Genomic DNA, 72,089 nt, shown 5'->3' on the forward strand with positions numbered 1-72,089 from the left:
ACCCCGCCATGTTGTCAAAGATTTATACATCTACTGAATGAGGGATGAACTGGTTTAAGGAGGTAGACCTAGGGTAAGGGGCATAAATCATGAAATCAGTATTATGTTTGTACTATATTCAATTTCACTAAAGCCTCTCAAGCTTTCGTTTGAAGCAGAATAAAATGAATCAAGTTTATTAGATGCTTACATAAGATTGATGTAAAATGCTGAATACAAACGTTCCAATGATTTGTAAGGGATTGAGTCCCTTACCCTAGGGTGCACTATACAGTTACATTAATGCGCATTGTTTCGCACACCAAATTACCCCCGTCAAATTTTGTAAAAGTTGAAATTTGGTGGATAAATTGTTTAAATGTAGTTAAGCATTTATACATAGACAGATGTAATATATGTAATGGTAAACAGTTGTAATTTAAATGAAGAATGGTATCCGGAACGTTTCAGTCCTCTGCCGTATTAGGTTCTCTCCTCAGCATCAGGTGGCTGATTTTCAAAGTACCTTATTTCGCACGAAAAAGGAAAAGGGTCTTATTATTTTTACCTTTTTTCCACCTACTTCATGCATGCTTTCGTCCTGTGGTAGTGTCTAAGTGCCTGATATTTTATAAAACATAGTATTCGGCTGTTAGTTTTGGAAAGTCATCCAGGATTTGAGCTAAAACTCTTTTTTTTTTCATTACGTTACCATGGCTACTGGATTTTATAACAATAATCACTAAATTACTTATAAATGACTTGAACCTCCACATACCATGGATTTCAAAAATATGCACTTTTTTATGACAAAACACTAGAAATATCCGTGCGGACTACCTAGAAACGGCTTTATTTCAACAAAATGAGACCAAATTTTCAGAAATCACATAACTGTATTATACTATCCTAGATCTACCTCCTTAATATCATGTCCATTTACGATCATTCCGATTTTGGATTTTTAGATTACACTAGCAATAGATTCAAGCAAATTCTAATTATGATTTATGATTTTGGTGAGATATGGTGTGCTCTTTTTGATATTTTATTTAATTTTTGTAATTTATGTAGAGGGCCATTTCCCCGAAACATTCATATAATGAATGTAACCTAAGGCATCTTTTCACATACACACTCACATTATGTAACAGTGATCGAGTCATTGTAAACTTGATATTCTAACATTTTAAGCAACGAATTAAATACAGTTAAAAACGAATCCATGGCATAATTAAACAGGAAGCTTCCAGGAACCTGAATCGATCACCTGGTTATTTTTTGTCTTTCAAGGGCAATAAATTTAACAATGAGTTTCCAAAGACTATGATAGGACTTATCATAAGGATCATTTCAGCTATTGAAAGTTTCTATCTATCTATTATAGTTTTCAAGATATCGGCTGAAAACTAAAAAAAAACCGTCATTTTCATCTTTCAAGGGTAATAATTCTTATAAGGAGTCTTCTGACATCTTTGATCCATTGAAAATTTTGTAGGCCTTATAGTAAGGACCATTTCAGCAATTAAAAGAATTTGGCTATACTTAACAGTTTTGGATATAATATGCGAAAATTACTGTCTGACCTTTATGTTCTATTTTTAGTAACGACAGTCATGTTTTAGGCAGATCAAAAATCCCCATATCAGTTCTATACAGGATACCCAAAGGAACATTCACGCCAGGTTTGGTCCAAATAGGTCAAGTAGTGTCAAAGGAGAAGATTTTTGAAAGAAATAACATTGAAAACACCACACAAAACACGTTGAAAAAGGGCAAAAACTCCAAAATGGAAAAGCAGATTAAAATGAAATTTTTACCACAGATAGATCTCATCATGCTGAACACTTGGAGCTAGTCATAATTTGGTTTCGTGATATATGCAAAAATCTGCTGTCTGACCCCTATGTTCTATCTTACGTAATGGCGGTCATTTTTTTTTTCTCCGATCAAAAATCCAAACGGTCATTTTGTTCAGGATACCCTAACAATAACAATACCAATTAGCTTTTATTAAATTCTGTATTGTAGTTTCTGAGAAGGAAGATTTTTCAAAGAACTAACATCAAAAACAGCAAATTACGTTCAAAAAGAGCAATAACTCCAACTTGGGTCAACAGCTTTTCACCAGAATTAGACCACAGATAGATTTCATCATGCTGAATACTTTAATCCTATGTCAGAATTTGGTTAAACCTAACGGTTTTAGGGATGTGTGCAAAAATCTTCTGTCTGACCCCTATGTTCTATCTAAAATCTGATAATATCTGTCTAACCGAAATTTCTACTATGCCCTTCCATCAGACAAATTTTGCAATAATTGAGTAAGTAAAGATTTTGTGAGAAACCCCGTTTAACATCGAACATGTGCTAATTCGTATGATGTCACTGGTGTCTAAAAGCGGCTTAGCTTCCATAACCTTTTTCCGTCTGAGGGAAGCTCGCGAGAAAAATGAATCGATCCCTGGAACGTTAAGAGAGGTCCTTGTTTCTCCTTCGTCATATAAACCTGCCGAAGGAGAAACACAACCTCTGTTTCGGAGATTGGAAATAAATCAAACTAGTAGTCAGTAGGAAATTTAGAACTGGTCGAGGAAAGGGCCGATCGATCTGGCTGGAATTTTACCCTTTCCGTGCCAAAGCCCCCCACAATAATTAATAATACTTAATCTCATTAAACTTCAGTTACAACCATACAATGGTGACATAAAAAATATAAGTTATAAGCTTCCAGGCGACCGTCTATGGTTATTTAGACAGTCGATCAGTAGATTCTGTTGGAAAATGGGGCGTTAGCCGAGTCCCTTCTACAGATCTACGGGGGCAGACTATATTTATGTATGATTTTGAGTGTCTGTTGTGTGGAAATAAATTAATTTTTGTATCGAACTACATTTTGTCGAAGTTTTTTTTTTGAAATCATTCGATTGTTACTCTATATAAAATCTATTTTTGTTTTGGCGTCCAGGTCAATTGTCATACTGGCCAGTGGCGTGATTGAACCATTTTTATCACGACATTCAGGTCAAATTGTTTGAAAGTGCTATATTAGTCTCAACGTCGTTATACTCATTGGTGGATAGAAATTCTTCATATTGTTCATTGAGATATTTTCATCAATGGCGGATAATTTTCAATGTATTATTCTCATTTGCATATTTTTGCTTCGGTTATTTGGACGAATTTTTTATCCAATCACGAGTGTTGAACGCAACACAAAATCGTACAAATGATGTTTTATGAACAATGAGTAAATATTTAAGAGTGGACAAAAATTCAACTCTCTTCATTTAGTAGATAAAATATAGGTAGTATTGTCAAGTAAAAAGAAACGGTCGTCTTACTTTTGGATCCGCGGTGTATGCTATTTAATTCTGAAAGACAACATCTGTTGGATTGTCGTAGATTGTAGTGATTAACTAAATATAGGCACTTTTTAATTCGCTGCTTTCTCGCGGTAAGATTTCAAAACCGTTAAGAACTCATGTTAACGTATGAATGTCTTTATATCTTCGATTTCCTTGAGGAATATAGTGATGATTTTTTTCCCTGTCCGTACCTCCTTTATCTCTACAACTTCCTTGCCGCCTCTTGATACTTTCATAGAAACTGTATATACATACAACGAGAATGGATATGGTGAACATGTCAGAGACAACAATCCCACCGGGATGAAAAATGTCAGCTCATTCGACCCATTTTGCATATTTTGAGTGTCGACGTCGGTTCAATGCATGTCGGGTTAATGTTGGCTTTAAAATGGACATACATAAATATGTACATGTACATTGCTGGAAATCTAACAATGGAAGAAATTTCATAGGCGATGTCTATGCTTCTCATGCCTACCGATGTTTAATGATGGTAGAGGCCTGGGACAGTAACCAATATTATATTCACATACATGAGTGCTTCATTAATACTCAGTCTGGTTTTGTACATAATTATAATTGTACTGTTTGTGTTTTTGTTTTGTTTGTTTTCGCCTCTGTTTTGTTCATATTAATCTCCACAAACCAAGATTGTTTTTTTCTTCCATTTTACCCCGACTTGTAGATTTTAGTAATACAAAAGAAAAAGGTACATGTAAGAAGGTTAAATAAATGTCAAGTTAGAGCATTTTTTTCTTCGTAAAGATTTGAAATATGTCAGGTCGTATAAAAGGTTTTTACACCAAGGGTATCTAATTTCAAGTTTATACGCCCGAAGGGACGGAGGCTTTATTTAGATTTTGAGGGAACTATGCAGTTGCGCCAGTCCATTATTATTACTTTAGCGCATTTGTAATAATATTTTGTGTATTTTTCTGAGATGTGTAGACATTTCTTGGTTTTCTCCTCCGATGCAGTGTTTGTTCTTATATGTTTGTATTTCTATGTTTGTTTTGTCTCCGATGGAGTACGGTATTTCTAGAGATTGCAAAGAAGTAGTTCATTCCTTGAAGCACCTATTTCTTCCAAAGGAGAACATAAACTAAGAGATGCGATATGATTGCCAACGAGGCAGTCATCCACCAATAGCCAAGCAACGAAAAAATCAAATTTGTACAGGTCACCACACAGTCTACAATGATGGACAAGGCCTTACGTAAATAGCAAGTTTATTCTCTGGGAGAACGTGTAGGATGAAATATTTCACGCGTAAGAAGAGTTGTGGCAGCAGTTTGCGCCTTTGTATTTTGGACTTTAAAGGAGCAGCCTGTTCCCCTTTTAAAAGTCATTCTATTTGCAAGGAAGCAGAATATTCCTTGAAGATTTTACGTTACATGTACAGAAGTTTATACCTTGGATGATATCTTTTGTATGGTTTATTGTCATTCAATTGTTGATACTCCACCACGTAATTGTAAAAAAGGGATGGAAAAATGTTCAAAATACTCCATTTTGTATTTTGCTGAAAATTGAACTTAACCTGTAGTTTATAGTGCTGAACAATCATGCTAAACTTTCAATTACTGATAGTGATCAATTAAAAACATGAAAACCAAGGAAAAACTCATTACCATACATAAAAAAAACGCAAGTTAAAAAATATGGGAAAATATCGATATCAGAATTTGGTAACCAAAATAAAAAAAATAAAAATTCGACCTGACAATATTTTTTTTAGAAAGATGTGCAGTCAGTGCTAAAAAAATAGTGACTTTTAGTCTACTGTCAAACCATTTTCTCCATAAATGTTATTCTAATGATAATAAGATTGTATAATTACAAAAAAATGATAGGATTGTAAATAACACAACTGAAGTTGCTTGCATTTTTAATTAACTTTTGTTCTCAACGGTAGCTACAAAAATTGGTAAATGTGTGAATTACGATCAACCACATGCGCACCTTTGTATAATAAATAATAAATCAGAAAGAAAAAAATATGTACTTCATCTTTTTATATTGAAACGGTTGTCGAAAATTATGTTAATATTTTTTTGTAAAATGAACATAAAAACACATGTTTAGATACTAGCTAAGATTGTGAAAATTTGCAGGACAGAAACTATACCCCAGTTAACAACTTATAGAGAGTAGATTTGTTGCAGACAGACTGAAACAGGCACAAGTGATATCTTTATACAAGAAAAAAAGCCCTTTGGAAAAATCTAATTACAGACCTGACAGTGTACTATATATTTATTCAAATGTTTATGAAAATGTTTTAGAAAATCAATTGACCGAGTAGTTTAATTCCATTTTTCACCCTTATTTATGTGCTTTTCGTGTGGATGTTGGGGTCAGACTACACTACTTAGACTGCTTAAAGATTGGCGATTGGCACTAGATAAAAAATGCTATGCTGTTGCAGTTTTGATGGATCTGTCTAAAGCATTCGACTGTCTCCCCCGTGATCTTTTTCTTGATAAATTATCAGGATATGAAGTTTCCAAGCATTCACTATGCTTCCTTCATTTATACTTAAATAATCGAAAACAAATCAAAATTAATAGTATTCTTAGTAGTTGGGATTTTGATTTTAAACAATATTCTATTCAATATAAGACTGAATAGGATCGGGCAGCAAACAATATCTATATCAGCCCTCTCTAGTTAGGATGACATCAATAAGGGCGTGCCGCAAGGATCTCTCCTCGGTCCTCTTCTTTTCAACGATATGTGTACTTCATCAAACATGTCACACTATTTAACTATGCAGAGGATAACACCTTACCTTTTTGTTCACCTGATTATGATGTATTAATTTCCACTTTAGAAACTGAATTGTTGGAGTTAATTGAGTGGTTTAGAACAAATAAAAAGCACGCTAATCCTGGCAAACTTCAGGTCCTAGCATTTGCAAATTTATCTTGTGAAAATACTGTGAAATTATTGTGTATTGAAATTGATTATTAACGTAATTTCGATATTTATATTGGTAATTTGAGTAGGAAGGAAATTTTAATTTTTGTCCTTTGGCATGGCATTTCTGTACTGGTAAAAAACTGGAAAAAGTGCAAGAAAGAGCACTCTGTTTGGTGTACGATGTCATGTCTAGCTCATACGAAGAACTTTTGGATCGTGCCAGGATGTCTCTATCCCCTTAATATTCGGAGCCAAAGAACAACGGCTGTTGAAATCTTTAAAATCCTGAATTATTTATCACCTGATATTGTCACCGTGAAATCATATAATACTAGGTTATCAAACTTTTTTTTTCAACGCGATAAGCATGAGAAACTCCCGCGAGTTGAAAAAAAATAATGATCAGTTTATCGCTGTTTTGCTAAATTGTTTGGTATAATTTTCTTTTATTTTCAGTTTTGACCTAAATATGTAAGTTTTATAAGTGCTGCAAAACGTCCTTTTCGGGACTATCTTTCGGCGACGTGCTACGTGACGTCACGTATGTTGTGCAGCTGTGATCCACATCAATTGAAAAAAAAAATAGGTTGACTATGACGGTCGCGTTTAAAGTTTGTGGAATAATTTTGAGATTTATCCATTCTAATCGGGTAAGATACTGTGTTAAATCACTTTCCATTGTTGACTAGAAAATATTGCCACAAATAACCATTATTTCACACGCAGTAAACAAACAGACGGTTATCTGGGTCGTCCAATATCCCTACGCTGTTGCTTCTATGTCACGTGAGGATATAGAAACTGGCGATAATTTTCATTCTCACTCGACTGGCGTGAGATTGAAAATCATCGAATAGCAAGATCAAAGGAATTTTAAACAAAATAGCGATAAATATACTTTCAGGTACAAAAAATATACTGAATATCCCTCAGATCAAAACTAGTACAGTCTTATGATGAGAAAAGAAAAATTTTCCTTTTCCTGCAGCTACATGTACTTTATGGAACAGTCTTCTTAATCATTTCTGGACAAAAAATTGTTTTTTTTTCTCATTTTAAGAGCTTAGTTCGGCCCTGGAATGACTTGGAACGGAGTATTGCTGTTCTGCATGCAATTAGCTTCTAACGCTTTATTTATTTTTGTGCTGCTCACTATATCTACAATGTAGTTGTGCATAAACTTTCAAATTGGTATTTTACTCAGTCCCATAAATGTATATATGCCTATGTCTTTATGTGTGCACGAAAAATTGTTTTATATTGTCCATGCATGTATGTCTTAGCTTGTGAAATGCGCTAGTTACTGTGCTATTTGTGTATTATTATTTTTTTTTATTTCGTATTTTTGTATTATTGTTTTTTATTATTATTATTATTTTCTATTTGTTTTTTTTTGTGTTTTTTGTTTGCCAATCTATGTTTTTGTTATGTTTTGTGTCGTTCATGTTTGTATGTGTTTGTATGTGTTTGTATTTTTTTGTTTTTGTTTTGTTTTTGTTTTGTTTGTTTGCTTGTTTGTTTTTTGTTTCTAAGCATTGAATACTTATTTGTATGCGCAATCTCTAGACTTTGCACGTCTTGTGTATTTGATATAAATGTATACATGTATATTCATTCGGTTAAAAGCTCACCAGAGCTTATGATGTCTGTATACGAACAGACGGATCATGTGTTATGACATACTACTTCGTGTGGCAGGGTATAAAAATCAGCTTACAAGATTATGTACAATGTATATACAACTAAGCTTCACGATTTCTTTAAGTAAGTAAGTAAGTAATCTTTATTTAGATTGATTGATTGTTGGGGTTAAACGCCCAAGCAGCAATATTTCAGCTATATTCAGGCGATGAACATAAAATGGATAATAAAATGAACATGATATGATGATGAAATGAAAAATGGGATGGAACACAAGAATAATAGGGTCGACAAATTTAGATTGCCATTAGAAAAAGGGGGGATTGGTAGGGTCGGGCAATTTAGCCTCCTGTGGCGGAGCGCAAAGGTTCCTACTCCTATCGAATACCTCAGCAGGGTTCTTTAACGTTCAAGGAACGTGGCATCTAAAGTTCCCAACACGGTGCACCACTATGGTTTGCGGTCAGGTTTTCCGTATTATAGCCTAGATGTTATAGCCTGACAATCCAAGCATGTAGCACGACAGGGGTATCCCATTCCACCACCTGGGGCACACAATCCAGTTGCTCTGTGGGCAGAGTGCCCTAGCTGCTGCAGGTCTATTTTTTTTTATTTTTTTTTTTTTTTTGACAACCGGACAAGCACAGGGAATCTTCAGAGTCGGACTATACATGAATGTATATACATTCAACATTACAAACATGAGTTCTGAGGGGCTTGTTAACCGACTATCTTTATTTAGAATCGGATTATATATATATATAGAAAGGTCTGAAATATTCCCAACGTTGTTAGAACTGTCAAATTTGTGATGCAAATTTTTTGTCGTTCCCTCCGCGGGACTCGAACTCGTACCGCTGTGACATCTATGGCAACACCGCCTGCACAGAGTCCAGCGCCCTAGACCACTCGGACAGCTAGGCTATATAAAAAATATAGCTTTCGCTGGTCGGGTCATTCCTCCTCGTAGGATTAATCTAGAGCTATAACTTAGTACGCGATGTATGGTAGCACAGGACAGTTCATTTTAGATGTTATTATGATGTTATTATGTAGGATAAAACTAATGAAGCATGTCACAACAAATCAATATTATGCAAACGTCTCAGAATGTGACGACTCATTCGCTACATTGCTCCATCGAATCAAATTGATACAGGGAAGATATGTAAACGTATAGAAAGGTCTGAAAAATTCCCAACGATGTTAGAACTTTCAAGTTTGTGATGCAAATTTTTGGTCGTTCCCTCCGCGGGACTCGAAATCGTACCGTTGTGACATCTTTGGGAACACCGCATGCACTAAGACCAGCGCCCTACACCACTCGGCCAACTAGGCTATATAAAAAATATAGCTTTCGCTGGCCGGGTGACGAAACGACCTAGGGCGAACAGGTTATCGGTGCGAAACGACTCGCTACCCCTCACCGACATTGGTTTAAGTTTATGTAAACCGGAAGTTCAAACGAATAAACAATGGAAGTTGATAAACTCGTTTCAGAAGAACTATGACGAGTTATTCGGAAGGCATAAGCAGTTTAAAGTTGACATATAGCCGACATTGGCCGCTTGGTAACTAAAAGAAGCCATTTTACTTTGATAATGGTAAGAATCAATGCACCCGCGCCATTGTCTGCGTGTTGACATTGTGAGATATTTCCTCGTAACACGTAACTTGTCGTAAGGCCAGTACTGCAGTACTGTCCACAGGCTCCCGTTTCAGACAGAGACTTGCCCTTAAGTACTACCATACAGAAGTGGAAGGGGCTCCATCTGAAATCAGGGGCTGTGCTGCAGTAGTCCAATTGCAGGTAATCTTGGCGTAGCTGGGTCATTTTTTTAAGTCGTTAATAATTTTAGCGACTTCTTGCACTCATAACTTCAGAACTTTACATTAGCATATAATATGCAAAGTTATATATATATATATATATAACTGTCAATAATATTTTCATATGAGATCAAAATGTACCTAATATCATACACTTGTGTTTTACATCTGTATTTTGCTTGTGTAACAGGACAGCATGATTTGACTCTCAAAATTATACTTCGCCACCGAGGATCCAACCCAAGACTGCTTGGTGACAAGGCAGCAACAAACTGGTTCCGCTAAAGAATTAATCCTTTAGCCAAGTCAATTAACTTGCTATTTAAATCTTGCTACCTACTACAACGCAGGTAGGCCGTCCTACCACATTTCCCCCACCTTAAGAGTCTTTTTACTATGAACAACTCTAACACTAGCTCATTAGCAAGGATCCGGAAACAGTCAAAAATGCTGGTCAATGACCCAATATCGGACATAAAAAAAATGTCAACCCTTATAAATTACAGTCAGCATGGTTTTATTACTTTATAAACATCCTGGCTACCTGTCGCCTAATTGTTTAATGGAAATTATTTGACAGGTGTAAATCAATATTAATTAGCCAATGTGCAGCCACATTTGACTGCCACTGATTACATTAATGCTACATGTGCAGCACCATTGCGTATATGAAGTAATTGAAGTGACTCTTAGACTTTCCATACATTTATTACTTGATTTATAACCTTGGTTCCCTTGATTACTCTTAATAAGAAAAAGATTGACCGATCCATTTTCCCGCCGATCTTTCACTGGTAACGAAAGCACATGGTGCTGAAATTGTGAATCAGTCGTAGTTTGTTATTATTAATTCATCGATCAAATCTTTTTAATACAAAAGTCAACAGCCCATTCAGATCAATATACAAAATGTATTCATTTCATTTCATTTTCAAAATAATCAACATTTTTTTCATCACTTGGAAGTTTTCGGCTGTTTGCTGATGTGATGAAAAAGTCCGAGAGATACGATGTTTTGTTTGCATGTCAGAACGTCCACGTGTGGTAGAAACCAAACTCGTTCACTCGTTCAGATACTTTGTAAGACAGAGTACGTGATGTAATAACACAAATTTCGATATTTATCTTTAAATAACTACAAAAAGGGTTTTTAAAGTTTATTCTCTAGGCAGGTAAAAGACTGACACAAACGTCTGCTGAAATTTTATAAAACATCCAACATGGGCTGTCAAAATTTCTTGATCCTTGCTCATAAGATAACCAAACCCAGTGGTTTTCTTAGTTGGGTGCCAAACGTAACAGGAGAGCATGACTTGACTCACAAAATCATACTCCCCCACTGAGGATCGAACCCTAGACCGCATGGTGACAAGCCAGTGACAAACCAAATCGGCTAAAGAATTAATCCTTTAGACAAGTCAATTAACTGGCTATTTAAATCTCACTGCCTATGACGACCCAGATAGGCCATCCTGCCAGACTTGTAAGAGAACAGGAAGTTTACATTAAAAGATGAAATGATTGGTTAGCATTAAACGTAATATAAAATTACTTAATCTCCTATTCAGACACGGGGGCTCATAAACATTACCAGGGCCCATCAATTGAGACCAGTTATGGTTATAAAGAGACCAGAATAAAAAGAAACTCGGAAGGGGGAATTGAAAATTTCCTAAATTCTGGTTACTGAAATGACCTTTTTCTTGACTTAAAGGGTTAAATTCACTAACACTAGTTTCAGGTCTACCATTTTTTACCAAGTTTCAACAAAATATTTGAAATTTTTTATTTGCCTATTTTAAATTTTATTCTAAAATACTATCTGAATACTGATATAAAGTAAATACCAACTGTTATATCATATTTTAGTTATGAGGAGGGCACAAAACTCTTCTACACAGTTATCAAAGAATTTATACAAAAATGAGAGGATTAGGTCTAAATTTTCAATCCAAAAATATGGAGCGCAAGCTACGGTAAACAAAATCTTGTCAGGAGTTGTGAAGGTGCAGAAGACTTTTTTTGTTTGAATATCAAAGAGTTAAAAAAATGTGCTCTATATTTCCTGCAAAAAAATGTCTCATGAAATTTTAACAGCTACATTTTCTAATTTTGCTTTACTTACATCTGCAATGTTAGTGCAAAACACACATTTACAGGAATGTAGCTTTGTTTTTTAACGAAGGCACATATTCAATTAGTGAATTATGCAATTTTCCAATTTATTTGCAACACTTTAGTTTTTGGGACTGATTTTGATGTTTTCTGACCATACTCCTTTTAGGTCGGTGGGTTTCAGTCCAGGTCGGTCAGGAAACAGGAAACAAAACTTTTTTTTTGGCCACAGCATTACATTTGCCTTTCCCATAGATCTTAGAAAAGCTATGCTTTCCTATAAAATTCAATACAATCAAAGCTATCTTTTTCCAAGGAGGTTTAGTTCTTAAAGTAGTAAAGAATGTGAAACTTGTGTAAGTATTCCAACTTTTTACAACTTGGCTTTTGAGCAGAACAAATGAAAAATGTGCATTAAAGGCAACTATATTTTCAATTATATAAAAAAAAACATGCATATTGTGGTTGAACTCAATTGCTATGCAGAAATCTGTCTACATACATGTACATGTAATCCTGAATAGAAGGATAAGAAGATCATTCTACATGTAAAGATATCATTGAGGGCTACATGTACTTAAAACATTCCTGAAGAAACAAATAGGAAATTCAAGAACCACTGAAACTTGCTTACAATCAATCCTTACTCCAAAACAGTAAGATGCACAAAAAGTGTATTGAAGGGTTTTGTTGTGCCAAAAACTTTCATTTCTGCTGTATGTGCTATATTGTACATGTATATGTAATAAGGAAGTTGAAAATTCACTTACATTTACATCATGTACATTTTAATAGATACATGTACAAAATGTACCAATCTCCACGCAGTAGAAGCTGTTTGTTTCCTTTCTTACTAACTGCTGCAGACAGACCTTTCGCAATTCTCCGGTGTGATTTAAATCATACTTCATTTGATATTCAGATAAAATTCAAGTAATTGGAGTATTGGTTAATTAATTACCTTTAGTTGCTTTTGTATCTTGGACATACAATGTATTTTCTCCCAATATTAATACACAATGTACATGTTCAAAAATGTAAATGTATATGTACCTGACATAGAAACACAGAATAAGCAACTAACCCATCATAAGTTCCTATAATAATGTCATTTTATGTGGCTAATTATTACATATAATATTATAGATTGAAATTTGCCTCAAAAAATGTCATGATGAAATATAATCCTATCTAAACTAGCTCATCATACATGTCTACATATTCATGATCTCATGAAACTAAGCTGTCTAAATATGAACCTTTCTTACTTGTACATGCATGTAGCTACATGTATCTAGAGTCAGTATTAATATATGTTACTGAGTTTTTATTGTATAGAATGCTTGAAAGCTACACATGCCTAAGTACATATATGTACTGTGCACATGTACAAATGTTCCAATGAATTTTCAAATTAGTCCAAACCAGTTGTTGTGTCCATAATGAACTACAAGTACCTATGCTTAAGAGTGTAGAAATTATTATTGTGCCCACACTTGCACCAACTGTTCAGGGATTAACCATTTGGTCGTATCATGCTGCAGTCCACAAAGCTCTTTATTGTTTTAGAAGTGCATGTTATTAGCTGTTTTCGATCTTTTCTGAAAAAAAACTGAAATTCTCCATACATGTACAAAGAAAATATATTCCTACTTACAAATGTATCTACACATCTGTTTTATATATGAGTTTACATTCACAACAGCAAACATTCATCAAATTGTGGTCTTACTGGAAGAACATCCTTGTAACAAATACATTATTTATATGGTGTGGCCTTTATGAAAAAATTGTGAAAAACTGTCAGTTGTTAGCTCACCTGTACATGATTGTATCTTTGAAGATCTGTGTATGAAATCTAGAGTTTTCTTTGAAAGGTAGGCCTACACTGCATATATACATGTACATGAACATGCACATGTTCACATTTGCACACATACATAAACATGTAGATGTATGTTTATTGTCACATCTCTGTTCATTTAAAATTCTTAATATGAATTTTTTTTTTATATTTTTCAGAATTTCAAACAGCTAAGAATGGATGCTAGACATATAGTTTTCATCATTCTGATTAATATCTGTTTGAGTATCTATTTACCAAAACCATCAACACATCAACCTGGTCTAATAGAAGTTGAACCAAAATGTCCGTTTGATTGTTCCTGTAATTTTGAATTGAGTTATGCTGTATGTCAGAATGGTTTCAGTCTTGCTTCAATCAATGATAAATCCTTCATGTACAAATTGAAAACACTGTCTATTAAGCAAATGGAAGAAGTTCTCTTTGTTATTGATTTTGTAAAATTTACAGAGCTTGGAAATCTTGATCTTAGAGGAAATGTAATCTCAGAAATACCAGAAAGATCCTTCCGTGGAATGAATCTGAAAAGCCTAAATCTGAACAACAACTATATTCATAGTCTTAATAAAACTGTATTCAGTGGACTCAAATCACTGAAAAAACTTGATTTAAGTTACAATGTTTTACACATGCTTGATGAGGAACTATTTGATGATTTGGAAAATCTTGAGATATTGAACCTTAGCATGAATGCCATTATTACAATCCCTCTTGGTGCTTTTAAAAATCTCAAAAAGTTAAAGACTTTGGATTTAACTGCCAATGAACTTGTTCAGTTAACTTTGCCTATGTTGGATGGACTGAGTCAGCTGAATGTTTTGAATGTTTCCCATAACAACCTTGTAACGGTATCAGAACAAGTTGCTTACTTTTCAGATCATTTGTCCCAATTTATAATTTCGAAAAACAATTTCGACTGTTCCTGTGAATTGGTGCCTTTGATAGATCGTATCCGATCAAATCCTTTCAAATATGGAAATCCATCTGACCTTTTCTGTAATGAGAAATATAAACTTTTGGAGAACAATACCATGCACTGTGAGGTGCCAAAGGTATATTTCATTTCTAATTCTACAAGTGTAATGCCACAGAATACCATACTGCTGAGTTGTGAAAGCTATGGTGTACCTATGTCTATCCATTATTGGAAAACTCCTTGGGGAGAAAACTTTGCACATGTGCATGTTAAAGACATATTGCAGTCTTACAATATATCAACTGTTTCCCATTCTTCATATATTGGGTACAGTCTTGGTTTAGTGTCAGAAATAAGTATCAAGGATGACGGAGCCCTCTATATTGATAGCATGAGAGGTTATTTTGCAGGGGACTTCCTTTGTGTTGCTCTGAATGGCATAGGAACATCAAATTATTCTGTTCATGTTGGAATCCACACATTATTGGATGGAGAAACTTATCACATGGCCCTTATTCATGGTGCTGGATGCATGATTTTGAGCCTTATAGTTGGCATCACAATAGGTCTTATTTCCCTGTGTGTTCAAAAGTGCAAGTGCTGTAGCTGCTGTAGTTGCTGTTCATGTGCAGAGGCCAACAAACCAGAATTTAAATATACAATTGAAGAAGTGGATGATTGTGAAGGTGGGAAACATTCTACATTAGAATCATGCAATTCAAAGGATTCTTACTACAGTCAAGAACCACCAGATACTCCATTTAATTCCCCACTTGAGCAAACTCCACGGGCATCACCGCTTAAATGTCCAACTCCAAATATAGAAAATGGGGATCGTTCCAAAGTGTCACCAAACATCAAAGATACTTTAGATGAAGTAAAAGTTCGGCTAGAGAAGAAAATGGAGAAGGTCAGAGGACACTACCATACAATCAAAGAAACTGGTTCTGTCTACTTTTCTACAATAAAGGGTTCTGCGGCTACCAAGGTTGCCAGTGGCATGGAGCAAGTCAAGTTTGGTGTGCGTTCGATTAAAGAATTTTGTGGTACTGGAGACATGGGAACCCAGACTATATCAGCATTGTCATTTAGTCCTGACAATGACATGGCCACTCAGACTGAGGATATTTGTATAAAATCAGAGTCTACCACTCTCTAATGAGTCAATTATCTTGTCTTTCATTAAGTATAATGCAGTTTATACGTGTACTTTATGAATTAATTCCTGTTTCAGCATTAAGTGCTGATCCATATGAATAATTGCGTTTTTGATAATACAAAGGGATTTATATTATTTGTCTTCAATTTGTTAAACCTATGAAGGTACATATATCTTATAGGTTGTAGAAATGAATTGAATGGTTATCATATATTTTTAAAGGTTAAATTGGTTGAGAACTGCTGGTACTAACAGCATTTTGTTCTAGTTTTGTGCAGAGATCACCCACCAATTCCTATTTACAACATGTAAAGGATGAAAGAGATTTATGATCCCACATGTGTACATGTAGTTTTATTTTTACACCAATTAATTTGTTGCTTTCTTTAAGATATCTGCCTTTGTTTTCTCTTGCTATGCAAAATTATTGGTGAAACTGTGAAAAACTACTGTAATAAAATAAAAAAAAATAGATATAAAAAGAAAGTTTTCATCAGAATTTGAAATTTGTTTAACTAACATATGTAAAATCTGATACACATTTGAAACAGGCAGAAAACATAGTCCAGTAGACTGGCTTCTGTGGATATGTTTGGGGTGTTCATGTATTATATGTTCTAAGCATCTACACATACATGTATCACTGTATACAGTACATGTACATATATTTTATGAACATATAGTTTTACCAAAATAAATAGAAAAACATGTTATTTTTGTATGTCTTTGTACATGTAGGTACAAATACATGAATATCTAATGTTTTTTTTTCATAAATAATCTTTGATCACTTACCAATATTTGTTCAACAGAGTTGTCTTTCTTTTCCCAGTATGGAAACCATATCATGTTCGATTGTTGTAACAGAATGGTTATTCAGTGTACTAACAGTGATTTTGGTTGTACTGTTAGTACAGATGTACAATTGTACCATTATATCTACAAGAAAATGCAGCTGATGGAATTCTTTTTCAAAATGATAAAAACATTCTTTATGATTTACTTTTGAATACTTCTTTGTCTAATAATCAGGCAATGTGGCAAATGAAGAAAAAAAAACTGATATTTTATTGCATTATTCAGGTATTTACACCTTGAAACCTCCAAAAAAATCATTTAAGTGTTTTTAAAGTTTGCTTTTTTGTAACATATTAATAGATCAAACTCAGTTGAAATGCATTATGGAAAGATGGCAGGAAATTTATCTCCACTTTTTCTTGATATAAGCTGCAAAAGCAATTTATGTCGTAGATGCTTCAGGATTAATTTAAATAGCTTTTCCGTTGTTTCTACAAGTATAGAAGATATCTGAGGTGAAAAAAAAAACAATTTAGAAAATGACATACAAGGTTGAACCTATTGCCAGATTCTTACACAGAATTGTACTTAGATATTTATTGTAATTAATGTATTATACATGTTCACATATTTTGCATTTGGTTCATTTTAGTGGTGTACTCAGACTTTGAAGGACCAATAGTAGTCAGGGGATTTTTATTTGCCATTGTTAGTTGTTATTAGTTGAATTACAAGTACAGTGTAATAATATTGTGAAGAAAACTTATGCTTTACGTGTACATGTACATTTTGTGTATGGTAAAAGAAGCATATTGACCCACCCTTTGTACAATTTGTACAAATATACATGTACATGTATGTACTCAACTCAGGTTATATTTTCTTATATTAAATAGAATATTGAGTGGAAGCCTGTAGTAAACATACCAAATATTTTCTTTTCTTTTTGCTACATGTATAGTTACATTTAAATGCATCATTTTAGCACACCTTAAAATACAACTAGGTGTGCTGAATAGTACATGCTGATTTTCTAATCAGGCATATTTGTAACTTCCTCAGTTAGGTTCAACACTTCCATGTAAATATTTGGTTGAAAACTCTTATAGTTTTTTTACGGGAATATGCTGCATTTACTTAGCAGAATAACAAAATGAGCGGGGCAAAAAAAATTAGCACAAAAGGGTCTATTGAGTCTTTCAAGAGTGACATCAATACATTTGTATTTCAGCATGCACTTACACAATGCGCATATTTGTTTGTACTGCAGTATCCATGTTGAAGGTTTGACATTTTCTTACTGTTTAGAAGAAAAATGATTTTGATGTGAAATTTATCCAGTCTCATTAATATGAAGTACAATGTATTTGTTATTGGTATTACAGTTTACAGAATATGCACTACCAGTTTCAGGCTTTGAAGTACTGTAATGATTCAATTCCACTATTACATTGTAGTATATTTCAGCTTTTTCAAGTTAGTATTTTACTGTTATGATTCTTTATATTAGTGATTTATTTACTTCCAGTTTTGTCAATTTCTGCTTCTCTGCTGGATATGTTAGGTTATATATTTGTGTTGTATAGCAGTAGTGCTATACATGTACATTGTGTATTGTTTTTATTTGTCTTAAAGCTGTCATTATAGATTTGCGAGTTGATATATTTAATATGCTTTGATATTAAAAGACTGTAGTCCATCCTTAATATTTTTCAAACTCTTCCATTCTGAAATATAGATCTAATTCATCCTCTGTGTTACCCCAATTATCTTTTACATGTATACTTTAATGTATACATGTACATAGTTAATGATATAATACATGGAAAATCATTTATACAGATGTATCTCTAATATGAGAGAAAAATGTAGAAAAATTTTCTAGATGTACATGTAGCATTGAATTACAGTTCTACATTTTTTTCTCAGTTTATTCATGGCTGTATAACTACCCTTAATACTTATATGTGTTATGATATTGTCTTCCAGTTTTACTCCCTATGGTTGACTTAACATACTCCCAAGTCAGGGTTTGGTATCCACCTTCAATCCCCGAGTTAGGCTTCAAACCCTGACTTGAAAGGATGAATTGAACCAGTATTCCTTATAGGATTTTTCATGTCATATTTTTTATTTAAGTCATATGAGGGCATTTGTTATTAAGCAAGTTGAGCAATATAAAACTACTTGGAGCCTCTTGTTATTATTCTGCTATGTACATTTACTTCTCTTTGTTCAATAATTTTCTTAAAAATTTAGTACATTTTTCTGTGAGAATTCCATTATCAAAAATCTGTGATATATGTGTTTGTTCAACACTGTAATGTACCTAATGCATTTTTATGAAACTTTATATGTTGGTATGATGAAAAGATATGAAAAGATATTAAGATAGGTACATGGTGTACAACTGTCAACACTAATTATTTTAATTCTCCACTCTTAACAGTGGAGATGATGTGAGTGGAGTCAGTGTCTTCACAAAACGTTTCAAAATATGCTTGTAGATTAATACCTCTGCTTGCCTGACAAATACATGTATCTTTGATATTTGTTAATGTTTTAAAGCATTTCTGTTATGTTAAAAAAAATAAACAAAAAATATTGGAATGAAGAAATTGTATCTCAATTTTGATTTCATGGAGATGCAGTTTAGTCACAGGGAAGAAAATAGTGACTCATCTGTGAAGAGTGGAGAAATTAAGATTTAGGTTGATGGTAGTGTATGCAGCAAAACTGTACTTGTTTTGCTTGTTTTAGCTAAATACAAAAATATTAATCTAATATAAATATTGTGAATTTTGATATGCTTTACCTACATTGTATGTTAATCTCATCAACAACTACATGTATATGGACATAAGATCACTCATAAACCAAAAAATAGCGATATTATCTAACTGAAGGGACTTTCCATTTCTTAAGGATTATTTTTTTTCCAGAGCAAAAGCAGTGAGCCTGCTCCTAATGTGTCTATTTTGTAATATTTTCCACTTTCTCAAAAGTATATATAAATATTCATAAGCCATTTCTTGGTTGGGAAAAATAAATCTATAACAGGGGTTTTGATATTTCACTTCTTACATCAGTTCAGCATAGTGCATATATATATGGACCAATAGTGTTAACTCATTGAACATTCCATGTTACAAATGGTTGTAAAACTTCGTATTTGAACTATGTGTGTTTACAAGTGCAGAGGATCAAGTTTTTTTTATTTTGTTGGTTGGGGTGGGGGCATGTATAAGTTTTCTACTTGTTTTGGTTGTACATGGAATTTTAGATTATCATTGTATACCCTAGCTTGCTGAGTAACTACTCATGAGGCTGTTATTGATATAACTATTACACTGTTATAATGAGTGAAATTTAGTCCAACTCAGCAAGCCTTTATTGTAGATAATATGCAACCTTTGTATTAACCAAGATCAACAATAGTTTAATGTTAAACATGGAGATATTTATGTTTTTTCAGTGCCTTGTATTTTTTTCAATAAATATGTTTGAAATTATTATAATGTTTTTTTGTTGTATTGACTATCTATGTAAAGAACGACTTGTTTAGATGCTCAGAGATCTGGCCTGGGTTTCATTTCACGTCTCTTTTAGGAATTTTCCTCAGGTCATTAAATTTATGCATTGTAATTTGATAAAATTTGAGTAAGGATCAGATGAAAATCTCAATAAATCGATTTTATGATTCTCTTGTGAAATCTGCATTCTAATTGAATAAAAATATGAGCTGAGAAGGAGTTGAACGTTAATATCAATTAATCTATATTTAGGATTCTCTTGTGAAACCTGAATTCTAATTGGATAAAATTTTAACTGAGGAGGAATTGAACGTAAATCTCAATAATCTATTTTAGTATTATCTTGTGAAGCCTGAATTCTAGTTGGATAAAATTTGAACTGAGGAGGAATTGAACGTAAATCTCAATTGATCTATTTTTAGTATTATCTTGTGAAACCTGAATTCTGATTGGATAAAATTTGAACTGAGGAGGAATTGAACGTAAATCTCAATTTATCTATTTTTAGTATTATCTTGTGAAACCTGAATTCTGATTGGATAAAATTTGAACTGAGGAGGAATTGAACGTAAATCTCAATAATTTATTTTAGTATTATCTTGTGAAGCCTGAATTCTAGTTGGATAAAATTTGAACTGAGGAGGAATTGAACGTAAATCTCAATAATCTATTTTAGTATTATCTTGTGAAGCCTGAATTCTAATTGGATAAAATTTGAACTGAGGAGGAATTGGACGTAAATCTCAATTGATCTATTTTTAGTATTATCTTATGAAACCTAGCCCAGAACACATTATTCATGCGCAATAAGTTATTTGATTTAATTTCATTTAGGTACAGTATCCCTCATTACAACAGCTTGGTTATACTGTTGTCTTGACAACAATTTGTCTTGCACTCCTGATCTCAAATTGAAAGATCACAAGCATAAAGATTAAGGGTGTCCATCAATATTTTTGCTTCAAGATTGAAATCACCACTAAAGAGGTTTTATGGCCGTCACTTACGAGCTAGTGGATCGTTACGGTTTATCTGCTATGAGAACCAATTTTTAGTAGAGACCGAGTTGCTCATTTACTTTTGTTGCTCTGTACGTGTATATATTAAATTTTTTTTATTTTATGTTCTTTGTTGTGTATGTCTGTTTTCCATGTGTGGTCTTTGTCGTATGATTTCCGCTAGAACATTGGTTCCCTTGATTACTCTGAAGAAGAGGTGTTTTCAAAAATTTTAAATCAGAACCGTATCTTAGCAACAAAAAGTAGTAAACAGATATCACAGGTTATGACCTTTAATACAAACATATCAATCAAATTGTATTGCAAATTTTTTATTTGACTAGAGTTTTACGTGTCTCAAGTACAGAAAACTATGCTATAAAAGAAACCTCAAGTCGACTAGTATTGAATAATTACATATGAAAACTGAATGAATAGCTACATTACCTTATATATGAACATGTATTTAATTTCTAAAAAAGTAATTAATTAAAAAAAACTGACATAGATTTATACATACAGAATAACATTTAGTTAGGATATAATCGTCTATTACTTAACATTCCGTACTCTATGCAGTGTTCTTGGGAGTGTAAATCAAAATGTCAAGAAAGACTAGCACGCTATTGTAGGTTTGTTATGTTCTGTTCCTCACGTATAGGGAGATCTAATTACTTTTAAAACTTCCCTGATTCATGTATGTTTGTACATGACATCGGACATTGCTTTTTTCGGTTATTTGTAATTTTTTGATTTTTTTACTTCTCACAAAAATTATCACAATGAGCACAGATACACCAATAGCAATTGCACACACAATGGGAACAGCAATTTCGATCACTAAAACAAATGAGCCTCTTTCTTTCTCCTTCATGGGATAAACTCTAGCTAAAATGACAATAGAGAAAATATGAGACTAAAATATTGCCAGATGTATTTCATCAATCCAATGATATATACCGTGCATAACGACTATAAGAAAGTGGAAAAAATAAATAGAAATTTTAACATACGGTTTTGTATTCGATGAAATCCGAGACATTTTTTTTCTAGTTCAATCATACAATATTCACGTCGTAATAGATACTTTTCTAAATTTCCTAAAATCTACGAAACTATTTTTATTAGCTCACTTGGCGTCCGTCGTCGTCGTTAACAATTATACAAAGCTCATCGCCCCTAAAACTACTTGACCAACTACAACCAAACTTGTTATGGATGTTCCTCCATGAGATATCCTGAATAGAACTGATGTGGGGATTTTTGATTCGTCGAAAGTTCTTTTACTGCTAAAATGATCCTTATTACAAGACCTACTAAATTCTCCAGGGATCAAAATTCATCAAACATTTCCTTGTTAGAGTTATTGCACTTGAAAGAGGAAAAATAATATTTTTTTTACAATTTTTTATACAATATCTTGAAAACTACAGTACCTGTATGGGATCAACCCCATTTTATGGGGTATGGGACATGGGCAATGGGGAATGGGGCGATGGAATATTTCTGATTGGTTAATAAAAAAAACTGTTTTGCCTTATTTTGCAAGCAATGTACCTATCATAATTCTCTGACAACAATTTCAAAAGTTGTTTTTTTTTGTTTTTGTTTTTTTTAAAGCTTGTTTTAGAGTAATTTTTAATGATTACAGGTGTCACAGTTCTTTATTCTTTTTTAAATATTTACCGGGAGTACATTTAATTTCTGGTCATTATATATATAGATTGAAAATTTTCGCGCTCGATTTCTAAACATACGTCATTTTTGAACATTTTGATTGAAAGAATTTTGTGTCGGAGACACTCGCATGATTTTAAAATTGACAAATTAAACATATTGATCAATAATAACAAGATCATTTAAAAAATTTTGATTCTCTTTCAATTGTCAGAAATATGTCGCAACCTCGAAAAGGATAATAATATTGCCTTTTTTTGATATTTTAAACAAGAATTTTTGACAATATTTGAAATTAAAATTGTTTGCATCCTTACAGTGTGTAGCAATATGTCATTTTTGAGACATTTGACTGAAATAAATGTGTCACAGCCACACATATGATGCTTATTTTGACAATTTTAACATTTTAAACAATAATAAAAGACCATAAAGGTCATTTCAAGTGTTCGCACTCATTCAATTCGCAAGAAATATCTCATTTTCAAGAATTCGTTCTGTATGTATCACAGCCATCAACACACAACTGATCATCACTACAGAAGTTTTATGGTCTCCATCATGAACTCATGGATCGTTACGGCGTATCCATCTGCGTCATGAAAAATTTTTTTCAACGTGTCATAGTTTTCCTTTCCTCTTTCGTCTACCCCGGACTTGACTTTTTATGAGCAACTCGCAGGTGTTTCTAGAAAAGCAAAGGACGCTTACCCTACCGGTGCACCTGGTCCAGGCTTCCACTTTTTAGTGGAGTCCGAGTTGCTCATTTGCTTTTGTTTCTTTGTATTGTATGATTATAGTTACCTTATGTTCTTTGTTTTGTATATCTGTTTTCCATGTCTGGTCTTTGTCCCTGGATGACTATCTTTTGATTACCGTTACACGTGTATAACCTTGGTTCCCTTAATTACTCTTTCACACTACTGGGCCGATACCGTTGCTGGTGGATTTTGTCCCCGAGGGTATCATCAACCCAGTAATACAGTTTCAAAATTTATGGTTTGAACAAAAGGAATGAAAGAAAAATAGGCTCGGACGTCGTCCAGTATAAAAAGGTCCGAACCTAACAGCAGATCGGACACACGGTTGTCTTGTAAGTCTGTGGTGTCCCCAGATGGAAATGTTAGCACGCTCTTATCTGGTATGGATAGTGCCCCGACCATTCGGGCAAAAAGTACCCAATCACACGTTTAGTCTGCAGACCATCTATTTCAGTGCAAAAATTATGACTATTTCAAAATAGTCCATCCCTTTTAATGATATATTTGACTACAACGATGACGAACAACATTGTACTATATCAAAATGTGATATTAAAAATTGGAAAACATGCAACATTCTTAAAGCCGATTCTTCGCTCTCTAGTTCCCTTACAAACAAAACCTTCCATACAACACGTCATGATGACTTAAGTTGCAAATCAACAAACTTAATATGTGGATTGGAATGCAACTTATTCGGTCTAATATATGTCGGTAAAACACAAGAACGGTTAAACAAAAGAATGTGCGGTCATCGTTCGGGAATAAATACCACCAAATTCCCAACATTTTAATCAATAAGATCATTTAATCCTCTCAGATCGCATTACCATCCTACGAACAGTCCCGTTCTAAGTAAAAGCTATTAGATGGAAAGAGAGGAGTACTGGATACGCAGACTAGGTAGTGCAATACCTTACGGGTGCAATCACAACATCAAAAGTATAAGAAACCTTTCAAGCCAATATAACAATAGCATAAATGTGATGAATTTATTTGACAAAAATCCGGGACAGGAAAGGAGTCCTGGCCATCGCCACTATACATCACCTACATGATGTCTCCATAGATGGTCTTCTCCCTTTCATATAAAAACCTCTTGGACTTCATCATATTAGAACCAAACTCTATTTTATATTTCCCACTCAACTACACTCCATTTACAAAACAGGTCTTGACACTCCTGTTCCTGACCCTACCTCATCATTATACTGACTTGTTGCCATCATTATGGATTTTGGTTTCACAGACTCTTTAAACCAATTTGTGTGAAAAGTCAAGATGAAGAAAATCATTTCTTCCACTACCGTTTGTCAACAAATGTATAGATGCAATTAGTTTGGCTAACATCCTCCCTCACAAAAACGTTACCAACAAAATTCCGCGACAAATCCATACCAATTATTTCATATTCCTATATTTCACCTTTTCCATCAAAAACTTTCAATTATAAAAGGCTATTGCTGACTGTTCTTGCAAAAACTTTCCATTCAAATATGGTCCTTCCGGTCACGTCGTTACGGGAGATTTGTCCATCATAGAAAACGAAACTCTGCGTACTGTGAAAGTACTATTGTTCATGGGGTACCAATTTTCGTGGTTTTTGTGGGTAGGCCAAACCACGAAATTTGGTTCCCAACGAAAAGGAGATTTCTGAAAACTGATTTATTCAACGGGTCATAGTTTGCCTTTCCTCGTTTGTCTACCCCGAACTTGACTTTTTATGAGCAACTCGGCGGGTGTTTCTAGAAAAGCAGAGGACGCTTACCCTACCGGTGCACCTGGTCCATGCCCCCAGTTTTTAGTGGAGTCCGAGTTGCTCATTTACTTTTGTTACTTTGTATGTATGATTTTAGTTACTTTATGTTCTTTGTTGTGTGTGTCTGTTTTCCATGTCTGGTCTTTGTCCCTGGATTACATTTTTGATTACCGCTATAACCTTGGTTCCCTTGATTACTCTTCCATTGATATGTATACTGAAAATAAAACCACGAACTCTAGAATCCACGAAATTGTGTTTCTTCCCTAAGCAACAAAAAATGGTATCCACGAGTTAAAGTATTTTTACAGTAATATCCTTTCTGAAGGTCCCAAGTACGGTGAACCACGCTCCATAAATTGGAATTATAACTTTAAAGTTCTTATGGATGCCGTAGAGAATTATGCATGAAAATGGATAAAACAAGATCAAGAAGACATTGATTCTCTGTCAGAGTGGTTAAAAGCCGTGAGGTCTTTAATTTTAAACGAATGAAAGTTTTAAGTAAGTCAATGAGTGCTAATGCTACATCAGTTTTCAAAGACTCGATGTAGCAAAAACATTGTCTACTATACATGACAAATATGTTGTCGTACCAGAAGACAAACCCCAAATCAACATTGTTTTTGTCTGCAAAACGTTTTAAATCCAATGTTTATTATCAGAGGTAGACATAGAAAATAATAGTAGTGATAAGACCTATACAGCAACCACACTCTCAAAAGAAGAGATTGTGGAAAACCATAAATCTGTGCTATCCTCTTTTGATCTCTCTACCAAGGACGATGCTTGTAATTTACCGTCTATGTACTGGATTCCTAAACTCCACAAGAATCCATACAAACAACGTTACATAGTTGGATCTGCAAAATGAACCACCAAAACTTTTAACTTCTATACTCACAGCTGACAAAGAGGGTCTGCAGTCCCACCACAACACTTGTTACTCCCGTAGTGGTATTAATTCAACGAGGATCGTGAAAAATTCGAAATATCTTATGGAGACAATCAGTTCAAGTCTATTATCAGAATATAATAGCATTAAAACCAATGATTTTTCAACACTGTATACTTCTATTCCCCATACTCAGTTAAAATCCCGACTTAAAAATACTATATCGTGGTTTTTCCAAAAAAAAGATGATACATCTAGATACAAATATATAGTTCTTGGTAGAGATTCCCCATACTTAGTAAAAAATAATTCCAAAGCATCTTCCAAATATACAGAAGAAGATGTATGCAAAATTTAATCCATAACATATTTGTCCAGTGTGGTGGACGCGTTTTTCAACAAACAGTCGGCATTCCAATGGAAACAAATTGTGCTCCTCTACTTGCTGACCTATTCCTTCACTCTTATGAGGCTGACTTTATAGCTGATCCAATCCAATCCAAAAGAAAGAATACCGTTTAGCTAGGTCCTTTAATCTCAGTTTCCGCTACTATCGTATTATCCTTAAACAATCCTATTTTGGTGATATGATACCGGAGTATATCGCATCTACCCAAAAGAACTTGCGATAAAGGATACTACACACACAGTGAATTCTTATGTCTTGACCCACACTAAGAAATCGATGGTAAAGAAAAACTATTGACCTAAATTTACGACGAACGTGATGACTTTTCATTCAGAATTGACAACTTTCCTTTCATCTGTGGCAACATCCCTTCAGCACCTGTGTAAAGAGTGTTCATATCACAACTCATACGTTATGCCAGAGTTTGCCGAAACTACGCAGACTTTTGTATTTTTGCAAAGATTCTAACAAATAGGCTTCTGGAACAGGATTACGTTGCTACAAGATTAAAGTCATCACTACAGAAGTTTTATGGTCGTCATCATGAACTCGTGGATTGTTAAGGCGTATCCATCTGTGCCATGAAAACTTTTAACGTGTCATAGTTTTCCTTTCCTCTTTCGTCTACCCCGGACTTGACTTTTTATGAGCAACTCGCAGGTGTTTCTAGAAAAGCAGAGGACGCTAACCCTACCGGTGCACCTGGTCCATGCTCCCAGTTTTTAGTGGAGTCCGAGTTGCTCATTTGTTTTAGTTACTTTGTATGTATGATATTATTTACTGTATGTTCTTCGTTGTTTATGTCTGTTTTCCATGTCTGATCTTTGTCCCTGGATTACATTCTTTTGATTACCGCTATAACCTTGGTTCCCTTGATTACTCTTAAATATATTGATCAATAATAACAAGATCATATAAAAAATAAATGTTGATTGCCTTTCATTTGTCAAAAATATGTCATTTGTCGCAATTTCGAAAAGTATATTATTGCCTTTTTGATATTTTAAACAATAATTTTGGACCATTATTGAAATAAACATTTTTTGCACCCTTACAATCTGCAGAAATATTGCATTTTTTTAGGAATTGGACTGAAATTGATATGTCACATCCACATATAGGATGCTCATTTTGAAATTTTGAACATTTTAACAATAATATCAGTCCACCATTGAAATTGAATTTGTTTGCACCCATATAATTTACAGAAATATGTTATTTTGTGGAACTGGGACTGAATATGTATACATTTGGAAAAGTCTTTCCGTATTTAAATTTGAAATAAAACAAGATCCATTTTTAATAATCAATTTAGAAATTATATTCATGCACAATTTATATATACATATTTATTGTCTTAGGGATATTTTGCATGATTATTTCTCATGCAGCTAGGAGTGACGATAATACACGTAAACAAAGCAAATATCGCGTGATTTCGGTAATTCCCGGACTCGGCGGCGAGATTCTAAAATCAATATTGATTGCACAAGACTTTTTTGCATCCTAATGCACTATATGTATTTGATAAAAAAAATGTACTCTACTTTTTTCTTTTCGGAATGGGGAATAGGCATTGGACAACAGGAACTAAGTCGATGCAATCGGGGATGGAGCAAAGGGGAATAGGGCTATGGACAATGGGGGATGGGGCAATGGGGTATGGGGCAAGTGGGAAGTTTATCCCATACAGGGACTGTATGATAGATAGAATACAACTAAATAGTTAAAATGATCCTTATGATACGGCCTTCAAATGTTTGTGGAGATCAAACTTGTTGACTTATTTCTTGTTAGGGTTATTGCCCTTGAAATGCAAAACAAAAATATGTTTTAAGCAGATTTTAACCAATTTCTTAAAAAACTATAATAGATAGAATGAACTTTTCAATTGATGAAAGGATCCTTCTGATAAGTACTACCAAAATGCGCATTGAGTCAAAATTATCGGACAGCTTCTTGTTAGAGTTATTGACCTTGAAAAACAAACAATTAACCAGGTGAGCGATTCAGGCTCCTGGGATCCTCACGTTTAAGGGTGTCCGTACAAAAACCAGAAAGTGGGTGGCGCATGGCATATTTTGCTTTAAAAAATTCATCCAATTCATATCATAAATGTACACTCTCTCAAAGATAAGTGTTTGTTTTTGATTAACTACAACCGTTAACGAGAAATAAATTACAAAGCATACATTGAAAATCACTGAAAAAAGTTAGATCACTCTTTAAATAAAAAAAAAATTGGTTGCTTTGTTGGAGAGCTTTAAAATAGTTCTCTGAGGCAACAGTTGTCTATTTATAACTTTTGACATACATATGATACATACATTATATTGGAACAAAAATCAGTGGGATCAAATTAAGCTTGTACCACCATCATCATAGGATCAGCTTGATTTCACATGGACAGCCTCTTAAAAAGATGCTCCCCAATAACTCAACGCTTTTTTTCAAACCTACATTCACATTATATATCATACTTACGAATTGCCTCGCATATTGAGTCAATTGTGCTCCATTCTCCATCCTCGCCACACTCAATGGATACCAGTTCACCCTTAGAAATAAAACCCGAGTCACAATGTAAGGAGGCGAAATTGCCAGTATAATTCCAAAACCCATTTGTTACATTCATCGGAACACCACAAACTGCAAAGAACGTCACCAACTGAATTTAGTAAGCTACCGTTTGCAGTTATATATGATCAATGAATATGAATATTTATCTACTTCGATTTCGCCTAGGCGAACCAACAATACCATCAGTATAAACTGTCTTTAACAGTTTTCCAAAAACTTCTTATCTGAAACAACTTAGTTAATTTAATATAAAATTCGACAAACATTGCATTTAATATGAATCTTAAATTACGTTTTATTAGTATTAAGTTCCTTATTAGCTCACCTGACCAAGGTCATGTGAGCTATTGCCATCACTTGGCGTCCGTCGTCGTAGTCGTCGTCATCGTCCGTTAACAAATATTTTCAAAAATCTTCTATGAAACTACTGAGCTGATTTATGTGGAATATTGGACAGATGTTCCTTAGGGTATCATGCATAAAAGTGGTGTTTAAATTTTTGATCCGCCCAACAACATGGCGCCGTTACTAAAAATAACTCGACTGTCGTTACAAAAAAGTAGAACATAGGTGTTAGAAAGTAATGGTTTGCACATTATTATCTCCAAATATAATCACATTCTTTCAATTGCTAAAATGATCCTTATCATAAGGCCTAAAACAGTCTCTAGAGATCAAAGTTGTATGACGACTGTGTGTAAGTGTAAAAGAGTTATTTCCCTTGAAAGATGGAAAATGACTTTTTTTACAGTTTTCAGCCAATATCTTGAAAACTATTATAGATAAAAGAAACTTTCAATTGCTGAAATGATCCTTATGATAAGTCCTACAAGCGTCTTCTTCAGTCGAAATTTTTAGGCAACTTCTTTTTAAATTTATTGTCCTTGAAAGATAAAATACAACCAGGTGAGCGTTTCAGACTTCTGGGAGCCTCTTGTTATCTTTCATATGTGGCATTTTGTTGTGTTTTAATTTTTATACGACCGTAAAAATATTAGCGCCCTAGACTTCGTGCAGGCGGTGTTTCCATAGATGTCACAGCAGTACGAGTTCGAGTCCCGCGGAGGGAACGACAAAAAATTTGCATCGCAAATTTGACAGTTCTAACATCGTTGGGAATTTTTCAGACCTTTCTGTACGTTTATATATCTTCCCTGTATCAATTTGATCCGATGGAGCAGTGTAGCAAATAGAGTCGTCACATTCTGAGACGTTGTATATATATGTTAAAGTTGTCAAATTCTATGCCATTTTATTTTTTGGAGACAGTTTGATTCGTATATTGGGGATATAAGAGTACCTGAAATTTTAATATAGTAGTATGCCTATAACAAATATTCTCATTTTTTGTTTCTAAAGGCGCAGCAATTCGCTGTCTCATCAATCGCATTAAAAATATTTTTTTTTTGTTTTGCTTTTAACGATGTATATGTAAAGAGTTCAAAAAACTACATCTCAATCCTTTTGATTCCTCTAAAATTACTTACCCGGTAAGGTAACTTGGTCAAGAATATCAATTTCTTCTGTCATTATTTTTGTTGCCTCTGCAACACTGATGTCTTCTGTAGTGCAAAGGTCAAACTTGCATGCCTGATCACTGCCACATATATCTATAACATTCTTTGAGCAATGATTTGTTAAATTAAAAATTGGCTTGAAATCTTCCCTTTGAAAAGACTGATGTGTTGTTCCAATCGGGTAAGTAAATAAGGAGTCAGTAACATTTGTAAGCCCTGTTGAAAGAAAGCAATATGTTTGCACAGATCTACCCGAAACATTTCTAAAATATTTCTTGTAGAACTGGCTTCTCTTTAAATCTTGAAAACAGGCCTTGCTAAACTGTTTACGTGCAGAGCCTAGGGCTTTGCTGTTACTATTGGAAGGGCTGGTTATGCAAAAAGACATTTCTAAAATCGAGCAGCGCTTTTGCTGAAAGAAGAGCTGACTCCACAAGTATTATTGGAGTCGGCTATTCGAAAACATCGTAGTAGATGCAGACTTTCATATCAGTTATCCAAGAACCATTTCAACAGCCTTTACTCTTATGAGGCTGACTTTATAGCTGATCTGATCAGAAAGAAGGAATATCGTTTGGCTAGATCCTTCAATCTCAGTTTCCGCTTCATAGATGACGTATTATCTTTAAACAATCCTAATTTCGGGGATTTGATACATCGGATCTACCCTAAAACACTTGAGATAAAGGATACTACAGACACTGTGAAGTCAGCCTCATATCTTGACCTACAATTAGAAATCGATGGTAAAGGAAAACTATTGACCTAAATTTTACGACAAACGTGATGACTTTTCATTCAGAATTGTCCATTTTCCTTTCATCTGTTGCAACATCCTTCGGCACCTACGTGTGGAGTGTTCATATCACAACTCATACGTTATGCCAGAGCATGCCGAAACTACGCAGACTTTTTGTATCGCGCTAGAAGTCTAACAAATAGGCTTCTGGAACAGGGTTATGTTGCTACAAGATTGAAGTCATCACTACAGAAGTTATATGGTCGTCATCATGAACTCGTGGATCGTTACGGTGTATCCATCTACACCATGAAAACTGGTTTATTCAACGGGAATAGTTTTCCTTTCCTCGTTTGTCTACCCCGAACTTGACTTTCTATGAGCAACTCGGTGAGTGTTTCTAGAAAAGCAGAGGACGCTTACCCTATCGGTGCACCTGGTCCATGCTCCCAGTTCTTAGTGGAGTCGGAGTTGCTCATTTGCTTTTGTTACTTTGTATGTATGATTTTAGTTACTTTATGTTCCTTGTTGTGTATGTATGTTTTCCATGTCTGGTCTTTGACCCTGTATTATATTCGTTTGATTACCGCTATAACCTTGGTTCCCTTGATTACTCTTTCTAGAGTCGCAAGTTCTCGAAGAACCGAAATTAAAGGTTCTAAACCTTTCATAGAACTGTCTTCTCAAAATCAATTCGAATTCCGACGAAGAAGGCGACAGGCCTATATTACGTTAATAATGAGAGAAACAGAGAACTATGACAATTCAATGGATACGTGCAGGTATATTAAGAACTAGGGTAGCATTTCGGCGTCAAGTAAAACGCAAATTATTTGTCCTGCCAAGGTCGAGCCTGGTGAAGTTTATGAACATCGTGACAAATTGTCCATGGAGGTTGTTTTTTCATGTTGAACCAACTCTCCTTGTGCTTAGTTCATCTGGAAATAGTAAAATGTTCAAAGCAACCACCATACTGTCTGTCCATGTTCCCATATTTTTCTTAATTTTTTTAGCTTATTTCGCATGAATAATCAAGGAAACCAAGATTCGAGAGTAATTCAAAATAATGTAATCCAGGGAAAAAGACCAGACACGGAAAACAGACACAACAAAAAAAAACATAAAATGGCCAAATAATATATTCAAAGTAAAAAAAGTAAATGAGAAACTCGGCCTCCACTAAAAACTGGTACCATGGACCAGGTGCACCGGTAGGGTATACGTCCTCTGTTGTTTTAGAAACACCCGCCGAGTTGTTCATAGAAAGTTTAGTCAGGGGTAAACGATAAAGGAAAGGAAAACTATGACACGCTGAACAAATTAATTTTCATGGTGCAGATGGACACTCGGTAACGATCCACGAATTCATGATGAAGACCATAAAACTTCTGTAATAATGGAAATGCTTCTACACAAGAATGAATAATCGATATTGGAAATTCATTGATTTGCCTTGATTTAACGTAGCCATCTTTTGTTTTTTTTCGAGATGAAAGGCAACATTTATCCAAGTTCCTTAAACCGATACACTTACAAGACAATCCAAACTCATGATGAATTGTTTGCATAGATGAATTTGTTGGTATAACATTGCCGTTAGCACTGGTTAAATCATCATTTATTCGACCATTGAAATTACCGAGCAGCCCAATCAATGTTCCTGCAAAATATAAATATACATAAATATCCGCATGATAGATGGCATTGATTAATGATATTTTGAGAAAAGAATGATGTTCAGGAGTGCATAGGATTTATTACAGACAATCTGTAGGAACTTTACCCCTTTCATCCCCTTTAAACAACTGCGAATCGAACGTCTTTAAGGGATATAGATAGTTGCTTAGTTTTCCCTAGTTTAATTTGTGGTCATATCATTATATACATTTACTTCTTTGAATCAACACATATATTTTGTACGATCTCAAATGCTCATTACCTCGAAGATTTCCATCTGCAACCATCAAATTAAAGTTCATCATTTTCTTTACAGCAGTTGTATTCAGGGCTATATTTGGATGTCTACAGGTTACCGCAGTCCATATCATATGATCATTTGAACTGTTTCCCCTGGAACTCTTGATATTTGTACCTTCAATAATTACATTTGAATACAAAGTCTATACTTTTGGTGAGAATACTGTTAACCAACTGTTCACGATACTTATTTTCGTGATGTAGGGTGTCAATCTAATTAGACGACTGGAACACTCTAGAAATGGTTATTATAATAAAGAGATCTTGTTGGGGCGATTCATTTTGGCTGATTTTCCTGTTAGCGAAAAAATTCATTGGCTAAAAAAGTAGATTTTTTTTTTTAAATATCCAGTTATTTATTGAATGTGGATGCATTTCATTTCTACATGATGGTATACAGTATTAAATATGCATGTAGATAACTTATCAAACACTTTACGGATATCATTAAAACTTTTGTTTTCTTAAATTTGACATGCACTGTCGATCATGCACTTTTCCTTAAAAGATAAGCATTATGAACAACATTCAAATCTAACTTTTCCAATCAGCATGTATAAATTTTATAAATACATCATTGATCACATGCGCAATCATATTTCGTCCTCATAAGAGGCGTGATGTTTTTGGTATTTTAACCTTTAAGAGGCATTCTCGGTTTGAAGCAAATCATGTGGAAACCTCTAACTTTCATATATCATTAAGATAACTAATGTAAGCCTATTTGACAAATTAACATCGAAAATAGCAGAAAATATTATTTTGAAAAACCGTTGCCATTGAAACCAACATTTATCATTTACCTTAACTATCAAGAGGGGAAATGCTATTTTCAGTGGTTATGTTACCATGGAAAAATTAATGCAGACATTATAAACTCCATAATAATAATGAATAAGTTTTTGAAGACAGAAACATCCATATCTTCACACTTCACATACTTGGGTATTAAAAGAGTCTACAATGGTTGCCAAAAATAGTCACTTTTTCATTTGCAAAATTCTTTTTATTGAATATTCAATAGCTTACAGTACAAAATTGCACCCGTAGACATATGTATACTTTCAAAAGTGAATAGAATTGCCCATGCTAAAGAAAACTCTAGAAAACTAGATATGAGGTTTTTTTTGTTTTTTGTTTTTGTTTTTTGTTTTTGTTTTTTTGTTTTTTGTGTTTTTGTTTTTGTTTTTGTTTGTTTTTTTTTTCAATTTTGAGAAAATAAAAGAGAAACCTGGTAACCATGGTGACTTTTAATATTTTTGTCACAGGGCATTTCATTTATACTCATTCTAAGTAAGCAGGTTAAAAAATTCGAAGAAACATAAAAATACAAGATTTTATACTTAAAGGTCAAAATTTATTATTTCGATATCATTTAAAAGGTAAACTTTGTAATTTTCGTTTTACTTAAACAAATCATTTTTTTCTTGACCTTGACCTTTATTTTCACAACAAACTTTTTTATTGTTTTTTTTTCTATAGATTGATATTGACTATTTACCAACATTTTTACCACTCGGTGAAAATTAAATACTTTTTGAAGATCAAAGGTTTGAGGTATTCACACAAAAAAACCAAAAAAGACATGTCAATTTCTCTCTAAATATAAAGAGCAAAATTTAAATTTTGTAATATGTCAAGGAATTACCTATCTACGGGTGAATTATTGGTAGTTGTTAATTGAATGTAACTAAAAATAGCATTCTTAAAATGCGAAAATGACCATTTTTTAAGGTTACTTTTTGATTTGTTTTGGCAACGATTTTTTACAGTACTATTACAACAATGACATCTTGATTTGATTAATGCAGAAAAATGTCATCTACTAAATTTGGAAAAAGAACAATTGAAAATAGCACTGAATGACCTCTCCAGCAGTACGGTGAAATATCTTTGATAGTTACCATGACAACAGGGTTACCAAAATAATAAGCTTTATGTTTTTTCCACGTTTACATAATAGTTTGGAGGCATACAGTAAAAAATAACCTATATTGGACGCTCGTATTTCAAATGTACAGAAAATTGCTCATAAATTTCAAAACGTTGCATTCAAGCAAAGGTATTTCCTTTGTGTAGTATATTTAATGTTCTAATCTTCACGATCCCCGACATTTAACCAAAATAAGTGAGATTTAGGTGTCAAAATAGTCGTAAAAGATTATTACGTCTTAATGCTATTTTATCTCATTACGTACTATTACATTCACACTTAACGATGTTTGTGAAACTCATTAGAGATTTCTAAGATTTCTATTAAGTTAATACCTTTTAAATCAATGTTGTCTGTTTCAGTAAATTCCACATTTTCACCATTAACTAGGACGTCAACCAATCGTATTTCATTGAGTCTAATTTCTACAACATCTTCAGAACTATTACACTTTATGGCCAATGACGTAATTACACTGGCCTTTTTAGCATTTCCTACAACAACATCATTAAATAAACTAAGTATATATGTTTAAAAATTATGTACCTCTACTTCCAATGTTGCCCCAACATGTAGATACAGTGGCTGATCCAGAAAGACAACTATTTATCATATATATATATATATGTATATTTTTATATTTTTTGCAAATTGAATAACATCAGATTTAGCATAGTAACATTTTAAAGTGACAAATTTAAGCTATAAAGAATTTTCGGGACGATGGCAAATAAAATTCGAAACTAATGTATAAATGTAAACAGTGATGCTATATTAGCTTTTTTTGCGATACAAAACATTTTGACATTTTAAGAATATTTTTTGAGCCAATCATACCATAATCATCCTTAAATTGCTCCATCCGAGCCTGAATGGTCAGCCCTTTGTCTCCATCTTTCAACAGAACAAATTCACCAACCCCATTAAACGTATATTGGTATCCATCAAGTGTTATCAAATGCGGATCTCCACGAGTAGAAGCTCAAATAGATAACAACTATAATCAATATATTAATTCTATTTTGTTATTCCCTGTCCCTTCCTTATTTAAAGTATAGACGAATTTGGCCTCTGCAAGACGTTTAGATGCGATGTAAATCCGGAAACATACCGTTTCCCATCTACTGTAAACATCCGTGCACTACAAATGTAACAACTTCAGAGAAACATGAAATACAATATCTTATTAATATTGTTAGAGTAATTACGACAGCCTTACACATTTATCAGTTACCTACTGGCTTATACAATAAGATTTATTTAATATTATGCTCATACCATATCAAAATGAAACACTTCATATTTTATGAATTATCATGTCTGCTTGAAATTGTGAACTTTGTTAAGCATTTACTATTGAAAATAATCGGTGTTCAACCATGAAAATCAAGACATCAAAACATTCAAAATAAAGTGCATGTACATATACCTATTCTGGGAGGTATGTATCCGTTACACTGTGACGGAGGTCGAATGGTGAGAAATTCTGTACAAAAGGCATTATTACGTTGGAAATGCTTATAGTACTCGCAGCAATATACGAAAGGAACTATATCACTATGTATATTAGAGAGATATGGAACATTGTCTTTCGAACCACCTTTATAATGGAATCTGTGAGTAAAACCTCCCAAGTTGTAGTTGGTAGTTTCAATAAGATTTCCCTTCTTGTCATAGCAGCACTGATTATCATGGCCAGATTTTCTGCAAAAGATTTTTTTTTTCAAATACACCTTCTCATTTACGATATTATAGCAGAATTCGGTGAGTCGATTTCCCCATTATTACATTTTAAATCCACCTCGCCATATGTTATGGCGCCTTATTCAGATGCTTTTAAAACCAGTCATTTTCTACTGTGTTTTTCAAGCTTTTTGTTTGTGGTTAAAAATTACTAATTATGACATTGGGAATAGATCAATTCAAGCACCTCTACTTGCTGGATTCATTCAATGAAACAGACCACATTCGAACCCACAGAAAAAAAACTACAAATATAATTAGTCATTAGAATTCTGCTTATAAATAAAGATCATGATTTCTACACAAACTATCCAAATGATCTATCAACTATGGATACCACAGAAAATATGACCGCTTCTTATTATGACTTTAACTCAATTGTTGAATTTGTGACCACTCTGATTAAAGGCTTTGTTTGGCCTTTGTCAGTATATTTCTTTTCTGATATTTCTTCGAAATTAATCAAATCAAAGCATATGAAACTACAAGAAGAAAGTAATACATTAAAATCATGGTTCTCCATATATTTATATTCTTCATTGGTCATTAATAAGACAAGAAAATAAAATGATTATTTACCCTATGAAAACCATTCTAAAGCATTGGTCTGTATTTGAGTTAAACATACAACTGGATATCCCATCTTTATCTCCTTCAGCTGAATTGCAGAAAGGGTCAACACTGAACCTTGTTATATCTAACTGCGCTTGAAGTTTTGAACACGGGCATACTTCTACACTGTCTGTTTCAATTTTTTCTGATTCACGAGACATCCAAGAATTACAGTAATTGCTAATGATTTTTCTGTTTTTCAGATTTTTAGGAATGTATACATTTGACCAGATGCTTGGCAACTGAAAGAAGCTGAAATTGAATAATAGTTATAAAATATGGCGTAAATGGAACATTAAGTGATACCCCGCCAAGTAACAGTGAAAACGTGTCTATCGCACTAAGTTCAAAATAGCCTAACTTAAAAACCATATATTGGGTGCTGCTGAAAATTGAACTAAACCTGTATTTTATGATGATAAATAATTGTGCAAACTACTTCAATCTAAAAGCAGTCGGGGATGGAAAGGCAACATTTCGGAAAATATCACTTAATGAGGTAGACATAGGGTAACGGACATAGCTGTTGAAATCAGTGATATTTTTGCATCATATGCAACTTCACCAAAGTATTTCAAGCTTCCATTTAAAACAGAATGAAATCAATCCAAGTTATTTTGATGCTTACATGAGATTGATGTAAAATGCTGAATACAAACGTTCCAATGATTTGTTAGAGTTGTGTCCCTTACCTTAGGTCTACTTCCTTAATACATTGCCACTTATTTTTGTGGAGTATACACGATCAAAACCACTAAATATTCTTGCCAGTTCGTATGACGGGTTATAGACAATCAAAACCATTAAATATTCTTGCCACTTCGTATGGCGCGTTATACACAATCAAAAGAATTAAAAATCAAATATTCTTGCCACTTCGTATGGCGGAGTATACACAATAAAAAACACTATAAATAATATATCCTTGCAACTTCGTATGGCGAGGTACACACGAGTAACACCATTAAAAATCATCTATCCATACAACTTCGTATACACAATAAAAACCATTAAAAATCATATGAAAAAAAAAACAATTCGGAACGCAACGTCTAAGTCACGGTTTAATCCATTCGTTTTGATATTTTTTGCGATTTTGTTCGTATACATATGTTAGAAACGCGTTATACTATAATCTTAAGAAAAAATAAATGCAATTTTGTGTAAGTTTTAACTACAATTGTAAAAGTGGTTTCCGTTTCCACTTATTCTAACACGAAAATATAAAGAGAAAATAAATTTTTTGTTTGGAAAATATTTTGTCAAAAATGTATCATCTGGTAAATGACTTTATTTTTTTTTATTTTTTTTTTATTTATTTTTTTTTCAAAAATCCACCTTACTTAGAATTGTTGCTAAGATGTCCGTTGTCTGGGAGCAATCTAAAAGCTATTGCCTGGTGAGCCGTCTTGAGTAGGAATGAATATTTTCCTTCATATGTGTTTATGTTTCTCCCTATATATCCCTCAGATGTTAGTTTAGGAGGTGATCTGTCTACTCTCTAGAAAATTTGCATTGGTCATTGAAGTAGCTAGGCAGCATTTAAAATGAATATGGATATATGCTAAAACATTCTTATTACACACAAACATGTAGACAAGGTAACATTTTCCTTTCAAGAAAAGATATTCCTACTTCTGCAAGTCCTTACGGGCGAACTCTTTCGTTTGAGATAAAAATGACTTATGAATTTCCAACATTTTATTGTTGTTTATATCTACATGTATAAAATTGCATCCTGATAAGTAGTTTTGAGTCTTTTTTTCCGACGCAGTCGGTATTGAGTTCGCCTTGACATTTCGTAACATCCTTAATGCGTAATCATAGCAACCTAACCGATGTAGCTTAAAACCTCGCGTTTTATTGGACAAATGTTATTATAATTGTAATACGAAACATAATACAGCGATCACACATTTCAACAAATAAAGTTTATGCGCCGGCTATATTTTTAAGTCGCTAATATTGTTAGCGACTTCTTGCACTCATAATTTCAGCACTTAATATTCGAATTTGAATTGCATAAATATGTAGTTACACGCCACGTGATGATAAAGATCCTCGCCGTGTTTACCGCCATAGCGTCATGGTTCTAGCTTCAAACGAGATAAAAATGTTCATCTTAAGTATCATACACGTGTGTTCTACATGTGTTTCTTGCTTGTACGAGAACGGGAAGTCTACATGAAATGATCGTTTAGCAGGACAGTTCATTTAGATGTTATTATGTAGGATAGAGGATCAAATAAATTATGCGAATAGAGACGTCACATTCTGAAACGTTTGTCTAATATTGATTTGTTGTGACATGCATCATTAATTTGATCATCTATCCTACATAATAACATCTAAATGAACTGTCCCGCACTACCATACATCGTGTACTAAGTAACAACCCTAGATCAATCTTACGAGGAGGAATGACCCGGCAAGCGAAAGCTATATTTTGATATAGCCTAGCTGGCCGAGTGGTCTAGGGCGCTGGACTTTGTGCAGGCGGTGTTGCCATAGATGTCCGAGTTCGAGTCCCGCGGAGGGAACGACCAAAAATTTGCATCACAAATTTGACAGTTCTAACATCGTTGGGAATTTTTCAGACCTTTACATATATATATATATATATATATAGCCATTATCAGTTTTTTTTTAATTTTGTTCAGATGTTTGAAAACATTCGGGTAATAACGATAACCAAAGAGTACACGATAATATCATGGGAACCAAATTTTTTTTGCGGAAGTCACTCGATTTTAGAGCATATCGCATTTATACCATTTCGGATGTTGAAAGTAAGCCAAAATCAGTGACAGTGACTATTTGACGATTAGCGACTTTGAAGACTTCAGTGTTTGATTTATAGATAGGAATTGTTTAATCAGTTAAACAAAAATACTCAAGACACGAAAATATGACATCTAAATGCTTGATTAGAATTGTATGCTTTCTTAACAAACAAAACACATGTAACTACTATCCACTTAAGGTGTATTTGTCTGAATAGCTAAGTTCGCTTAATACTCCGATAAACCAATTTTACATTGTTTAAGGAGGGCTGTTGAATGCTGGAATGTTGCTTTTGTGTGATGACGTGGGGTGTCTTTCTTTTAAAGATTTGAAAATGAATGAGAAGGGATACTTTTAGCACGGATGATGCGAGATCTTGTGATGGTGTTGATATTGGTATTTAATTCTTTGGCTAGATCCTTTAATCTCAGTTTCCGCTATACATATGACGTATTATCTTTAAACAGTCCTAATTTCGGGGATTTGATACATCGCGTCTACCCAAAAGAACTTGAGATAAAGGATACTACAGACACTGTGAAGTCAGCCTCATATCCTACACTTAGAAATCGATGGTAAAGGAAAACTATAGACCAAACTTTACGACAAACATGATGACTTTTCATTCATCTGTGGCAACATCCCTTCAGCACCTGCATATCACAACTCATATGTTATGACAGAGCTTGTCGAAACTACGCAGACTTTATGCATCGCGCTAGAACTCTAACAAATAGGCTTCTGGGATAGGGTTATGTTGCTACAAGATTGAAGTCATCACTACAGAAGTTTTATGGTCGTGTATCCAACTGCACCATGAAAACTGATTTATTCAGCGGGTCATAGTTTTCCTTTCCTAGTTTGTCTACCCTGGACCTGACTTTTTATGAGCAACTCAGCGGGTATTTCTAGAAAAGCAGAGGACGCTTATCCTACCGGTGCATCTGGTCCATGCTCCCATTTTTTCGTGGAGTCGGAGTTGCTCATTTGCTTTTGTTACATTGTATGTATGATTTTATTTACTTTGTGTTCTTTGTTGTGTGTGTCTATTTTCCATGTCTGGTCTTTGTCCCTGGATTACATTCTTTTGATTACCGCTATAACCTTGGTTCCCTTGATTACTCTTTAAAACTTTCCCGATACTAAATAACTATATCGTCAGTATTTTTGATACATCCGTATCAGTATGAAAACAGTATATTCTATGACAAATATGTTGTATGAAAATACGTACGACTACAGCAAATTGTTCAATACTTATGGTGGCGGTCTTGAATGCCAATGAACTTTTGTGCCATCCAACCGTCACATTGTTTCCAATTTCCCATAGCTCTGGGTTGACTTGAAATATACTAGACCGCATACTGACCGGATTAACTTCAGGATAATTTGTGAGAAGACAAACACATTCAAACGAGCAAGTATTTGATGAAAAATTAAAATAGTAAGATGATACAAATCAGTATAAACAATGAATACATAGTTCTTGGCTTTGATTGTTTTATGATAAAGTTTGCTTTCTTGAAATATTTAGTATACTCCCTAGAAAAGCATGTTATTTTGAAAATTGAATGAGATACATTTATTATGATAATTTGTATGAAAACTACTTTCTACATTCACAATAAGTATGTAATATGACCCATTTCATCATACATGTACACAGAAAATAGAAACTTCATTCTGAAACAGGGGTTTAACTAATTTCCCACACTGATTAGATGTTAAATAATCAAATAAGCATCTACATGTACGTATTTTGGTATTAAATTTCACTCACCAAATGTCAATATGCCGTGGAATTTCGAAGTTTTCTTATTTGCATGCTGTACAGTGAGCGTTACGTTAACATTCCCTGTCATGTTTGAAAATGGAGAGACACATCTGACAATAAATTTTGATAGTATTTGACATGGCTGAGGCAACGATACACCTACTAATTCAATTGTAGTTACATCGCTCTTTTCAATGCAGGGACCACCAATGGATAACTCAGTGCCTCCGAACATCGTGATGTAGCGTGGGAAAATTGTCAGCGCTCCTTAAAATGAAGAATACCTCATAGGCATTACAATCAATTACCAAATAATAATTAATTTAAGTAACAGAGATGGAAATATGTTCATCCCATTATCATTTTGTTTGCAAGCAATTCCTGAAACAGGAAAAATGCGAAAGGAAAAAGGTCATATTAACACAGACATATAAAAAGACAATAATTATGATGCGTCGACAAAGCGATGTTGTGTACATTACTGCCTGTATTCTAGCTGCAATTATTTTACCGTATGACATTTTATAAATATATTAACCCTGCTTATTTCAAAGTATATTCTACATATATACCTCCTGTTGTCTGAGTACATCCGCCATCTGTTACAATTTCAGTATCAAGTCGATATACAAACTTGCCGGGAACTTGTATATTACTAAGTGTAGGTACGTTGATAACACTTGGTGTCCGTGATTCAGGAATGGCTTTATAATTGTGGCCATTCCCCGAATCGAATCCAACCTTCAAAATAACATAAAAATGTATTAGATTTTTATTGACTCATAAATATGGAAGGGTTGTTTCGTTATAAAAGATCTTCTTTCAAACTTTTCAAAAACAAAATCTTTGCTGTCTGTGACTTTACGATAGCAATAACTCTAATCCATGAAAATGAATGGAAAGGAAAAGATTGTATTAAAGCCAAAGTAAAATGTTAAAAAACATCATCCTTGATATTACAAGACACAAACGGTAACTGTTGACGTAAAACAACTGGGAAAAGTGAGGCTCATGTGCAGGCAAATAGTTAAAAATTAAATAGTCGTCAATCTATCTCCTATAAGTCGAGTGCTAATCGAAAAAGCTATGAATACCAATTTTACAATATTTGAGATAACTCAGTTTTGTGCACGTGGAACTGGTTGAAAGGATAAATTTTAAAATATGTTGTGAAATTCTACTGATTCACTTATCCAACAAAGCGTTCAAAATGAGATAAAACATTTAATATTGAAATTTTTGCCAGGCAATGTTTCACTCTTTTTTTAATTCTACTTTTGTTGACCTGTGCAGGTATGCCACCAATGCCAGTGTTTGAGTTTCCTTCGCTTGCTGTTCCAGTTGTCCATTGTATCTTATTATATAGAAATATAGCGAAGGAGTGTCTCCCATTGGTAATCAATATACATTGAAATGTATTCCTCTGAAAGAAAATAAGATTTTAAAAAATCTGAAAAATAACATCATTGATCGTCCCAATCCCATCAGTTTAAAGTACGTTAGATGCATGCAAATGCCAACTCGCCAATTCAACACAAAAGAAAAAAAATAACATATTAGAATATACTAAATAAACAAAATAAAATTAGGAAGAAAAATGCTACTGGTTTCCACAGTACCCTTTATTTCATCGGCCTTTTTTCTTTTTGTTGTTATGGAGAAGATGGAAATAATAAAGGAATTCATACATTGTTTATAAATGTAAAAATACCAATCATATATTAAAATCAAAAGGAACCAAGAAATGTCAAATAAGAACTAAAGTAAATCAATTTGGACCCAAAAAAAAATCAAAGCACTCCGAAGTTCCGCCATGAGCAGTACAAAGAATGAAGACTTAATGTTAAATGGGTTTCGAATTTGTGATATTCGAAGAATAGAGTATCATACTTGAATTTATTTTTTCACCTGGCTTAGTCTTAGACAATCGTATTTAGTAGGATAGTAGAAGTGAAACACTGTCAACAAATAATGAAGTTTAATACACCAAAATATAATAGGGTTATATTTGGTATCATTTTTGGTATCGATTGTCGTACAAACGTGTTGTGATCACAATTTGTAAAATTTTTAGTTTTTTGTAGAGCTTCGTGCATTCATCCACACATACTGACTATTAAAACATTAATTAACATAAAACATATTTCACAAAAAATCGTTAGTGCGAAATTGATCGTAAATCATGACGTCACAATGCTATTTTATTTTATGACGTCATTAGTTACGATCAATTTTACACTTACGACCTGGTCTTTCAAAGAAAGCATTAAGGATTACATGAAGTTGCAATTTTGAATTGTATAATGTCATGCAGAAAAAAATGACGTAGTTTTGGAAGCGGTATTTTGTAGCTAATTTTCACTAATTAAATGAAACTGGTGCATTTTGATTTAGTTACCTGATACATGTTGTACCTATGTGAATGAATTCTCAATTTTGTGTAAATATGATAAGTATTTTAATAGGTAAACAAAAAGGTTAGTATAGATTGTACAAGCTATCTCATGAGTGCGCAATTTCATGTGATCCGTATGGGCAGTTGACTAGTACGGTTAGTAAAATATACATTCTTGTGTTTTGCTAATAATGCATTGTGTGTATTATTTATTCGATTTAATTTTGGATTGTTACCTTATTTGGATATCCGCTTATTCATTTCAAGTGTGTTATACGTTTGTACCAGGCTCGACCTGTATGATTCGTTTTAACTCCGGATTGACTCTAAGAATAGTAGAATTGAAAGATGATTTTAATGGGGGTTGTACCAAATCGTATTCAAAAGAACATTGAGACATACAGAAAGAGAGCATTGAGTCAGTATTTTATGCAAACGAAGAACTTATGAGTGCGCCAAAATATTTGGAGAGGTGAACGTGTGCTTAGCAAATGGGAATATTTATTTTTTTTATGTATGAAACACACTAGGACAGAAAGTTTGCGAATATAGTATTAATTATATAGATCCGATAAAGTATTTCGGCATTGACCTTTAACAATTTTATTCATATCAACAAAACGGGAAATTCATAACTAGTGTTTAAAGCCTTGTGCAGAGCTCCAATTAATGTTGGAAAATCTGACTCCAAAGGTCGATGCAATATCATGAGGCTATGTTTGTGGTCTAAGAGGAAAACTGATTCATATTTTTTTCTGCATACCCATTTATTTGCAAAAACTCCCCTTTGCTATAACATTGTACCTCTTGATCAACATGACTTTATATTAAATTTGAGATAAGGTGATATACATGTACTACAAATACAATTGTATATTATACTATAATTCTGAATCTTATATCATTATAAAATCCCAAGACACAGACGTTATAGTTTTCACTGTGTCCTTGAATTTAAAATATACATATGAACGCTGATTTGAAATGATACCTACTACCAATACATCCAACAGAGGCTCGTCGCATATGTCTTGCTCCTGAGCAAGATATGTGTACAACAAGATATCTTGGCAATTGCAAAGTTCTGCCGCTTATGCGTTCTGTAACTGATCATGATACTACCTCAGCGTTTTAGCATGAGAAACAATCAAAATAATCAAGAACCACACAAATGATTTTATAAATTACAATGTTTTTTTCGGCCTGGAATGGTGTAATATTATTGACTCAGATTATTCTACATATGGAAAACGACAATTTGCTTTACCATAACACTCAAATGGGGCATTAATTGAATACACAGAACCAAGTTAACCAGGAGTTAGATTAACAACATCAAAATATACATGTATATCATAACTCCAACCCAAACAACAAGTGTACATATCTACGTATGTTTGGATGTCTTCACACACACCCTGGCCTCTCTCTTCATTCCCGCATCCAAATCCCTTTCCACGTGTTACAGGGTCTACCTCCTGTTTCCTTGAGGGTTCTATGTTAGGGCCTGTCGTTTGATGTCGGTTGTTGGTTTCCTTCTTGTATGCCCCAACCACCTCCAGCGTCTCTGTAGACCTCATTGTCTGCAGGTTTTTGTTATGTTGCATCCCATAATTCTGCATTGCTAATTGTATTTGTTCAAAAGACATGGAGGGTGCGTCTCAAACAGGCATTTGTTAATATCTGCTCTATTTTCACTGTAGCGACAGTAGTCCTCCATGTTTCCGCACTATACAACTGCCTAGACATTGCTGTTAAATACTTTTGACACATGGTTACTATTATCTACAATTATGTTTTTTTAAGAAAGTGTTGCTAGTCAATGACTTATAAGCTTTTCAAACAGTAACAGCTTGTATTGTCGACTCAAATAATCAAACTGGTCACAAAAATTTGTCATGGCGGTTTATTCGCATTGTAGGAGCTTTCCCAAACCCTGGAACCACTATACAATCATATGAAAGTAATTTTGTTTTTGTTTTATTGTTTTTGTTACAGACAGGTTAAGTGGTATTCTGTTGAGCTAAAAAAAGACGATTTATATTCCATAATAATGAACATTTTGTCTGTAACTAAGATGGTTATATAAAACAAGGGTGTACTTTAGTTTGAAATTATTTGATTATCTTTGCAAATATACGAAATGTTCACAAAATTATAAAAATAGGGACAGACCTTGTATTTGCACTAATGGAGAAATGACACTTTCAAATCTGCCATTCACATAAAACGTCGATGATTTGCTGCACATGCTAGGTGTCAAAAATAATTGCAGAATGTTCATTTTCAATATAATTACATTCATCTTTTACAATATCGAGACATCAAAGGTCGAGGTCGGTCTTTCACTGCGGACAGCTAAAATCTAAAATGTTTGGCATGTTTACCACAAGCTGCTGCAGACAGCACTATTTGCTGGTTCTATTTAAAAGTAGCGATTGATTCCTGTATGAGACATTGATTGATTGATTGTTGGGATTTAAAGTCCGAGCAGCAATATTTCAGCTATATTCAGACGATGAACATGAAATGGATGATAAAATGAACATGAAATGATGATAAAATGAAAAATGGGATGGTACAAAAGGACAATGGGGACGACAAATTTTGATTGCCACTGGAAATACGGAGAGATGGGTAGCTCGTGTGGCGGAGCCCTATGGTTTCTATTCCGGGAGAATACCACAGTAGGGTTCTTGATAACGTGCGAGGAACTTGGCATCTTTCCCAACACTGTGCACCACTATGATTTGCGTTATAGCCTGACAACCCCAGCATGTAACACGCCATGGGTACCCCTTTCCACCACCTGAGGCACACAACCCAGTTGTCCCGAGGACAGAGCGCCCTAGCCCCCGGCTAGGGTTCTGAGCACTATTTAATTGCCTTTTACGACAAGCTTAGCGCTGCTGCAGACCTATTCTTTTGACACCCGGACCTGCACGGGGCTGTGTGAGACGAAAAATGAGCAGATCTAATGTGATTTTGTTTTCTTACCAGCAAACCGGGAGCAAGGCAAGTAAAATTAACATTTCCTTTTTTCTAAAATAAAATCATGGTTGACCTTTGAACCCCATAACCACAATCGATGCTTACATGTACGACAACAAAATTTCTATATATAACTTTAGAATAATGAATAATTAAATAATAACCACATTTTAAAGGTGAAAGGGGACTAAACACAAGCAGAGTACAAACAAAACACCTAAAAATAAATAGTTCCTTTCCTCGTTTGTCTACCCCGGACTTGACTTTTTAAAAGCAACTCGGCGGATGTTTCTAGGAAAGCAGAGGACGCTTACCCTATCGGTGCACCTGGTCCATGCTCCCAGTTTTTAGTGGAGTCCGAGTTGCTCATTTACTTTTGTTACTTTGTATGTATGATTTTAGTTACTTTATGTTCTTTGTTGTGTATATCTGTTTTGCATGTCTGGTCTTTGTCCCTGGATTACATTCTTTTGATTTCCGCTATAACCTTGGTTCCCTTGATTACTCTTTCTAAATGAGAAGACTGTCGTCCAAAACTCTAGCGACAAGGTGATCTTGATCATTGTGAAGACGCATTATATATAATTTAGCCGTATTATATTCCGGTGCATTTAATTTTAAAAAATCGATAGCCTGCTATCCTACTTATCATCAATGAAAAAACTCAATGAAGAAACAGAAAAAAAACGTACCTTTTGTCTGCCTAAATTACTTGCCCCATAAAAGGCAACATCAACCCAGGTAGCAACAAATAACCAGGCTGCTTTGAAGTTCATTTGTGATGGGAACATTTCTCGTACATTATTTGTTGCATTACGTAGTAGATCTTCGTTGTTAGTTTCATAGTACCAAACATCACCGCCTTTTCTTGTATCAATATCACACCAGTATGGTGCTACAATTTTTCTGCTGTCATTCAACGGGAAAGCATGTGGTGTATATGTATGCAGGGTTCTATCGAATGAGATTGCACCATTTGTGTTTACCTTGAATTTAAAGAATGTAATGTTCACAAATTTAGGGTTTGCAGTGAACTCATTTTGGTAAGACCTTAATGTTAATAGATTGTTATAGTACTGTATGGTTGTTGTTCATGGGTTAATAATTTTGCTCTCTGATTATGTAAATGGGTGACTAAATTTAGCGTCAGTTTATTTTCGCGTTCCAAGAGTCAACCCAATATATTGGTTTGGAGGAATAACTCTTTTTAACATTAACATGATGCGACTGTTAGATTGATCTATCCATGTTTAATGTCATCAAATTAAAAGCATTAATCAGTGGTAAATGTGACCAAAAATGCCAAGTTTAGAAATAGTCGAAAGTAATATCCTATACTACCTTCACGCGCGGATCAATAGATTTTAAAACCATGAATTTCAACTTCCGGACCCCTTCTCCTTGCCCCGACACTGTGTCGTATTTGTTACGGGATTATTAACGGTCATCATCTGAATACTTAGGAGTTTATGAGTTGTGTAACATCAAAACCAGATCATTTGATTTAATATCATTTAAGTTTATTCTTTTTGCAACTTTTCTTCAATAAAGTCATTAATGTCAATGTTACAAATTAAAATATCAATTAAGTAGAATTTTTTTTTTCAAATTTATCACAATCGTGTTATGAAATGTAGATGTTATCACCTTTTAGAAGTAAAAGAAATTTTACTTTAGATACATTTGTCTATACTGTCACCGTAAACTGATTAATTGAACAACCGAAAACAAAAATTTGAAGGCTCTTGCCTCAACGGCGCAGCTTGCCCATGCTTTTTAGTTTCGTGTTGCCAAGTCTTTGCCCTGCAAGAAAATAGTAATATTTATAAATAAGACCAGTAAGATTACTTACATAAAGAGAATGAAAAAGCTGATTGAAGTAGGGAAAGGAAGTACTGATCTGAACTTTAGGCGAACTACCATCATCATTCGTTGGAACTCGATTATCTCCATGGTCTCTGCCGTATGGATAGAACTCCGACAATGGTACACAGTTTACAATTGACAAATAACTCAATATTAGCGATCGTAAAAACAGATTTGGATGCATAATATTTTCTTATGTGACACGGAAGTAAATGTTGTTTTTTTCTCGTAATCAATGATATGTTATGGACCATGTACTCAGGTTGATTATATTGCTATCTTTTTTATATGTGATAAAGTGTATAAGTATACTATATCAATGCAATATCTTCTGTTCGTCAATGTTGATATTTGACGATAAATAATGTAAGCTTGTGCATGGATGGAAATGCAAATATTGATAAAATGATAAGTTGAAAGAGCAAACAAAGATAACTGCAATCTCTTTATTTTATTAAAAAGCGATGAAATTATGTTAAAAAAACGATATTGTGACGAATTAATTACGCATCAGAAAAGAAATTACGTACCTGTTTGTCTGTATGTATCAAAAATTTTGTTATCCGTTTAGCAGTAAAAGTTTATTTAATTCGAAAGACAAGTCATAATATATTAAAAAACGAATTTAAAATTAACACGAGAGAAGATTTTTGTCTTGCTTTACCCATGTTGAATATTTGCAAGATGATTTTAAGATGATACCATTTTTCCGTAATCTTTTTAAACGAGTTAAAGGATTTTGACCAAAATCGACACATCCCTGAACATAGAACACACCTGAAGCCCTCATTAATCTTAAAATCAAATTTGTAACGATCATATAGACACATTTCACAATTGAAGTCGACGCGATGAATTGTCCTTTTCTTCATTATTATCCTGAAGCAAATGCCGTAATTGCATGCCTGCTCATTGAATTATATTTTCATCAGAAAACCGGTACAGGCAAGTAACGCATAATTTTTCTGATTGTTTTTTCTTTAAATCTGTAATCATGGTTTACTGTTAAAGTACTTTAATTCGTGGATACCAATTTTCGTAAATTAGGGAAGAAAGACAAATTTGGAGATTCTTGAATTCGTGGCTTTGTGGTTTTCAGTATACACATCAATGGGAATTTCCTCTTCGTTGAGAACCAAATTTCGTGGTGTAACTAACTCATGAAAAACAGTAAAACTGGTTCCCAACGAACAATACAATGTAGTACTCTAACAGTACATGTGTTATTACATTGATAAATGCTGCTCTAGGCATCAGTTGACTTTATAATTGCATGCTTATTCTAACCTTCACTTAATCAAACACGAACAACCAGGATCTTAAATCTTCAGGTAACTTTGTCCCTGCATAATCGTTTATGTTTGTCCATAAAATGTCTCCACAACGATTGTATTTGTTGATTCTGATAAGTGATTTTTTTTTCGATAGTTCTCGGTATACCATTGTCGGATTTCTATCCGTAGGAAAATGTAGATAGTAGAGTTCAGACAATTATGATGGAAGCTCGCATCTATTTTTTGTAACTTCTTCCTGTTATCAAAGGTGTTTTGGCGTTTTATTTAAGTGTTCCTCAGACAAGACTACTATTACCCGATTTACGTAATCGCGACAACACGGGGTTTTGTGATGTATGTTAATAGTACAAGATGTAATAGTATAAAAGTATTCTGTGAAAAATATGTGAAATGAGTTTCCTCCAAACTTTCCTCTGTCTTCTGTGATCTTTGTAAAACCCAAGCATCTGGACTGACAAGTCTACCCCACCCATGAAAGTGTTATATGCATTCAATATCAGTGTTTTCATTTTTCTGTTTATGTCATGTACAGCGTCATAAAATGCCTAGACCAGTTTCACTGGTTTCCGACTATTTTGCACAACATGATTTTGTCGCATCAAGCAAAAGTTGCCTGCCCGGGTCCAGGGTTTTCCTGCTTGACCATGATCGGCATCGGACGTGAACATCTGATTATATGCGTAGTGTTAAAAGTAATCTAGCGAGATTCAGCGTTGAGAAAAAAAAATGTCCATAAAAGCATTTTTTTTAAAAGATTTGCCCCTAGCAATAACTTTTCACGACACTGGTTCCTAGTACATGTAATACACCAACGGGAAGTGCAGGTTTAAAAATAAATTCTGTGATAAATGTTCATTTGTAATACATAGCCGGTAACCCAAAACTTGACACCAAATCTTGACCTTTTGCTGGGTAGTACCGTAGCATAATGGTTTTACTTTTAGTACCAATGTCTCATCCACCGCTAATTCACGTCTGGGGTTATATTATTGTAGGAACTTTGTTTTCATAAAATTAGTGACTGCACTCGATCGGGAAGCGTGGTTGTAATTGGGATTGTTCCTGGTAAGTATTTCTCAACAAGATAAAGGAACTTTTAAACTATTTTGGAATCGATTTCTCGAGATCAGCCTATAAACAATGTTGTACTTGAGAAACGTTTGTTTATTCCAATATTCTTTTATTGAATTGTTTTGTTTAATCCCATGTTGTATATCGCAGCTAAAATGCCTTAAACTCTGAAATACTCAATTTTCCTACTATCTCCACTGTAATTGCAGAATATTGTCCAGTATGTAAATCTTGTCCACGTGCATACATGTAGGTGTGAATCATATCTGAAAGTATACATATTTACGATTCTTTAGAATGCATTTTAGATTTTAAAAGTATAAGTAGTTTTCGGTTCCGACATTGATAATCTTGTTTTATTACTTTCAGCTCATATTACAAGCACTACACGAATCTACCTTCGTTACCCTTTTTCCCATTCAGATATATTACTAATTTGTGATTGTGATATACAAAGAATGCACAAAGAAAACAGCAATTCCATATTATATATTTGATTTTACACCAAAAATATGGAAGTAAAACTTTTCCACAATGTCATAATTTGTTCCAGAGTGTCTAGTCCCGAATAACAATGTTACAAAATGTTGGAAAACAGAGAACCAACGCTTGATCCATTTCTTCTGCGTTTCTGTTCGTACTTTGGGTTACATGTATGACGACATGAATGACGTCAAATACAACGGTGGGGCGATTTTTGGCACTCAAGGGAAGCATAACAAGGTTGGCCAAATCGGCCCTTTGACATATAACAAAAAAAAACTAATACACTTTTCGTAAACCAAAAATACTTTAGCGAACAAAATATTTTCACTTTCAATTCATGCATATTATTTTAAAAAATGATATGTACATGCAAGTGTATAACTCTCAAAATTACACACATTCTGGCATGTATTTGATGCTGTTCAATTTTATTCCTATTAGTGTGTCTCGGTATAAGACCCCGGCATTATATAATATTAAATTTGACGTGGTTGAAAAAGTATAACTTGCCGTCTTCACTTTAATATTTTTAGGAACTCGAAAAAACAAAGTAAATGTGCCTATACTTATTTAGAAAAGCACATCAAACTTTATGTCAATGGAATTACGTAAAAGGTATTGTGCTAGTGTGTACTGAATTCTTGCAACCAAGCAAATTGATACCATCAGTTATTACAATTTAGCATATATACAAGTAGACAAAGAAATTTGTCTGAAAAAGATCAAACCGATTGCATGCAATGAGGTATATATATTATGCAGTTGTGTCAACTGATCTTTTTGATGTGTTATCATGATAGATGTCAATTATAATGGATCTAATTTCAGATTTCCTTGATCGCATGAATTCTCATAGGGGGTAACTACAACTTAGTAGTACATATATCACTTTAATTCATAAAATACTTTGATTTGAAGCATAAGCGTAAAAACTTTTATTGTTAGACGGAAGTTTAATTCTTAAAAACTAAGGTTTAATGATAAATTAATTGCTCGAACCTCAAATAAGTCATCGCCCTATCACATTTGAGCCTAGTGTACTTTTTCCTTTCCGCTTCTGGGAGAAACAGTCATGACATTGTCTTGCTTTTGGAACACCCAAGAACAGTATAAAAGCAAGTGTCTTCTCTTTCAAAGCACTGTTACTAATATCCACAGGTAAACATAAGTACTGTCTCATTCGAAACACTATTTAGGCCTTGAAAAGGGTGGAGATATGTCGGAACATAACTGTGTTTTTTTATGTACCAAGTACTAATGTAAGAATATTATCTGATTATCAGTTTAAAGACAATATTTTATATGTACCAAATGTCGATGAATATTACAAAAAACAAGTATTTGGAAAAAAGTAATAAATTGCATGCAAAAAAAAAAAAACAAGATGAAGGTAGCCTGTCTGTTCAAAACAGACACTTTTAAAAGTTCCTTTATATCAATTGAAATGTATTCTGAACCATGGTAAACCGAGCATCTGTCTAAACCGTACTAATTTTAAATTCCAATGGGTGTTTACTTTAGACAGGTTTCACTTAATATAAATTGCAATAAAAAGTAATGACATTCAATGTGCTTATAAAATGTACATGTAGACTTATTTCCGTTTTATTTATAAGATTATGGATACGGTGGATATGGAACTAGTTCTGGTGGTGGTAGCAGCAGTGGATCTGGATCAGGAGGAATGGTCATTATTAGTGGCACAGGCAATGGCGGGCAGAAGCTGGTGGTTCCGGCATTGGTGGTAGGCTTGATTTAGTCATTTCTACATACGTCACTTTAATACTATGTTGATTGGCTGCTATGGAGTGATAGTTTCCAATATGAAAATATAATATGATATAAACGGTTACAATTCGTCATCCAAAATCTTCCTTCTTCTTTTGATACGTTTTTCAATAAAAAGAAAGCTCTCGCCGTGGGGTAATTGAAATCGATAATTGTAACCAATTACAATTAAATATATTTTTAGAAGTAATTGTAAAATATTTGGAATTAATGGAATTTTCAATTACATGTATTTGAAAGTATTTAAATACTTTTTGAAAAAAAGATTTTTTAAATACTTTTCAATTACATTTCAAATACATTGAAATTTAATGATAAATTGATCTTTCTGATACTGTTTTCTGGAGGTCTCTACATGTAATAGGTCAAGATTGATCAAACAGTATGGATAATACGTAATAAAAAAAATATTAAAACAATAATATTTTGAACAATATTACAACAAACCAGTGTTGATTTGTCATATATTGTCAATTATGTTTTTGGAACAGAAATTGATTACACCTTTGATCATTTGTTACACTTTAAACGGCTTTGTTCCTGTTTTTGGTTAATATCTTAATCCACCTTGGACAGTCATTAACCTTGTCTCCCCAAATGCCTTGCGGTCATAAATAGACACAAAATAACAACATTACTTGAAATTAGAAAAGGTGTGAAAATGATTAAGAAATTGTCAAACAAAAAATAATGTGTTTTAAAAGTTGGAATGATTTTTTTTAAAGTGATCAGTTTTAAGGAAAAATTCATTTGCAATTTTATTTCGTAATGATGTCTGCTAGACTGTTAAGGGATTTTTTTGTTTATCTGTCATCATGTATTGTTGTCTTTCAAAACATAAAGTATTTGAAAAAAAAACCAATTAGTTATATTTTCAAAATTATTTGAAAAAATAATACATTTTAAAAACAAAGTAAGTCCAATGTAATGTATTTGACAAAAATTCCAAAGTAATGAAAAGTATTTAATTACTTTTAAAAGTATTTAAACCCATCACTGGCTCTCATCCTTCCGGTGCAATACCTCAGTTTTTGTTTTTGTTTTTTGTTTTTTGGGTTTTTTTTTTTTTTTGTTTTTTTTTTTTTTTGTTTTTTTGTTTTTTTGTTTTTTGTTTTGTTTTGTTTTGTTTTGTTTGTTTGTTTGTTTATTGTTTGTTTGTTTGTTTGTTTGTTTGTTTTTTTTTTTTTTGGGGGGGGGGGAGCACTGCTCTGTTTTTGTAAATATGTTTAATATTTTTTACCTGTATTATTAGCTAAATTCATAGACAAGATTCCCTTCATTTGACATTCCAAACTGCATCATTGTTTACTTTGATACAGTAATACAAATGTTAATTTTGTAATATTATTTTTGTCCACTTTGGCTTGCCATACTTGACGGTGTTAATGGTAAATGTTATTCTAATGCTTTATTTTATTGTTCAGTTAAGCATGTTTAAACTGAACCCCTTTTTGCCTTGGATCGATGTAGACTGGTGTTTGGTTTAGACTGGTGTTCAGTTAGGCTGGGTTTCGCGAATGCAGTTATACAAAAATGAAGTAACTTTTGAAAGTGACTGGTTTAGACATATTTTTATTATTATTTAGGGTTTCGATTTAGGTAAGTTTCACTGTATTTCAATTATTTTTATCATAAAAAAAAAACATTTATTTTTAGTATTTTGATTCATCTGGCAATGTATTTATAATAACCCAGCGAAATTAAGATTATTACACTTACAGTCAAGCTGAAGATAACAAGCTTTGAATATATTCTTACCATGTTTGCGATCATTTTAGAAAGGGATTGAAGGCAAACATTTAACATGAAATATATTTGTTATAAAAACTAAAATAAACAAAAAAAGAGTCGCCATTTTCTACTTTATTTAGAAACTGGGTATAGTTATGGCTATGGACCAGTCTACAGTGCCCCTGCACCACCACTAGCACCGTATCCATAGCCTGAGGAATAACCATAATCTCCTCAACTGCCACTGCTTGATACAACGGTTACACTCACTGCCATTGGTGCATGAGCACTGTAGACTGGTCCATAGCCATAACTATACCCTATAACTATAAACATTTTTTTTTAACAATAGGGGATGTGTTCCAACCCCCAGCAACTCAAGTTAAATTTGTTTTACAAATGTAGCTACAAAAAATCGCCCGTGCCAGATCAATAATCCTTAATAATAAGGTTAGATAACTCATAACCTAGCTACATGTACATACAAAATTTACTGAAACTCGGTGTCGAATTGACGTTGTCTTGACAAGTAGCTTTAGTAGAGTATTCTGAGAAATTATCGACATGCAGCGCCCACAAACCTTTAATGAACTTATACGTCCCTTACCCATTATGATATACCCAAATATGACAGCGCAAACGATTCATATTTTGAAGTATAAAGTATGTGCATTTTTACCAATATCAATTACACGGTGGAAATCAACCGAATCCCTCCTACAAATGCCTAATACATGATGCTAAGTATGATAATGTCCGAAAAGCAAGTTTTTTACGCGACATATACAAAGTAAATGTCTGTAAAAGGCATAGAAACTTGATGACAGGACAGAGTTTCTAGGCCCTCCCCATTTTTTTAATCTGATTTAAAAAAAATATTTTCTACTGATTTCCGTTAACGTACTGTTGATTTCTGTTACGATGACACATAAACTATACATAATATTTGTTCACAACCCACCGGCAAGTTTGCTTTCCAAAGGTTATTGATAGTATATATATATATATATATATATATATATATTGTATTTGTGTGTCATTGTAAAATTGGAGTGGGCTAAGAAAGTCGGTCCTGTCCCTAACCGAAACAGCATGTTATTATCGCCCATCAATTTAGTTCCTCAAAAACTGTTGACTAAGAAAGATAACTCTTGTTCGAAAACAATGCAGAAAAAATCACTCGAAATAACTGTTCCATATTTTATTTTTCAATCAAAAGATAAATTGCCTAGCATTTGTGGAAAAATGTTAATGAAACATGGCGTGTCGCGAAACTTACTGTAAATTTGGTACAGACATATTAGGTTTTACTACCCTGCCCATTCCCATACTATAGTATTTTAGGTTTTATCCATTACAGGTGGAGCTATATGTATTGTACCTGTTGCTGAAAGCAGTACACGCTCGAGAGTACACGTTAAGTAATATTTTTGGTATCTGAATGATTTTTAAGTGTGATGCTTGCAGACACTTCGTATTGTGCATGGACTACGTAAAGACAGAACTTTGCGGATCGGGTCTTTTGCGGAGTTTTTGACCTTCCTCCCCTTTTGGAAAAATGGGAAATAATAGCATAGATCCCCCTTTTCTGGAATCCCTGTTTTTCAAAATAATTTGATCCGAGCTTGGAAAACGTTGTTAGGAGTAACAAAGCAACCAGTTTCATTTTTCAGTTCATGAAAAGAGAAAAAAAACGGATTCAGTATTTTTATGTACTTTTATTAAGAAGTTTTAATATAACACTGCTGGACGTATTCGAGCTGTTCGATTGTTATGAGGCGTCAATGATACGAACGTATTCTAGGATCCTTTTATTATTGGCAAGTTTAATACTTGTTTCCTGAAAATAGAAAAGTACATGGAAACCTACTTCTCTTAAAGATGGTACAAAATAATTATCAACGGCCGAAGCACATTGCAAATATATAGGAGTTGATAATTCGACAAATGTACCCACAAGCAACTACAATATTATTTCAGATATTCATAGAACTTTCCCTGATATTATGTCACCTTGACCTTATTATTTATTCCTTCTTTTTTTTTCATTTTTTTTTTGTGTATGTATGTGTGTCAATTACACAAAATATATGATCAAATATTTGTGATCCGGAAATTTGTCCCTTTTACTTTTTATGTCTCTGCCAGATATTTTTCATATCTTGCACACTAGTTGTATCTCAAAAATGTCAGGCTAACCAAAGCTCGCAACAATCTCATTGACCCAATCGATTATGGACATGGTCTTTATCTTGTCACTGACACCGGACAAAAGTTATATACAAAAAATCTATTATAAAGTAAATAAAAAGGACAATATCGGATTACCGATAAACAGAATAATAGGTGCTTTCGATACTGGATATTTATACTTGAATTTCTCGACGAGTGCGTGAGAGCGAGTTGATAAATTCAACATGATATTCTACATGATTTTATGCTGACAATTTCATGTAGAATATCTCTTAGAATTCCTCATGATATTAAATTGTCACAATCAAATTATTCTATATATAAGTTTTTATACTCAAATATGTTTTGGTTCGTTGAAAATATATATTTCTGTGGACAATAGTACTTTTTCATATACATATATCCAACTTTCGCTTCGTTTATTTTTATAGATTTTGAGCAAAGGAAAGTAACTTTCTACATTTTTTTTGTAATCCGACAAACTGGTTTGCTACATTATTTTAACTGGAGCAATAGACAGCAGTGGTGTGTTATTTGTTCCTTTGTAAAAAATTGCTAAAATAGCCTGCTTTCCGTACAACTTAGATGAAAAAGGACTATAATTGCCCGATAATGGAGGGGAAAAGCCAAAATGTTATTAGTTTGAACCACTTCATGCAGTGGTGGATCCAGAGTTTTGGGTAAAGGGTGGGGGGCAAAAAAAAACAACAAAAAACCAAAAAAAAACATTCTTGACAGGATGACCGTTGAGAATCACGAAGTGATCCGAATTTGCTAGGGGGTTTGGGGAATACCTCCAAGATGATTGGAAATATTAAACCTCAACAATTAATAAAAATTGCAATTTTCAGTGGGGGGGGGGGGGCTCGTCACTGTCATGGTACTAAGTGATTCGTAATCATCCATTTTAACCCAATCTGGCAAAGTGGGAACAATTTGAAACATGAGTGGGAAAACGCAATGATCCATGCCAAGGCACTTTCTTTCTTTGAGTTATCACTTTGTATTATTTGTATCACTAATTATGTGAGGAGTTTTTTATTTCTTTTGTACGCTATAAAAGGGAGATTTTTTTTTTATTGAATTGAGTTTCTAGGACCGCTAGCGACATATATGTATTTAAACAATTAAGTGTACGTAACGAACCGCTCACAAACGTCTTCTTACTTTTTTCAAAGAAATGTTTTCACCATCTACTAGTTTCCATTCTACGTACATTAAGTTATAACAGTCCTTTTAGTTCTATCTGTTTGTCATTTTCAAATAATTATCACTAATAATATTCTTGTCTATTATATCATGAGAGATTACTTAGTTATCTCCCCTTACTGTAAATTTGTTTCATTTTGAAGATATTTATCAATTTAGGAGAATTTGATGAAAAAAATTCAAGCAGAAATTCAAGTAAATTATTTTTGAGAAAAAAATATTGATTTGATACGATTAAAATATCGACATATATAGGCTTTTGCAATTTCAATATAATATTTCAACCTTGTAATATAAAGACTAAAAATTTGTATTGATTCATTTTATACCTTAATTCTATGTCTTTGTCCCTTGATTACGAATAAGTCATTTCGTAGCACACTACGATTGACTTTAATATTTAGTAAATGATTCTTTCAAATGGAAAGAATTTAAAATAATGAAATAAACCGAAGATAAATTCCGCTTCCTATGTTAGGAATGTGTTTGCATAATGAACCAAATGAATAATTTGCTTGCTTGAATGTCATCTCTACTACCTTAAGTCTTAAAGGCAAGTTTCTTAGTGTAATAGAAAATTCTAACGATTACTAAGCACTTTATCAAACATGCTCGAAAAATAACAAGAAAAATCGTTAGTCGTGGCTCGTGCTGTTCTGTTGTAATGTTTTATATTTGAAAAGAAACATGCCTTTAAGAGATAGTAGAGATGACACACAAGCAAGCAAATTATTCAATCGGTTCTTTATGCCTATATGTTCCCAGTATGTAAGAAGCGAGATTTTTCTTCCGTTTATTTCATTTGACTTCTTTCCATTTGAAAGAATCATTTTCTAAATATTAAAGTCAAACGTAGTGTGCTACGATATGACTTATTTGTAATCAAGGGACAAAGACAAAGATTTATGGTATAAAATGAACCAATACAAATTTTTAGTCTTTATATTACAAGGTTGAAATATTACATTGGAATTGCAAAAGCCTATATATGTCGAAATTTTAATCGTATCAAATCAGTATTTTTTTTTCAAAAATAATTTACTTGAATTGCTGCTTGAATTTTTTTCATCAAATTCGCCTAAATTGATAAATTCTTTCAAAATGAAACAAATTTACAGTAAGGGGAGATAACTAAGTAAGCTCTCATGATACAATAGGCAAGAATGAAAGTGATAATTTTTTGAAAATGACAAACAGATAGAACTAAAAGGACTGTAATAACTTAATGTACGTAGAATGGAAACTAGTAGATGGTGAAAACATTTCTTTCAAAAAAGTAAGATGATGTTTGTGAGCGGTTCGTTACGTACAACTAATTGTTTGATTACATATATGTCGCTAGCGGTCCTAGAAACTCAGTTCAATAAAAAAAAAATAAATCTCACTTTCATAGCGTTTTAAAGAAAAAAAACACTAACATTATTAGTGATACAAATAATACAAAGTGATAACTCAAAGAAAGAAAGTGCCTTGGCATGGATCATTGCGTTTTCCCACTCATGTTTCAAATTTTTCCCATTTTGCCAGATTGGGTTAAAATGGATGATTACGAATCACTTTGTACCATGAGAGTGGCGCCCCCCTTAAAAAACTGCAATTTTTATTAAATTTTCAGGTTAAATATTTCAAAAATATCTTGGGGGCATGCCCCCAAATCCCCTAGCAAATTCGGATCACTTCGTGATTCTCACCGGTCATCCTGTCAAAAATGCTTTTTTTTTGCCCCCGCCCCCGACCACCCTTACCTAAAATTCTGGATCCGCGACTGCATGAAGTGGGTAAAACTAATAACATTTTGGCTTTTTCCCTCCATTATCGGGCTATTATAGTCCTTTTTCATCTAAGTTGTACAGAAAGCAGGCCATTTTACCAATTTTTACAAAGGAACAAATAACACACCACTGCTGTCTATTGCTCCAATTAAAATAACGTAGCAAACCAGTTGGTCGGATTACAAAAAGATGTAGAAAGTTACTTTCCTTTCCTCAAAATCTATAAAAATAAATGAAGCGAAAGTTGGATACATGTATATGAAAAAGTACTATTTTCCATAGAAATATATATTTTCAACGAACCAAAACATATTTGAGTATAAAAACTTTACGTGTATATATAGAATAATTTGATTGTGACAATTTAATATCATGAGGAATTCTAAGAGATATTCTACATGAAATTGTCAGCATAAAATCATGTAGAATATCATGTTGAATTTATCAACTCGCTCTCATGCACTCGTCGAGAAATTCTAGTATAAATATCCAGTATCGAAAGCATCTATTATTCTGTTTATCGGTAATCCGATATTGTCCTTTTTATTTACTTTACAATAGATTTCTTTTGTAAACAACTTTTGTCCGGTGTCATTGACAAGAAAAAGACCATGTCCATAATCGATTGGGTCAATGGAATTGTTGCGAGGTTTGGCTAGCCTGACATTTTTGAGATACAACTAGTGTGCAAGATATGAAAAATATCTGGCAGAGACATCAATAGAAAAACGGACAAATTGCCGATACATATATTTTGTGTAATTGAAACAAGAAAAAAAAAGAAGGAAAAACAATAAGATCAAGGTGACATAATATCAGGGAAAGTTCTATGAATATCGGAAGGAATATTGTAGGTGCTTGTGGGTACATTTTTCGAATTATCAACTCCTATATATTTGCAATGTGCTTCGGCCGTTGATAATTATTTTGTACCATCTTTAAGAGAAGTAGGTTTCCATGTACTTTTCTATTTTCAGGAAACAAGTATTAAACTTGCCAATAATAAAAGGATCCTAGAATACGTTCGTATCATTGACGCCTCAAAACAATCGGACAGCTCGAATATTTTTTTTTATTTTTTTTTTTTTTTATTTATTTTTTTTTTTAGAAACTGAAAAATGAAACTGGTTGCTTTGTTACTCGCAACAACGTTCTTCAAGATCAAATTATTTTGAAAAGCCGAGATTCCAGAAAAGGGGGATATATGCTATTTTTATCCCATTTTTCCAAAAGGGGAGGAAGGTCAAAAACTCCGCAAAAGACCCGATCCGCAAAGCTCTGTCTTTACGTAGTACATGCATAATACGAAGTGTGTGCAAGCATCACACTTAAAAATCATTCAGATACCAAAAATATTACTTAACGTGTACTCTCGAGCGTGTACTGCTTTCAGCAACAGGTACAATACATATAGCTTCACCTGTAATGGGCAAAACCTAAAATACTATAGTATGGGAATGGGCAGGGTAGTAAAACCTAATATGTCTGTACGAATTTTACAGTAAGTTACGCGACACGCCATCTTTTATTCACATTTCTTCCACAAATGCAAGGCAATTTATCTTTTGATTGATAAATATGGAACGGTTATTTCGAGTGATTTTTTCTGCATTATTTTCGAACAAGAGTTATCTTTCTTAGTCAATAGATTTTGAGGAACTAAATTGATGGGCGATAATAACATGCTGTACTATCAAAAACCCTTGGAAAGTAAACTTGCAGTGGGTTGTGAACAAATGTTATGTATAGTTTATGTGTTATCGTAACAGAAATCAACAGTTCGATAACGGAAATCAATAGAAAATATTTAAAAAAAAAAAAAAAAGATTAAAAAAGGGGGGAGGCCAAGAAACTATATCCTGTCACCAAGTTTCTATGGCTTTTACAGACATTTACTTTGTATATGTCGCGTAAAAACTTGCTTTTCGGACATTACCTTACTAAACATCATATATTAGGCATTGTAGGAGGAATCGGTTGATTTGATAGTGAATTGATAGTGGTAAAAATGCACATACTTTGTACTTCAAAAAATGAATCGTTTGCGCTGTCATATTTGGGTATATCATAATGGGCAAGGGACGTATAAGTTCATTAAAGGTTTGTGGGCGCGGCATGTCGATAATTTCTCGGAATACTCTATTAAAGCTACTTGTCCATACAACGTCAATTCGACACTGAATTTCAGTCAACTTTGTATGTAGATGTAGCTAGGTTATGAGTTATCTAACCTTATTATGAGGGATTATTGATTTGGCACGGGGGATTTTTTTTTTTTTTTTTTTTTTTTTTTTTGTAGCTACATTTGTAAAACAAATTTAACTTGATTTGCTGGGGGCTGGAGCACACCTCCTATTGCTGACAAAAAATGTTCATTTTGTGCCAAATTTGTTAAAAAATGAGCAAACGCTAGTCTGAAACTCCTATTTTTTCGGGAATTCTTCTGAATCCCACTTTAATAAAAAATGTTCTGTATCCCTGCCTGTTACACATTCCAAACAATGGTACAGTACAGCAAAATTAACTGTATTTATTTTAAAGTTATTTATCAAGACATATGCACCATGCAGCCTTATTTTTTACCAACGTGTGGTATCCTATATAGATATATATATGTTACCTAACAATCTTTAGTGAAGACCACATTTGGCTGTTCTAGGTTGACTAATTTGTTCTCCTAATGTTAGGATGTATTTCTACTTAAAAATACTTAATAAGACCACATTAAAACGTGTCTAAATCTTACATTATAGCTTCCTAAAACAGATTCAAACAAATCTTCAAACGAATTTTCTCCAAATAGTTCAATATTTCTCTATTTTCCTCGATCTTCAAATAAAACAAAGGAAAACCAAGTCTATCCGGGCTTTATTGTTACGAACCCAGTATGATACACCAGGGACTTTATATTTAAGTACTTCTTCGTCTAAGAATCAGGCAAAATATGTATAAGGTGTGGTACATGAAGTAAACAAACAGATTTCATTGTATTATCCAAGTACTTATACCCAATAACCTCCAGAAGTAACCATCAAAGTGTTTGTAAAATTTGCCTTTTTAAGATATTGATAGGTCAAATTTAGTTGAAATGGTAAAGAGAAAATACTTATTGTACATGTATTTTAACCGAATAAAAGAAAGAAAAACAGTTAAATACCAATATAACGGTTCCAATTATTTGATTTACACGCTCATACAACTGCACGATTTGATTCCTGATATATTTACTATGTACATGTTTCGTAAGTAATATTTAATAGCAGTGACATCAAATACATGTAGGTGCACACATGAAGTTACTATCAGGCGCGCACTCATAGAGTGGAACCCCGCGTAACACTCCCCTTCTTTCTCCCCACCCCGACAAATGGGAAAAAAGTATTTTTTAGTGCATGGAATCTTAATTTTTCACGAATGATACCCCCTAAAATTTCCTAGCCGCGGTTTGTAAGGCCTTTCATTCTATTTAAATCTTACCCGCCCGAAATACTGCATCCATGATGGTAACATGTAACAAGAGTTGACATCAAATATGTGCATCCAAAAATCTTTTACGTTTTGTTTAATTCTGTTTTGCATTTACAGTATATCTAATTTCTCATTTATAAATATAATTTATGAATGTTGAGGAATAGGGAATCCAGTCAAAATTGAGTGGCTATATATAATTCAAATTGTTACAGAATCACTCAGTACAGTTATTATATGGTTTAACTTAAATGTAAGCTTTCTTCGTTCGAACGATTCAAATTACCATTCACAGCGGTGGCGGATCGAAAAAGGGGGTGGGGGCTTTCTAGCAATTCATCTCCCCACCTATTTTATGGAAACATTTGTTAAAAACCGCATTAAATTTGGGCAGAAGTGAACCAACTATATTAACCTAGAACCACAACGTTCTGCGTTTTCATCTGTAACTAATAATCTGTTACTGGTGGAGTTCAAATTCTTCCTATCGTATTATGCACTACTATAAATAGAATGAAAAATGTAGTGTGCTACGATTAGACTTATTCGAGTATTCTATTTTAATGTGATGAAGGGAGACAAAATTTTAGTTTTAATTTTACAAGGTAAAAATATTACTTTGAAATTGCAAAATCCTATATACGTCAAAATTTCTATAGTATCAAATCAATTAGTTTTATCTAAAATAATTTATTTAAATTGATGATATAATCCTTTTTTACAGTAAGTGCGATTAAATTAATTAATAATATTCTAAATGAAACGAAATGACAATTAGGGGAGATAACTAAATAAGCCATATTTCTGTTGCTTAATGTTGATCAGAAACTGATTGCGTATTAATTTACATTTGAAAATAACTTTATTTGGACGGGTTATTTATTTTTACCAGACGCGGATCCAAGGACGGGCGTGCCGGGCGTACGCTCCCCCCCTAAATCGGCAAGAAAAAAATTTTCACCACAAATTTCACCCCATAATATTTTTTGCCTTGCTTTGCACGGCATTTAATTCAATTTACGCCCCCCCCCTAGGTTAACCAATTAATGTTCCTCTTTGTATATTTCTATATACCCAGTGCTATGTCCATTTGAATGTTTCTATAGGGGATCATGGGTAACCAAATAATATCTTTTTTTATTGGGGACTATAAATGGTGACTCAATGTTACATCTATTTGATTGTCTCTATAGATGACCATGGGTAACCAAATGTGATGGCTTTATCTTCGTTTCTTTAGTGGACCATTACTTCAAAATGGGACCATGAGTAATATGTATATTTGTTTCTATAGGGGACCATGAGTAATCTTTATATTTCTTTCTATTGGGCACCATGGGTAATCATTATGTTTGTTTCTATAAGGAGACAAAGAGTAACCTATATGTTTGTTTCTACAGGGCACCATGAGTAATCTACATGTTTGTTTCTATAGGGGACAATGAGTAACCTATATGTTTATTTCTATAGGGGACTATGAGTAATCTTTATTTTTGTTCCTGTAGGGGATCTTGAGAAGTCTATATGTTTGTTTCTACAGGGCACCATGGGTAATCTATATATTTTTTTCTATTCGGCACCATGGGTAATCTACATGTTTGTTTCCATAGGGGACAATGAGTAACCTATATGTTTATTTCTATAGGGGACTATGAGTAATCTTTATGTTTGTTCCTGTAGGGGATCTTGAGTAGTCTATATGCTTGTTTCTATAGGGCACCATGGGTAATCTATGTATTTTTTTTCTATACGGCACTATAGGTAGTACATGTTTTTTCTATAGGGCACACTGGGTAAACTATATATTTGTTTCTATACGGCACCATGGGTAATCTACATGTTTTTTCCATAGGGACAATGAGTAACCTATATGTTTAGTTCTATAGGGGACTATGAGTAATCTTTATGTTTGTTCCTGTAGGGGATCTTGAGTAGTCTATATGCTTGTTTCTATAGGGCACCATGGGTAAACTATATATTTGTTTCTATGCGGCACCATGGGTAATCTACATGTTTTTTTCCACAGGGGACAATGAGTAACCTATACGTTTAGTTCTATAGGGGACTATGAGTAATCTTTATGTTTGTTCCTGTAGGGGATCTTGAGTAGTCTATATGCTTGTTTCTATAGGGCACCATGGGTAAACTATATATTTGTTTCTATGCGGCACCATGGGTAATCTACATATTTTTTTCCATAGGGGACAATGAGTAACCTATATAGGGGACCATGTGTAATCTGTATGTTTGGTTTTATAGGGCACCATGGGTAAACTATATGTTTGTTTCTATAAGGCACCATGGGTAATCTGTATGTTTGTTTCTATAGGGCACCATGGGTAATCTATACGTTTTTTTATAGGGCACCATGGGTAATCTGTATGTTTTTTTTATAGGGCACCATGGGTAATTTGTATGTTTGTTTCTATAAGGCACCATGGATAATCTGTATGTTTGTTTCTATAGACCCCCAAACATGACAAACTTTATTGATAGATTTGAAAAAGTTATGTTCAACTAAAATCTGATATAGAAACCTGTATTTTGGGAGATGTTAATATTTGTATGAAAAACAAATCTAGTATCTTATGCAAATTATTCACAAGTATGGTGAAATTGTTTGGTTTTGGTCAGCTTATAGACCAGCCTACAAGAATCACTGAAAAGAGTTCTTCTATTATTGATCTTATTTTGTGTAATAAACCAGAACATGTTTTGAAATATGGGTCAGCCTGTATTGGTATTTAGTGACCACAACATAATTTATTGTGTCAGGAAAATAAAGAGAACGCCAGTAGGCAAACATAAAATCATTAAATGAATTGAAAAATGTAAGAAGGGGCAAAATATACTGAGGGTCAATCAGTAGACGATGGTTGGAGTAGTTTTAGAGTGTTATTAACTGGTGTTTTAGAGATATTGTATCACCATTTTAAGAGATCAGGGTAAAACAAAGTACTGAGCCCTGGATGACAAATAAAATTTTAAATCTGATTAAAGAAAGAGATCATCTTTTTAAACAATACAAACAGTTTTCTAGATCTGAAGATTACAAACAGTTTTGTCAAAAAAGGAATAAAGTTCAAAGAGATGTCAACAGAGCAAGATATAATTATTTTTCAGACAAAATTGAAGAAAATAAAGATGACCCCAAAAAGTTATGGAAACAATTAAAAGACTTAGGATATAAAGTGAAAAGTCAAGAGTCTAGTATTGTTCTTAAAATTGGAAACGATGCTTAGATGATTATTCTGATAAGACTTTGCAAGTTGGAAGTACATGTATAACCTCCACATACATGTATCAAAGCTTTTTGAACTGCATGTAGATCATCAAAATGAGGTGGACATAATTGGTAATTGAAAATATTTCACAGAAGAAAGTTCTGATAACATTTATACCAGACATTGTTTTGTTCACATACTTTTTATGACAACAGTCTAACCCTTTCAGTGCTATTCTCATTAGAGAACACTTTTGAAGTTTAAAGAGAACCAGTCACTCGTGAAGTTTCATAACATGGACTTCTGCTGGAGACGACATAAAACAAAACTATGTACAACTTAAATTCATATCTTACAATATATTAGTATGATAGTTATTATTTCCGGACTAACAAGATCCCTAATGATTGTGGATTTGGTACATGTAATACATGTAAGTTTATGTTAAGTTCTAATAGGGCTGAATAAATCGCTCCTATGATTAATTTGGTCCCACCAGTCTGTTTCAGAGGTATTATATCCCGGTGGTATAATGTACATGTAGTACACCTACACTTTTAGGAAATGTCATATCAAGTATGGCCTATAGTTAAACCTCATTTATATGGTTAACTTGTATACCAGTATTGCGATCAGTTAGTGCAGAACTCTCATTCACACAGTTTTTGTTGGTAAAATTTATTTTTGTCTCCAATAAGAACTCTTGATTTGCTAGAGCTCAGATCGCAGTGGATTGAGTCCCTGGGTTAACCCGGTCTGACATTAGGGAATGGAGGCACACACTCACCCGACCCTCCTGTGAATACCACAATTTGTGTAGCGCATAAATACGATTAATTCCGAATGGTATGAGGACAACTTTATTTTACAATATAGCCGCGCCACTTGTCATCAAATTCATGCATAATAGTCCTTACTGACAAGTGCCCAATGCGTATTGATTACTATACCTGTTAACTTGTACTAAGGGTAAGAAAACAAAACGTTTTACACAAAAGACAGTTTTATCAAATTATTTAGTGCTTCACTGTAGGGATAACATGGACGTCATTACAAAATATAAACTTAGCAGTATGTATAATTCAGGACGGGCATTGCAATAATAGGAATAGAAAATAAAATAAGCAGTAATCAGAAAGCATACAAAGAAAGAAATTGTCAGGAGTAACAAAAGACTAACGATTTGTCAGTAATCAGTATGTATTATAAAGTATTCAGTTGTCAGTAGTGAACTGTGTACCACTAAGCAGTTAACATTATTACTAAAGAGGAAGGAGTCAGTAGTAACAATGTATCAGTCAAAAAGCTTACGCACTAGGAAGTACTAAGTATTGATTTGTTTACTTAAAAACTATCCCGTATCCACATAACTACTGTACATGTTTTACTCTTCTCGTAGCATTGGTATCCGATATCCTTTCTTTGTCTGGTATAAAACCCTAAAGCAGTTTCCACTCGAATTGTCGTAAATAGCGAATGTGAAAGTCATCTATATATTCAACTTTGAAGTAAGCTGAGCTTCTGTTAATCTGAAAAAAAAATATCTCATGTTTTTCTCCACTTCTTACATTTGCCCAGAAGTGTTTGAACTATATTTGTCGTATCAAAAAGGGTTGTGATAAGGCGGGATCTCCGGTCACCGTTGAGTGATAGAAATGTCCTTGTCCGCCAATTCTTCAAAGCTATTGGTAAAATTATTTAAAAAGTGATAAACATATCACCAACATTTCGTGCAACATATAGGCTGCGTCTTTTAAAAAAATATAACGAAGCTAGTCTCATTAGAATCGAAATAAATCACGGTAACTCCATTTTATCTTGTTTTTCCACGGTATGGCCAATTACAAATGTATGTCGTTATTTAACCCATCGCTATCGCTCAGAGTAAAACAATGCAATGTAAATGGCCAGACCGTGGTAAAACAAAGATGAAATGGAGTTTCTGTGATTCTATTTCTTAAAAAATACATGAACACGTGATAAACAAACAGGTAGAACCAAAAGGATTGTGAAACTGGATTCGGTTCTAAACCGTCATTTGATAAAATACAAAAAAATGTAAAACATTTCGGACTGCCCATGTACAGGGGTAATCTGATGCTGCGTGAATACGCGAGATGGTATAATAATAACGGTTTCATAAGTTATATACATATAGGTTTTAACACATGCGTGGCAGAGGCGGATCCAATGGGGGTCGGTGGTTGCAGGGGGTCAGAACCCTTTCCTTTTTAATGGAAAATTTGTCATTTTCATGTATAAAATTGAATAAAATTGGTAAAAATGTCCTAGCACCTCTTCTTTTCCAAGGAACCCTGACTGGTACCCTCCATTTCAAAATGTTTGGATCTGCTCCTGTGTGAATGAGTATTAATTTTATGGCATTACTTTTTTTTTTCATTAAATTTCATTTTATTGTTTTGAACAAAAAAATATATGAAGTCATATCATTCGCTCTATAATTTTATTTGAAATCAATAAATCAGATATGTTTAAATAATTAGCGAGTTTGTTTGTCCTATCGACCACCGGGTTAGCGAGATTGTTTGTCCGATCGACCATCGGGTTTAGGTAAACAGACAATTACCGAAACATACACAATTTTTTTTAAATTAATATAAGTAAAATGGAAACGAATACCAAAATATGTAGGTGGTGAAAACATTCTTTCAAGGAGATGGAAGAAGTTGTATAAGTAAGCAGTTTATTACGAACTCTTATAAAATTGTTTGTGTACGTGACGCTAGGGTATGTAAGTCTCGTCACGTGACTCCGTGATTTTATGAGAATGGGTCCTCGTCTACCAATCAAATGCATGGAGATTCGTCATTAACACATCAACGGGTTCAATATTAAAAGCAAAAAAAATTTTGTGTGTATACATACTGATAAAAAATGACAAATATCTAGTTCTATATACTAAAAATGTTAAGAAAAGCATAAAACAGAAGATTTTGCATTGTGATTGCAGCGTTTCGCTTTCCCGGAAGTAAACAATAAAATGCAGATCGGTCTTCGGATTTCAATACGTTCAACATCAGAAATTCCGGAAGGGAAACTGAAACCAGAACGAGACTTACAAACCCTATAGCCGTCCTAGAAATTCGATTCAACATTTTTATAATTATCGAAGTTATTATCTATATACAAATGTCTATAGTAACGTTCACCGTTCACAGTGAAGATAAGATTTATATGATGTTCATGGGAATCAAAGAAGGTTGGCAGGCGTTCAGGGCCCCTCTTTAAATGCGATTTTTTTTCAAAATATTATATTTTTATATGTTAAAACATAGAAATATAGCCAGGAAGTAATTTTTGTTGAGCAGTATGGTATCATGAACCCAACGATGCATATTATTTCTCATGTTTCTTTGGGGGTTTTCTTGAGAAATGCTCGGGTAAGTCCCCCCCCCCTTTAGGTAATCTCTGGATCCACACCTGACTAATTCGTTCAAGGTTTTTCAACTACAGATTCCTGATAGATTTACGCACCTATTGGCATTGTAGCGTAACTTACAATTTTGTGTTTTCTTAGTACAAGACGTCTGTTTTTTAATTGTGTCACGGGTTGTCTGCCTTTCTGATCTCTCTTCCATTTATGATACTGTCTCACATCAATACACTAACACGTACTATTTGTGGTTAAAATAAGAAGATTTAGGACTATCCGGGTTGCATCAAGTTAAAATTTACGCATTTAAATACCGATTTAGAGACCTTAATCATTCAAATTTACTTTGATTACACATCGAAAACTATCATTTCAGATCAATCAACCGGTTGTTCACTAACCTTGGCTGCGTTTTACATTAATCAACGCATATCTTTACTGGTTTTGTCTATTTTCACACCGAAGACATGGATATAAAAAGCCACCTTTTCTCAAGATTTGCCGCATTTATCGTCAGTCTGAACACGTAAGTATCATTTCCCTTCTATGTCTTGATGTTTTGATATTGTTGCATTTTCACCTGTGTAGAGGGCACTAGGAGAGAATGGAATCAGTGTTTACTTTTCATTGCATCTAACGTACTTCTGTTACTTTATACATGTTTTCATGAGACATTCGTGTGGTCAATATATGGAGATGTAAGGAATAAAACTTACTATTTTAAAGGCAAACAATGTTAACTTGGACTAGTGTTCGCTTAGAGCACTTGTAGAACTACATGTATGAAGATATTGTAAGGCTATATACGGTGCTGTCAAGACATGCTGGTATATAATATTTGTTAAGCATACTATATTTGAGAACTACGAGGATTTCAAAGGTTGTGAAATCACTTCAGATCTTTCACGCTAGAACAATAG

The 72,089-nt window shown here is 33.6% G+C and overlaps 3 protein-coding genes across 6 annotated transcripts in view; 2 read left to right on the forward strand and 1 right to left on the reverse strand.

The window, feature by feature from the left end:
• The first annotated feature begins 9,358 nt into the window (after positions 1 to 9,358).
• On the forward strand, positions 9,359 to 20,107 carry LOC148601175 (uncharacterized). Of its 2 annotated transcripts, none has more exons than XM_088555150.1 (2): positions 9,359 to 9,517; positions 13,881 to 20,107. In XM_088555150.1, exons 1-2 carry the CDS (start codon positions 9,515 to 9,517, stop codon positions 15,795 to 15,797), a joined length of 1,920 nt encoding a protein of 639 aa, XP_088411276.1. In that variant the 5' UTR covers positions 9,359 to 9,514; the 3' UTR covers positions 15,798 to 20,107. The 2 variants fall into 2 exon arrangements, with proteins under 2 accessions (XP_088411276.1, XP_088411275.1); XM_088555149.1 differs by lacking the exon at positions 9,359 to 9,517 and adding an exon at positions 9,598 to 9,723.
• A 1,335-nt stretch (positions 20,108 to 21,442) lies between these two features.
• On the reverse strand, positions 21,443 to 49,788 carry LOC148601176 (sushi domain-containing protein 2-like). 3 transcript variants are annotated; one of them, XM_088554836.1, is made up of 16 exons: positions 49,525 to 49,787; positions 48,365 to 48,658; positions 43,572 to 43,709; positions 42,859 to 43,027; positions 42,293 to 42,553; positions 41,747 to 41,889; positions 39,072 to 39,229; positions 37,696 to 37,980; positions 36,803 to 37,077; positions 36,211 to 36,354; positions 35,709 to 35,867; positions 33,403 to 33,555; positions 32,998 to 33,123; positions 30,695 to 30,940; positions 29,112 to 29,276; positions 21,443 to 22,014 (listed from the first exon to the last, which is right to left on the reverse strand). In XM_088554836.1, the coding sequence occupies exons 1-16, from the start codon at positions 49,720 to 49,722 to the stop codon at positions 21,794 to 21,796; spliced, it is 3,135 nt and encodes a 1,044-aa protein (XP_088410962.1). In that variant the 5' UTR covers positions 49,723 to 49,787; the 3' UTR covers positions 21,443 to 21,793. The 3 variants fall into 3 exon arrangements, 2 of the variants coding, with proteins under 2 accessions (XP_088410962.1, XP_088410963.1); XM_088554837.1 differs by having other exon boundaries at positions 21,859 to 22,010; positions 49,525 to 49,788; XR_015917011.1 differs by having other exon boundaries at positions 21,947 to 22,014; positions 29,112 to 29,184; positions 49,525 to 49,788.
• Positions 49,789 to 71,549: 21,761 nt separating this feature from the next.
• The window catches only part of LOC148601177 (uncharacterized), an 8,921-nt gene continuing 8,381 nt past the window's right edge, over positions 71,550 to 72,089 (forward strand). The window contains exon 1 of the mRNA XM_088555247.1: positions 71,550 to 71,695. The gene's annotated coding sequence lies outside the window, so the exon portion shown is untranslated. The remainder of the gene's footprint in view (positions 71,696 to 72,089) is intronic.

This window comes from Perna viridis, chromosome 12, assembly GCF_037379345.1.
Source record: "Perna viridis isolate PV_CMFRI_1.1 ecotype Kerala chromosome 12, ASM3737934v1, whole genome shotgun sequence".
Classification (NCBI taxonomy): Eukaryota; Metazoa; Mollusca; class Bivalvia; order Mytilida; family Mytilidae; genus Perna; species Perna viridis.

Excerpts from the sequence above, each read along its gene's own strand:
- LOC148601176 (XM_088554836.1), bottom strand. The coding sequence starts at position 49,722 with ATGCATCCAAATCTGTTTTTACGATCGCTAATATTGAGTTATTTGTCA. Across the intron at positions 35,868-36,210 it reads GCAATTTAAGGATGATTATG|GAAATGCTAAAAAGGCCAGT; the intron begins GTATGATTGGCT and ends ATGTTGTTGTAG. Across the intron at positions 30,941-32,997 it reads TCATGAGTTTGGATTGTCTT|GGCTTACAAATGTTACTGAC; the intron begins GTAAGTGTATCG and ends TTCTTTCAACAG.